This window comes from Lutra lutra, chromosome 2 (genome assembly GCF_902655055.1).
Source record: "Lutra lutra chromosome 2, mLutLut1.2, whole genome shotgun sequence".
NCBI lineage: Eukaryota > Metazoa > Chordata > Mammalia > Carnivora > Mustelidae > Lutra > Lutra lutra.
Genome location: NC_062279.1, coordinates 84,174,744 through 84,246,832, shown reverse-complemented (window position 1 = coordinate 84,246,832; position 72,089 = coordinate 84,174,744). Strand labels below are relative to the sequence as shown.

The 72,089-nt window shown below is 35.4% G+C and overlaps 1 protein-coding gene across 7 annotated transcripts; it reads left to right on the top strand.

Annotated features, from left to right (window-relative positions):
* Positions 1-11,892: 11,892 nt before the first annotated feature.
* On the top strand, positions 11,893-65,894 carry RBM46 (RNA binding motif protein 46). Of its 7 annotated transcripts, none has more exons than XM_047717841.1 (8): positions 13,280-13,371; positions 15,002-15,066; positions 25,354-25,443; positions 27,699-27,860; positions 31,368-31,835; positions 32,584-33,366; positions 56,811-56,870; positions 63,828-65,081. In XM_047717841.1, exons 3-7 carry the CDS (start codon positions 25,401-25,403, stop codon positions 56,864-56,866), a joined length of 1,512 nt encoding a protein of 503 aa, XP_047573797.1. In that variant the 5' UTR covers positions 13,280-13,371; positions 15,002-15,066; positions 25,354-25,400; the 3' UTR covers positions 56,867-56,870; positions 63,828-65,081. The 7 variants fall into 7 exon arrangements, with proteins under 7 accessions (XP_047573794.1, XP_047573795.1, XP_047573793.1 ...); XM_047717842.1 differs by having other exon boundaries at positions 64,939-65,073; XM_047717836.1 differs by lacking the exon at positions 56,811-56,870 and having other exon boundaries at positions 64,939-65,894.
* The last annotated feature ends 6,195 nt before the right edge of the window (positions 65,895-72,089 follow it).

The following is a 72,089-nucleotide window of genomic DNA, read 5'->3' as shown; positions in this document are numbered from 1 at the left end:
GGATAGAGTAATAGGACCTACCCTATAGGATTTGTAGTGAAGATTAACTTATGCAAAATGGACAGAAGAGTCTTGAGCACATAGCAAATACTACATAAATATAAATTATGATAATTATTATTAAGGGATAAGATATACAAAAAAATTTTAAGTGTAGGAGAGAAGTATATTCAATTAATAAGAATCCTTGAAGAGAAAAAAGTTAGGTGGAAAAAAGAAAATGTTTGAAGAAAAGCCTGTGAGTATTCCAGAATGAAGGAAAGATGAACTGTATCTGAATAAAGGAGTTCATAGAGAGCTAAACAAAATGGATGAGAAAAAAATATATACATAAAGGGGCATCTGGGTGGCTCACTTGGTTAAGCATTTGCCTTCAGCTCAGGGTCCTGGGATCAAGCCCCGCATCAGGCTCCTGCTCAGCGAAGAGCCTTCTTCTCCCTCTGTCTGCTGCTTCCCAGGCTTGTGCTCTCTCTCTCTCTCTTTTTGTTTTTGTTTTTTTTTTTCTTTTTAAACATATAGTTTAAAAAAAACCCTATATGTAGATGCATTATGATAAAATTTAAGGCCAAAGAAAGAAATTATAAACGCTTCCAGAAAGAATAGAACACCTTCAAAAAGAAGAAGATTAACTGACGTCAGACATCTCCACAATAACATTGGTTGCAAGAAGGAAACTAAGTACTATTTCAAGGTGTTGAAATAAGAAAGCTGAGAAAGTAAAATTTTATTTCCAGGAAAACTATTATTTAAATATGACGGAGCAAGAACAATGGTGTCAGGCATTCAAGGCTCAGAAAGATTGTATTTAAAGGCCAACTTTGAAAAGACTATTGGAGGCAATCACTCAAAGGAAAAAAAAAAAGAAATTAATCTAAACAGTCACCATAAGATATATGGGAATAATGGGTGAATAAATAACTTATTAAATAATTTATAAGAAAACAAATGTGTGTATGTGTGCATGTGTGCACACGTTTGATAATCCAAAGTGAAAACCAGGTAGCAGCCACAAAGCCTGTGTGTGTGGTTTAGCTGGGAAGCAGGTAAAGAAAAGAGGGAGCTGACAGAGTTCTAGAGTCCTTGCCTTGATCATGAGAAAAATAAAAATTTTGATGAGTATGGGTCTTAGTTAAGTTAGACATACTGATTATATAATATTCTTATCAACAGAAAAATAATCTAGAGTAGAAGTTGGGAAAGGAAAAAAATAAAAGAACCACATCCTTTTCTTCTCCATCATGCTAAATGCCTACTTCCTTTATCCTTAATTTCACCAGGCACAAGTTGCCAACCTCATTAGAAGTTAATAACTGGTCACACACTCAATTTGGTTATTCCCTTGTTGCTGCAAAAGGCAGATAAAATGAGGCTAAATTATGTACCAATAGACCTAAAACCTCATTAATTCAGAGCTACACTTTGTATTCCCTGACACTACTGACAGGATGGGTTAGGGCTTAATTCTGCATGAATTTAAGAACACTAGTAGTGTATTCAAGATTACAAGAGAGGATATTTAAATTACTTGAGACAATCATTTTAAAGATCCCAAATACTTCTAAAGCAGTCATTTACTCATACCCATTAACTTGCAAATACGCTAAGGTAAATAAGTCATTCTTATGTATTCATCAAGTCTGTTCTCAAAAGAATTCTTTTAGTAAGTATTTCATGCTCACATTTCTGTTATTAAAATAATAAATGCTTATTGTCAGTCCGGAGAAGTAAAACATTTGAATTTTTCTTAAATTAAGATAAAAGCTCTTTCTCCTCTTTTGATCTGAATTAATGAGTTAAATTTCTATTGTAAAGAGAAATCTAGCATTAAATCTTTACTAAGTGCAACGTAACACTCTAGCTGACCTTGTGTTAACCTTTTGTGACAGCATAGACTCTGTAATAAGAAACCGACTTCCGTGGTGATTCTAGTTTTCAGAGTAAGCAGTATATAGATTTTTTTTTTCGCTTTCTATTTATCAGGAGGGTGTTTTCAGACAAGTAAATGGTGCACAATCAAGTAACAGATTCTGTCTTAAAACTAAATGCAACACTTATTCCTTTGGCGGATTACTAAATTATCTCTTTTTTTTTTTTCCTGTGGCAGATAAGGCTGATTTTACTGAGTACTGATCTATGTAATTGCCGTGGTCACAGTGTGCACACAAAAGAGGGGAAGATTTATTTCTTGGTCTCTTCCTGGACAGATAGCTTTGATGAGCTCCTTCTGGCCTGAAGCGACTCTTTGGGGCACTGGGTGCTTCCTCGCCCTGGCCCTGGGGGTCCCAGCCTGGTCAACTGGGAGCTCCTGGTGGACTTCTTCAACCCTCAGCTAGTGACTTGTTGCATGAGAATCCAGCTGTTCTTGGACATGCTCCCCTTCACTGCTAAGTACAGGCTGTGATACAGGTGACTGCCAATCTTAATTTTGCAGTGCCTTCTGAGCAGCTGGTGGAGAGTTCACCTTCTCTTCATCCAGATAACTTTCTCGGACATTCAAGCACCACCAGTACCCTTTGGCTTACCTATGCCCAGACAGATGGCTGTCCTTTTCTGGCATCAAGCCCAGGAATGGGCGGTCACAGGCTTGCAGATGGTTAGCTTCCAGATCTGCCAACCGGAGTTGGTACTGACTATTTCACTGGTCTTATTGGAGTCCAATCAGAGCCTCCTCTTGCCATACAGCTGATGCTGGAGGCCAGCCTCTTCTGAACCCCAGATATATTCATAGCTGGCACCACAGTGCAGGAAGACAAGTAAGTTATCTGATTTTTTTCCCCTTAGAAATCATATTATCTTTTTTCTTTTTAAGAAAGAATTCTATTACATGTTCAAGATAGCAGAATGAAGTGAAAAAATATACATTATTTTAATCCTTCTCTTAATATTAATAAGAATATTCTACTTTTAGTAAAAATGGACTCTCCTTTTATTTATTTATTTATTTATATATTTAAAGATTTTATTTATTTATTTGACAGACAGAAATCACAAGTAGGCAGAGAGGCAGGCAGAGAGAGAGAGGGAGAAGCAGGCTTCCTGCTGAGCAGAGAGCCCGATGCGGGGCTCGATCCCAGGACCCTGGGATCATGACCTGAGCCGAAGGCAGAGGCTTTAACCCACTGAGCCACCCAGGCGCCCCTGGACTCTCCTTTTAAAATCATAAGTAGTATTTTCCCCCTCCTGAATATTCTTCCATAACAGAATTTTTAGTGACTATTAAATATTCCACCATATGGATGTTTTACAATTTATTTAATCAGTCTTTGAATTTTGGACACTTTGCTAGCTGTGCAACTTCTCTTTTCCTCATCTGTACAATGAAATCAATAATAATGCCAATTTTAAGGGTTGTCAGGAGAATTAAAGGCATTAACACATGCAAAGTGTTCAGAAGCATGCTGACTGATATTCCTCTTCTAGACCATGACCACCATCAAGGCAAAGATCTTGTCTGCTTTTTTTAGTTTTGTATCTTGAGGGTCGAATATCAATTTGGCATGTAGGAGGTGTTCAATAAATGTGAATAGTAGTGTTAGCCTTGGTAGTACTGGAAGTAGAATTAAATTCTCAATAAATAGTTGTTGAACAAAGTAATTAACATCCTTTTACTGATATACTGATAGAGAACTACTTTAAACAATTAATACATTAGGAAATCTATATTAAGTTTCTGAATAAGACATTTTGTTTTTAAATGCTAAGACCTTTTCATTGTCATCTGGAAATTTAGTGAGGTTAAATTTACAGTCATTGGAGTAGCATTTTCCAACAATCTGAACCTATTTGGTAATTAAATAAGTTTGTTGGGGCACCTGGGTGGCTCAGTGGGTTAAAGCCTCTGCCTTTGGCTCAGGTCGTGATCCCAGAGTCCTGGAATTGGCCCCCAATCGGGCTCTCTGCTTAGCGGGGATCCCGCTTCCTCTTCTCTCTCTGCCTATCTCTCTGCCTGCTTGTGATCTCTGTCTGTCGGATAAATAAATAAAAAAATCTTTAAAAAAATAAGTTTGTTAAACCTTGGGTTAAACAGAAGTAAAGATTTATCTTTACCAGAGGACATCTCTAAACTTCTAATAAGCACTTCAAATAACACAACGAGAATTTTTAAGAAGGGATGTAGTAGGTGGTGTTTATCAAATTAATTTGGTCACATAACTTTTTTCATGGAGCATTTTCTAATTCAAGCGTTGTACTGAACACAGTTTGTGAATTTAAAGACACTGTTTTTGAAATATGGGTATCTACTTAATAAACAGGAAGGCATACAGGAAGCCACCTAGAGAGAGGAAAGGGACAGATTGAAGATGGATGTTACACTAAACAGTTTACATTTACCATGTCATTGATTTTGCTGCTCAACCAAAGCAGGTAATAGTGTTCTGGGTCCCTAGAATTATACTTCTCAGGCCCCTTTGTGGGTGATTCCATGTGACCAGCTGCCGTTAATGCAATGTGATTGGGAGGATATGTGTCAGTTTGAAATCTGGCATGCGAATGCCCACGTGGGAGGGTCCTTTTCCTCTGCCATGGCGGCCTGCAGTGTAATAGCCAACCGTTCTCCAACTGTCTGGGTTCCTGAGTAAAGTAAAGGGAAAGGACCATCTCACATGGGCAATAGCATTTCTCTCAAGAGAGAAATAAGCTTCCGTTACTTTCTGCTGAGATTTGTGGGATTATTTCTTATTGCAGCATAACTCAGTTCATCCTGACTGATAGAGAATCTTATTTAATCTAGACTACAAAGGTCCAAGACAGTCAGTATTGTTGTATGTGTAATTGATATGAAAATGGAGACTTTGGGAGGCTAAATAATTTATGTCCAAACTTACACTGCCAGCATTTGAACTATCTCATTCCAAAGCCCATTGTATTTCCGCTTTATTACTGTGACTAACAAAAAAAATTTTTTTTGAAGTGGAATTCATTAGACTTCCTAAGTGCTTAGAGAGCAGTAAGTGGTAGACAAATATTTGTTGAACAGTGTTGCTCATGTCCTTGAACTACTCTTGCAGTGATGCATGCAGTTGGAGTCCTTTATTGGGCTGGCTAAGTCTACTTCTAGAGGCCAACAAGAAGGGTGATGGTAAAATTTCCTTTGGGGTTTACAGGAATTTCAGCTTTACGGTAATTTCAAATCCAGACATTTAAAAAAAAAAACAACCCAGAGCAGATTAAATTGTGCAAAATCGAATTTTGGAGTCCCATTTTTTTTTTTTTTAAGATTTTATTTATTTATTTATTTGACAGAAAGAAACAGTGAGAGAGGGAATACAAGCAAGGGGAGAGGGAGAGGGAGAAGCAGGCTTCTCGCTGAGCAGGGAGCCTGACGTGGGGCTTGATGCCAGGACGCTGACAATGAACTGAGCCCAAGGCAGTTGTTTAACCAACTGAGCCACCAAGGCACCCCTCAGAGTCCCATTTTTATTAGTCTCAAAATACTTTAGATATAACTTTTCTAAACCCTGACATTATGAAAATCATTTCACTCATATTTTGCAAGTAAGTACTTTAGTTTTTCTATCGAAGCGGGGAGATGGAGATAATGTCCATCAACATTTTAGTAATTTGGTAAATCATATAGGAATTATACTTTGCTTTCTTTTGATCACTTTAAGCATTCAAATTTGAGAAGAAATTAGCTGCCCCTAATTTTTAAACTCCTATTCATTCCTTTGTGTCACTTGAAAAATAATTGTTAAGGGCACTATGCTAAGCACTTGAGGTGGGCAAGATATAAAATAGGCAAAAATCTCTGCTTTCCTGGATCCTATATTTTAGGAGGACAGATACTGGCAAGATAAAATATGTATAGGTAGATGGTGAGAAGAACTATGGAGAAAAACTAAGCAGAGAGAGATAGATATAGCTTGTATGAGTGTTGGAGAAAAAAGATGTAATTTACATAGTATGGCCTTGGAGGGTCTTACTGAGAAGGGAATTTGAATAAAGCCTCAAAGAAGAAGAAATAGCCCATCACTTGACCATGTATAGGAAGCAATTCCAGGATTATGGAATAGCAAGGGTAATGGCCCTGAGGCAGAAGTTGGCCTCCTATAGTCAAGAACAATCAGGAAGTCAGTGTGGCTATACTAAAGTGAAGGCAAGGATTTTTGTCTGCCTTGTTCACCACGAATCCCCACCCTAGCATTAGCATTATGCCTCATACGTAGTAGGCACCCCATAAATGTATATTGAATAAATGAACCTATCAATGGGCAAAGGGAATAAATGGGAGGCCAAAGGAGATTCAATTTTTATCATATGTGTGCATGTGCATACACTTTTTTTCAAAAAAAGAATTAAAGCAAACATGACTGGTTGTTAACAGCAATCAATTCTGAGTTGTGAGAAAGTACATTGCATCTAACTTGTTAAATGTCTATTTTTAAATTTCTAAAATTACAATAACACACAACAAACAACTCAAAAAAAGACACTTAAAATCTCACATCCCACAAAAGAAATGGGCCCTACAGGGCTTGGTATTTTCATTTGCTCTCTCCTGTTAAACGACCACCTGAGATAGCTGGTGTTTTGTCCATTTGACAACTGTGAAAACTGAAGCTCAGAGACGTTAAAAGTGAGTTGACCAAGGCCATAAAAAACTGGAAAAAGAAGAGCTGAAATTGGCATATAGATTTTTTGGCTCTGATTCCAGTGCTTTTTTTCTTTTTTAAAAACCATCCTAGATATAAGATGTATATAAAAACAGGCTTTGCTACAAAGATAAACTAAGAAAGGTATTTAAGCATGCATGTAGTGAATAAGTAGTAAGATAAACCTGTGTAAAATTTTAATATGATGTAATGTTATCAATATTTGTTCTTGAAGCAGTCATTATGAATTTAGACCTTATGGTTATTCTACACCTACTTCATATTTACTTCTACACATCTAACTAATTGATGTAAATACTACTCACCCACTTCCCAGCCTTCTAAACACATACTACAGACTTCCTCTCTTAGTTATTGTAGTACTGAAGCCCTATCTCTGGGTTACACAGGGCTACTGTACGGAACCAAAGAAACAGTTCTAATCCAGTCTGGTTAGCCTACCCCATATACACAGAATTACACTTTGTAGTTGTTTATTTAAATATATTATTTCGACTTGAAAATCAGAATTACACTTTGTAGTTGTTTATTTAAATATATTATTTCGAAGATCAGAATTACACTTTGTAGTTGTTTATTTAAATATATTATTTCGACAGAACAAAATGTGGGTTGTTTTTGTTTTTTTAACTTGCAAATGCTTAGTAATTCAGTGGTGGCTAAGATGTGGGTTGAGATGAAAAGGAAAAGTATCCCATTCATTAAGAATGAGGATTGGAATGGAATAGTTAAAAATCGGCAAAACATAAAAGGTCAGTGATTTCAAGGATGCCCTAGAAATTGTATGTATAAGCAGATCAATGCAAATTAAAACAAATATAATAACTTATTAGAAAGATCTGATGCTTTAACGTAAAACATTGACTGACTGGATTGTGGATTGTAATGGTTTTCTACTTTCCCCTTTGAGTTCTATGGACTCTCTAGTCCCTGTATTTGAGAAAATGCAAAACACTCTCATAGGCAAAGAGGGGCAGTCTCCCTCTGCTTCTTTTGCTAAGACAATAACTGAGTTAGATAGACATAGCTGCAGTCACTTTGGGAGGGCACCACCCATGGATTCTGAAGAAAGAAATGTCAATCCCCAAGAAACTACTTTACTTCACACATCCTTTATGGCCAGGAGTACTAATATCCCTGAGCCAAAGCTGACCTGATTGTCCTCGGCCAAAATAATATTCTTCGTTGAATATATTTGTGATAGGGTTTTTTAAACCACTGTGTAATTTAAAGCACAATTTAAAAGTTTCTCTGAGAGCCAGGTTTTAGGATTGAAAGTCAGGAGAGAGAAGCTGGAGATCCAGTATTGCTACTAACAGGCTCTGTGATTTGGGACAAGTCATTCTGGCTCTTCCAGCTGAACAACTGCTATGGTGTCTGTCGGCTCTAGTTCCACTGTAATTTGTTACTTAAGGAAGATTCTCCAGTGAGGTAAGACAGGAAAGAGTTCATCATACTCTCTCCCCAACCAAGTATTTAAATTTTTAATCAGAAAGTTATTTTTTAGGGATGCCTGGGTAGCTCAGTCGGTTAAGCATCTGACTCTGGATCTCAGCTCAGGTCTTGATCCCAGGGTCATGAGTTCAAGCCCAGAGTCATGAGTTCAAGCCCTGGGTTGGGTTCCACACTGGACTCTGCATTGGGTGTGGAGCCTACTTAAAAAAAAAAAAAAAAAAGAGAGAGAGGAAGTTATTTTTAACATATGTTATTGGTTATTTCATATGAGGTAAGTATGTTTCTCAAAGGAAAAAGATGATTTTTATGGGATCATCAAGCACTATTTCTAATATTGTAATTGATTAAAAAAACCCAAACAACTGGATGACTGAATCCTGTTGTTAACGAACAACTAATAGCAATCAGCAAAGGTTGGTTTTAGTATTGCTTCCTTTAGTTAGCACCTATGTTAACTGAGGCCTTAGTTACAAGTTTGGTCCCTGTATAGACCATTAAATTATGTACAAAGATTCCCCATTTCTAATTTGTTGTCTTGGGAGGATAGTTTGTTAATCATGGAAAGTACACTGACTGAATGAAAAGATGGCTCGGGATAGCCTATCACCTTAACCGGTCAAAGCACTTTTCCACCTTATAATCATCTTGGTGCTGACATTTACATCCCAGAGACATCAAAAGTTCAAATTAATCTGTTAAGCAGAAAGCCTTAAATGAGGGTCAATGAGTTGAAATAAACATATTTACTCTGAGATTTTTTTTTTTAAAGCCCCCACACTTCTGAAAGCGTTTTGAGATATCATTTAGATTGGAGAGTCACCTGATTAAAGGATGGTCCTAGGCTCCCAAGCTGTGTCCTGTAGAAAGATCATTAATTCTGTAAACAAGCAAACAGTTGGCATGTTTTTGGAGGATCTGCGCTATCACTGCCTGATGTGGAGGGAGGAAGTTCTAACACTATACAGTGCTCTTTTTTTTGTATGAAAGTATTCACCCTTCATTTCTTTTATTAGGACTAAGTTGGATTTTAAACATTAATGTAGACTTCTTATTGCTTTTCTTCCTTTTTGGGGGGTTCGTATTTTACAGAAGTTATATGAAGATATTTATTCTAAAAAATTGCATTTCATATGAGAAAAACCACACCTACATGATATCTAGACTACCTGAACCAACTATATTTTTTATATCCCTTTCAATTTTTATTGATAACTTTTTCTTTCCAGGTCCCAAAGTCATGCAGAGAGCTCCCTTTCTATTTTTTCCCTTACCAACAAGTATTCAACTTTAGGCTTCTTTTCAGTCAAATATACCTCCATATCACTTATCTTCATTCTTCATTCTTCCTATTAATTTGGATCTTCTTTCCTCATAAACTTGAAAGCCCTAATTTGGAATTTATTCCTGAAAAAGAATTCTAGTTGGTAAAGGTACTTAAGATTCTCTTTTCAAAGAGACTTGAGAAATAAAGGTCATTCCTTTACTTTTATATACAGAGAAAATAGTTTTTAAAGCATTTGAAAAATACATCTATTAATAGATTTTACATAGTAAAAAATTTTAGAAGAAACCTGACCAAAAGGACACACAATGTAAGTACCACAAGCGTCTTCAAACAGCATTGTCTTCATCAAAGCAAGGTTCTAATGGCCTAATGCCTGTTGAGAAGCCTTTGTTTATTTGTTTTTCTTTATATGGGGCTGGGAGAGGGTGTCTGGCAAAGGAAAAAAGGAAGCTAGAAATGTAAAATAACCCTTGAGGCTTTTCCAGGAACTATCTTTTGCACCTCACAAGATGACGTCTCCACCTAGTGAGGCTTTAAGGATCTTACAGCAACTCCTAGAAATATTTTAGTTTGAGCTTTTCAGACTAATATGTCTTAACACAATTTCAGCTAGTTTGACCTTAAACACATGTAGTTAGAATTAATTACAGAGAATTGAGATGGCATTGACATAAAAATAAATAATGTGGGTAATCTCTGGAGATATGAAAGAGCAGTCACTAATAGTAATCAACATGATAGAGCTTGCCATATTTGCAGTTCTTGAGTTCTTGAATTGACATGTTAAGAAACAAACAAACAAACAAAAAACCCAGCCAAGTAGTTACATTCTGTGTCTGGATTTTCTGGTTGTTTTTATTATTATTATTATTATTATTATTTATATAGGCATATAGTCTATATACACGAGATTGGTGGTGTTCATGGACTGAAGGACAGACAGTTTAGGAAGGTATTTGTTAAGCTTCTACTTAACATGCTCTGGGTATTATACCACTTGTTTCTGGACACATTTTGAGACCGTATAGCATAGTGGATATGTCTGCAGGGTTTAGAGTGGAAATATACTTACTTGCTGTATGACCTTGAACAAACTAACTTAAGCTATCTGTCTGGGTGTCTCCATCTGACACATGCAGGTACATGGGGCAAGTACCTTTGTCAACGTTATTATGAGAATTAAATGAACTAATATGTGAAAATACCTTATAGTTGTTTCTGGAACATAACAAGTGCTCAATATTTGTTAACATTATTTATCATTAATGCTCCCAATCCCTGGGACACCTGGGTGGCTCCGCTGCTTTCTGCTCAGCTCACCGTCCTGGGATGGAGCCATGTATCAGGGTTCTTGCTGGACGGGGAGCATCCTTTTCTTTCTGACTGCTGCTGCTACCCCTGCTTGTGCTCTCTCTCTCTCTCTGACAAATACATAAATATAAATCTTAAAAAAAAAAAAAATCCTCCCAATCCCCATTATGTCACGACCAGAAAATGGTAACATGGATTTCAGTCCAGATCCATCAGACTCCCAAGTCCTTGCTAATTCCTACTACGAAAAGAGGGATAAAAAGTACACAAGCATGTCTTGTTAACAAAATTTAAGACATTCGTTAGTGTCTTGAACATAGGGAGACAAAAAACTAAAATCACTAATTAATGTGGAAGAAAGCACCTTGACGTTGGGTATTTGGGCACCTAGGTCTTTGTGTAACCCAGTGGATTATTCTGGGTATCAAGTCCCTCATTTGTTAAAGCAGAAGCTACGTGATGGAGGTTCTTTCCAGTCCTATTATTCTGAGTCTATTAGTCAACCGACTAAGTTCCTAAAGCCATTTTTATTTTCTTTGCTATTTAAACTCATGCAATATCTTCAAAGGAAGCAAAATTCAAGGCGTGTATGTAGAATAACGCACAACCGTACCTGTGAAAGTTGGTTTTACACAAGCATAATACCTGGTTCTTCAGCTCCGACACTGTCATTTCTCCCCCAAACTGATTAGGGGTGGAATCAGGCCTATTACTAGGTCTCCCGATTTAGCCCATTCTCCTAGGCATTTAAACCACTTAACTTTCATGTGCCTAGTCCTATTTGCAAGTCCTCCTGTTCAGCCTCATAGCTCCCCATCCTCCATCCGCCCTTATTAAAAAATGGTGCAAACTAGGAGTTTAAGACTTGAAAACTCCGTCAAATGAGAAGAATCATGACAGTGTATCTATGTTTTCCCTGAAGTAAAAGAAGTATGTTAAAATCATAGCCTTTGTTTTTAAAGGCCTTAACAAAATACACAGGATTTTCTTTTGGCATCATTACATGTACGACCACCCCCTAAAACTTGCTCTCCTAACTCCAATTGGCTAAAGTGCCTGTCGCTCCAAGCGCTTTTAGTCCCCTCAGAGAGCCTCATTCAGATGAAAACCGTGGTCCCTCCCACTCTCCACTCCCTGACTCCTCCCCGGGGCTGGTCACTGATTGGTTGAGGCTCCACTCCTCGTGGGGAGGTCTAGACCACTGCGCGCAGCGCCTGCTGGGAGACAAACCTAGGCGCGAGGACGTCGCGAGCTCCTCTGCGTGGGCTCCCATCCCCCTGCAGCGACCCCCGCTCTGACCGACTGGTCCCCGAAACGGTGGCGGCGGTTTGTGGTCGTTGGTCCCAGGGATTTAGGACCAACATTTGAAGGCCAGAAGGGGTGAGGAGGGGATGGGGACAGTGGGGTCATTGCCAAACCGCTGCTAACGGCTGGACACCCTGCCTCCCAGCTGCAGAAGGCCCTGTCCGACACACTGTCATGCCAAATGCGCAGTGGGGACCCACGCCCCGCTGGAGGCGGTGTCTGCCGGATTCGCCCTTCTCACTCCCCTGCCCCGTCGAGCCTCGGGAGAGCTAGTGTCAGAGGCTCGGCTCCCTGGCCCCAGAGGGCATCTTTGCCTGGATAACTCCTGCTGTCACCCTTTGCGCCGCGTGGTGCGAGGCGTCTGGCTTCCAGTTCCCCGTGCCGTCGGGGGCCCCTCGGCGACTCCCTCCGCCCCCCAGCGCCCTTCCCTCTTTCTGCCTTATTTCCGCTATCCCCTGCCGCCTTCCGGCTGCTTCCCACCTGCTGCCCTCCATGTTCTCCTAACCCAGAGTCCGTCGACCGCCGCACGTCAAGGGTGTCCGGCCGTTGTCGCGCTCGCGCGTTCCCCTCCAGAGGCTTTGGGACGACGTCCGGGGCGTCCCGACTGCTGGGTGAGATTTGGCCATCCGGTCGCTTTCACTGAGTTCTGGGGATGAGCCTCGAACTTTCCTCTGCCTTTGACTCTTTCTCTTTATTCCCCAAGTGCTCTCTTGTGTGTAGGGGTTTGAACAGTGAAAGGTTGCGGGTGTGCGGGAAAGATAACTGACCCCCTACCACCTCCTGCCCCCCGACTCGCGCCGCAGGCCGCCATGGACGGTAATGCTCACAATAGTATCATCTGTTTCCTAACGTCAAGTAGTTTCAATTACAAACTTTTTAGAGTGTTTTCTTTGGAGTCCTGGAAAGACCACGAAACCTGGAGTCCGGAGATCCGGGGTTTAATCGTGGCATTGATGCGAATTCTGAGATCTTTGGGAAGCCAGGACCAGTTAATTGGGGCACCAGTTTCTTCCTTTGTGAATTTTGTTAATGTTGAAGTTTTTTTCAGCTCTCCCTTTCTATTCTTGACAAGATATAATATACGATGATTGTAATACAGGCCGATATTGCCGAGGGAATATCGGGAGGAGCTTTTCAAGACTTGGCTTCTTTTTACAGATCTGTTCCACTTTGTGCTTGAGAATGTTGTTAGAATCAGGAAGCAGGATATGTTGAGTATATAAGTACATTAATATATAAATAACATACCCACTGTTGGTAGGATTTTCCTTACATGAATAATAGGAAGATATTTTCATTTCAAGAATCACTACAATGTACAGTTGCGCATTTGGACAAACTTCAATTCAGAGATTTTCAGAATTAAAGCTCCTCAGCTGTAATGATTGACTTCTTTCCAGGGTACATATCTAAAGGTTTCTTCTTAAAAATTTGGTTTTTTTTGCACCTATATGCCATAATAGACATAAAGATCTGTTAGTGCTGCAATTAGCACCTTAGTTTCTGTTTAAGGCACTGCTTATTTGCTAATTTTCACTTTAGAGGGTGGAGTATTGGACTTGAGCATTATTGCCAAAGATTATAATATATATCAACGTCTGGAATATAATGTGTAATATTGGATGTATTATGAGTTAACATTTATAAGAATATGCTGAATTATGGACTGAAATTAAGCCTCATATTTTTAATGCTGTCATTTTTGTTGTTAGGAAACAGACATGTTTTAAGGAGGGTTTGTAACTATAAATGAAATAATTGTAAAATCTGTCTGGATTTGTATATTAATGCTGGGTTGTGTCTTATTTTATTTTACTATCTTATCATTGATAAAACAAAAAAAATGAGGAAAGAAAATATCTCTATGTTCAAACTGTCACATTTTGGATGAAAGCTTTTAGAAAACCTTATGTAAGGAATAGCAGTGTATTAGGTAGTGGCATACAAGAATTTTGGTTGTATTGTGGATATCTTTATCCTAAATTCTGAGAATTTTGTGTTCAACACAGTATTTAAAAAATTTATTGTTAATTATAAATTAAAAACTGCCCTCCACAGTATTACTAAAAGTTGTGAAACACCCAGTACCAACGCTTTTTATACATTATATATTTAACTTCTAGGAATAAAAAATGTGTCCTCATATTTAAAAAAAAAATAACTTAAAATGGAATTGAATTGATCCATCTATACCTTTTTACTCTGAAATACTGTTAGACTTCTAAATCCATACACTTTTGAGTAATCCTTCTTCGTTTCCAACCATGTGGAAAATAGTGCAGTCTGTCACTAAAATGAGCTGCCAGTAAAAAACTTCGAATTGACTTGGCATCCGTGGTCTAAGCATACCATACTCAATTGAACTAACAAATCAGGAATTTAATACCACGTAATTTAAGGAATGCCATAAAGATCTAATATGCTTTCTATAAAAGCATTTTGATACCTTAAAAATTAATGTTTTCTTCACTATTGTATTCATGTTTTAAAAATTATAGGAAAATTTATAAGATGTTCATTTTCACTTGATAAATTTTTACTGTAATTCATAAAATGAAGTTTCAATTTAAGTAGTTTAAATGCGGCTGACACAGATTTCTTTAGATAAATGATTGATTTTCATGTATATTTTGCTAAAATAGTGCTAGTAATTTTTTGGTTAATATCTATTTTGAAAGGCAGTATGAATTTGAGAATTTATATTTTTGTCAACTTATTAAGGATGCTTAAAATTAATGAGGATAAAGCTAGCAGTTAAAGGTAAAGGCTTGATTTGAACCGTTAGTCGAATACCTATCCTGTGATTGGTTATGCCATTTGGCCATCTACTTTATAGCTCAGAGGATTTTTTTTCTTTAACTTTTCTTCTAATTTTACTTTTGAAACTGAGCTGGGGAGGAATCTTTGAAAGTTCAAAGTTCAGGAAAAAAAATTTATCCATGAAAACTAGAGTTTATATGTGATATAATAACTTTTATAACAACTTTTAATCTGCTGTCCCCACTTTTTTTTTTTTGCTATTTATGTCAAGAACCTCCTTCCTTTACTCAGATTCCTTGGGTCAGCAAGACTAATTGAGCCTAGAAGCTTCAGTTGGTATGTCAGTTTGGTTATGATATATAGGACTGCTATGCTTTCTTGGAATTTTGGTAATTCTCAGATTGATTCTGGAATATTTTACAATAAATATAAAGACATTGTATACCTGTTTTAGATTTGATTTTTAATTCTCTTGTTGAGGTTCTTAAATTCTGGCTTTTTTTAGAAATGTATTTTGTTAAGTATGGTATTAAAGTTAGATATTTTTAGATTTTTTCATTAGCTATGTGTATATATTACTTTTGTTGTGGAGGCTTTAAGATAAAGCATATATTTCTTTCTTTTTTAAAAAAAAAATTATTTGGGAGAGAGGGAGAGCAGAGTGAGAGAGAGAGAGAAAGAGCGCACACACACAAAAGTTGAGGGGAGGAGCAGAAGGAGAAGCAGACTCCCCACTGAGCACAGGACTCAGTCCCAGAACCCAGGGATCATGACCTGAGCCAAAGGCAGACGCTTAACAGGCGCCCCTTTCTAAAGAGAGGGTGAGACAAAAAAAAAAAAAAAAAAAAAAAAGGGTGAGATTAGTGACTCTACTGTATGTCTTATGCTTATGTAATTTTAAGTTTTTAAGATATTTTGGTTGAGATTTCTTTAAATGTATGAAGTCCAGCATAGTTTTCTGGTTATTATCTATTAAAAAGAGTAATGTGGGGGCGCCTGGGTGGCTCAGTGGGTTAAGCCGCTGCCTTCGGCTCAGGTCATGATCCCAGGTCCTGGGTTCGAGCCCCACATCGGGCTTTCTGCTCAGCAGGGAGCCTGCTTCCTCCTCTCTCTCTGCCTGCCTCTCTGCTTACTTGTGATTTCTCTCTGTCAAATAAATAAATAAAAAATCTTTAAAAAAAAAAAAAAGAGTAATGTGTAGACTGAGCAATTTCAACATGACACCCTAGATAATATCTTTAAAAATAAAACTTTAGAGACATGAATTGACCCAAAATATATGTCTGTAAGTAATTGCTGGGGTGGGTTTTATTGCACACATCAGCCATTTAGAGTAAGCTATGAGTTACAGAAAAACAAAAATTGTGTATTAATTAAATTCTACATCTTGGGTAGAATGGAAGCAGAAGGTATATTTACCAGTTGTTTTTATAGCAGTAAATAGATATGTAAGGTAGCATATTAAACTAGTGGCATGTTTAAAATATATAAATCTCGTATTTGCCTCTTTTCCACATTGTATCAACATAATGTCTTTAGTGTAATAGACCAGCGTAATGTCCCACGTGATGGGCCGTCTTAAGTTTATAAATGTCTGAAGGTTTGAGCCACAGGTCTTTTCAGTTACTAGTTTTGTGACCTTAAGCAACTCTAATATTCTCTTAGTAGAAATTCTAATATTCTAACATTCTCTTAGTAGAAAATCTTCAATGATGGTATAATGTCAAAACCTAGTAAAAACAATCTTAAATGGAGAAAGGTAGCTTTATTATTTTTAAAAAAATATTTCTTCAGAATATCACATATACTTATTCTTCAAATGTAAACACATTTTTAAAATGGATCAAGCTAAAGGCTTGATTTGAACTGTTACTTGAATAATCAGTCTCCTTACTAGGATGACAGAATGTCGACTATTTAAAAAGACAGTGTAGAGGGTGCCTGGGTGGCTCAGTGGGTTAAGCCTCTGCCTTTGGCTCAGGTCATAATCTCAGGGTCCTGGGATCGAGGCCCATATCGGCTCTCTGCTCAGCAGGGCGTCCGTTTCCCCCCCCACCCCTGCCTGCCTCTCTGCCTACTTGTGATCTCTCTCTCTCTCTGTGTCAAGTAAATAAATAACATAAAAAAAAAGTGTAGAAACATTATTCTTCACTGGTTCAACTAGGACAGTTTTTAAATACTTTCTGATTATATTTGGAAAGATTGTTCTTAATTAAGCATGAAAATAAGAAAGTTATGTCTTGGGGGTGCCTGGATGGCTCAGTCGGTTAAGTGTCCGACTCTGGATTTCAGCTCATGATTTTGGGGCCATGCTGGTTGTTGTACCTGTTTAGGATTCTCTGTCTCCTTCTCCCTCTCTTCTCTCCTGCCTCTCACTCTCTCTTCAAAAAAAAAGTTATGTCTTGGAAAAGGAGGTTAAGTTAGGCCATATCATAGATGGGACACAAGTGGGTAAAAGATCAGAAGAGAGGTTAAGAAGAAATTGTGCGTTGAATCTAATATGATGGAATTCAGTATGGCTTTAAAATCCAATTACTTTGACATAGGCTAAGAAAGATTTGGGTATTTTGTTGACAGTATGCTTGATTTGAACCATCAATGCCATGCAGCTATATAGAACACTAACACATCTTTCTCTGTAATTTTGGCCACTATGCTTTTAAAGAAAAGAGTCAGGATAGTGAGGGAACATGAAACTGTATTGTGTAAAGAGCAGTTAAGGCAGCATTTTCTAAATAATTTTATAGAAAGTTAATAGAAGTAGCAAGGTCATGTAGGGTGGAAGGAAGTAGGGTGTCGTATTGAAATGTTTGAGAAATAGGAGTTATAGCTGAAAGGTTTGTTTTAACTGAAACTTTTCATGGCCTTAAATACACTGATTTTCATTGTGATACTCTTAAAAGAGAGGTATAGTGATTCTCAGATGTATTTAGGTATGGAACACATTTTTGAGGCCTGTTAATCGCTCCTGGAATAGTATTCTAAGGGATACCATTTTAGGAAATGTTGGGTTTAAGGAACTGATAATGTTTAGCTTGAAGAAAAGGAAAATCATTTTTCAAATGCAGTTCCATGAAAGAGGCATGTTCAGTTTGGCCAGAAGGGTAATATGAAGATCTATATGTGAAAGTTACAAAGAAGAAATTATGACCTATTATAAGGTGGAACTTTTCTTCAAGAGTTAACCAACGTTAAATTGTTTTAAAGAACAGTGAGTTTCCTATAAGAATTCAAGAATAAAATAGGTGACTGCTTTGCCCTAATTTTGTAAAGAGATGCAAACATCAGGTGGGTGATAGAATGAGGTAATTTTTAGGATCTCTAAAAAAATCTGACATTATTTTATTAGAGTTTTTCCAAAAAGTTTTTTTGTTGACTTTTTCCCCCTCTAAGTTAATATGGTTTTTCAAGAGGCATGAGTAACTGAATAGTTGTTACAGTTGTATTTAAAAAAAAAAGATTGATGTGAAAAAAATTTGGATTTAGATACTGGTTTTGCAGTTTATATGATTTCAGGCAAATCACATCACTTTTTGGAGATCTCAGATTATTAAATATCTAAAATGGAGGTAGTCTAAAGTAGGGCTTTAGGAGCCCAATATTTAGGCAGACAGGTCTCTGATTTGAGTATCTATCCTACCAATTTGCCGGCACTATAACTTTATCTTAGTCTCAGTTATTTTTGAAATAAAATAGAATAATACCTCACAGGGTAATGAAATGATGTTTGTAAAGTGTCATGCAGGGTATATAAGGTGCTAAATAAATAAATGCAGAAATAAACATAAAATGCAATTTCACAGATTAGGAGTGTAAAAGTAAATGTTGTAAAGTAACTCATCAAAGATCTCCTGACTAAGCACAGAATTCAGGTCTTCTCTCACCCAAGTCTATTATTTCTAATTAAATTGCAATATCCCATCCTTTCTGTCTTATTCACTGAATGGTAATCACATACCAGGGAGTGTACCTGGTGGTAGAGATTTGGAAATGAAAGACTGGACTCTGGCTATTTGGCAGAATTTAGGGGAGAGGGAGGTAGAAGGGATTGACAGACCAGCACTCTCAGATGGGTTCTGTGATGATAGTACAAATAGAGGAATACTTATTTAGCATTGAGACGGGAGGGTCATGGGGTGGTTTTCCTGAAGGATATTAGGAATGGGAAAGGCAAAGAGAGTGAGAAAGGACTGTGGGAATAGGCTATACAAAGGCTGGTATGTGAGAACTTGGCACATTTGACAAATTGCAAAAAGGTAAGTATTGTTGTTCACATATATTAAGAAATGAAATTGGAGAAGTAGACTGGGCCAGATTATGAAAGGACTTTTAAAAGTGACCTTTTCTTTTTCTTTCTTTCATTTTTAAAGATTTATTTATTTACTGCAGTGAGGGGAAGGAGCAGAGGAAGAGGGAGAGATTCAAGCAAGACTCTTCACTGAGCACAGAGCCCCCAGATGCTGCGCTTGATCTCAGGACCCTGAGATCAGACCTGAGCTGAAACCAAAAATTGGATGTTTAATTGACTGTGACACATAGGCAACCCTATGGCTTTTTAAAGAGTTTAGATTTTATATTTAACGAAGAGTGGAAACCCTCAAAAAGGCTTCTTGCTTTTAATACAAGTAGTACATGTTTTTGGCAGTCACAGAAAAGTGAAAATTAGAGTACTCTGACTCCTCATTCCTACTTACCAATGATAATTACTGTTTAAATGTCTTGTAAATATTTCTAAAATTTTTTTATGTTTCTCAAACATGTGAATGTATATGTGAATATCTTTAAACAAAACATTTCAGTTGGTAAACCAGTAAACATCTTGTTTTCCAATGTAATTTTTCCTCATATATTTCTTAGTATTTTTCCATATCAGTACATACAAATCTGACATTCTCTAACAGTTACATAATATTCCATTATGTAGTTATACCATAATTTTTAAATATTTTATTTGTAGACAGCTAGCTATTTTTTTAGATTTTTGCTCTTTTTTTTTTTTGTTAAGATTTTATTTATTTACTTTAGAGAGAGAGATGCTTAACCAACTGAGTCACTCAGGGGTCCCTCCAGATTTTTGCTTTTACATACCTTGTTTCAGCCCACATATTTTTGCATACTTGTGAAACTATATCTGTAGGTTAATTTTTTAGTGATTACTAAGTTTATAAACACTTTAGATTTTGATAAATATTAGCAAATTTTCATCTAAAAAGATAATTCCAATTAAATACATGCCTCTTAACAGTATATGAAGTCCTATAAGGATTTTTCTGAATTTTCTGTAGATTCTTCATCCAACAAATAATTATTGAGTACCTACTATGTACCAAACACTGTAGTGGATAGCAGGCTAATTGTTCAAGGCAGATGGAGTCTCTGCTCTTAGACGCAGCCCAGAGTTAAAACCATAGAAAATCCGTAAGTGTTATTTGGTCTGTACAGTGTTTGTTACTGTTTTTATATTTGATATAATTTTCAGTTTTTTGTTTGGTTTGTTTTGGTTTTTTTGAGTATGCAATACTCTGTTTTCAAGGAACCATGTTTGAATACTTCCACTTGGCAGGAAGTTACCTTCTGTGGCAGTCCTTTCTAACTTAGCACAGTTCTGTCTGCTAAGTAGAAAGTTATATTACTCTCTGTCCCCAGGACCAGACATTCGTGATTGTAATTCTGCCCCTTAGGGTCATCATTATGACCGAAAGTCCAGTAAAGTGACTTGGACATAGAAAACATTTAATAACAGTATAGAGAATTGAACTGAATTTTGAGAATTGACTCATTAAGTTTTAAATTGGAATTTAGAACTAATATATAGCCAGGACTGTTTGAACATGATTTTCTACCAGATTACTTTTTAGTCATGCCATTTTTATGTCTGTTGAGTATCACACATGTAAATGAAATGACATTTATGTAGCTCAGCAATATTTTACTTTATTTTTTATTGAATTATAACATACAGTGTTATGTTAGTTTCAGGTGTACAGTATAGTGACTAAATAATTCTGTGCATTTTCAGTGCTTATCTTAATCTTCCTCATCTGTTTCACCTACCACCCACCCATATCCCTTCTGGCAGCCACTAGGTTTCTCTGTAAGAGTTTGTTTTGAGGATTTTTGGGGGTCTCTGTTTTGTCTCTTTTGTTGTCCGTCCATTTGGTTTTATTTCTTAAATTCCACATAGGAGTGAAATCTTACGGTTATTTGTATTTCTCTGACTTACTTGGCTTAGCATAATACCCTCTAGGTTCATCCATGTTGTCACAAATGGCACAATTTCATTCTTTTTTATGGCTGAATCTATTGCACTGTATGGAATATGCCACATCTTCTTTATCCATTCATTTATCAGTGGACACTTAGGTTGCTTCCATTTCTTGGTCTTTATAAATAATACTGCAGTGAACATAGGGGCACATACATCTTTTTAAATTAGTGTTCTCTTATTCTTTGGGTAAATACCCAGTAGTGGAATTATTGGATAATATGGTAATTCTATTTTTAATTTTTTGAGGAACCTCCTTAGTGTTTCCCATGGTGGCTGTACCAAATGGCATTCCCACCAGTTCTGCAGTTTTATTAGGTAAAAGTAGCTCTTTGGTTCTCAAATTTAAAAAATTGCGAGTTCACATAAAAATCTGCCGATTTCTGGCTCCCCTCCTGAAAAATTGGAAAATTTGGCATAACTGGGAGACTGGATTTGATCACGATAACAATTTGCTAGAATTTCGTAGTCAATGCCCTTTTCAGATGGTGCTTAGCACTTCTTAGAGTCTTATCCTTGGCCTTTCTGCTTATCTAACATTTCTTCCCAGGGACTTGTGGGCATTTGAGTTGGTAATTTAGTGGATACAAAAACTTAACATGTGCAAAACTGACCTCTGTTTCTACCCCTAAAGTCTGTTCGTCTTCCTCATCTTTCTGCTTCTCATGGCCCAGGCCAATACTTGGGTGTTCTCCTTGACTTCTCTGTTTATCTCACAACCCATATCCAGTCTGTCAGTGAATTCTGTTGGATATATTTTTAAAATATATCTCATATCAGAGACTCCTTCTTTTCTTCTTTTTCCCTTCACCAGCCTCTCTCGTCCATTCTGCCATTATCTGTCACCTGAATTTTAGTTGTAGTCTTCTCATTAGTCTCCCTGTTTCCACTTTTGCTTTCCATTTTTGTTGTTGTTGTTAAAGGTTTGATTTTTAAGTAAACTCAACACCTAGTGTGGGGCTCGAACTCAGAACCTGAGATCAAGAGTTGCATGCTCTACCAACTGAGCCAGAAAGGCATACCACCTCTTTTGACTTTCCAAAGCGATAGCTAAAAGACCCTTTTGAAAGGAAAGATCCTATTACTCCTGTGTTCAGGAACCTATGGTGGCTCCTCATTTAACTCAGAATAAAAGCTAAAGTCCTTTGTGACCTGACTTACAAGGTCTGTGTGTCACGTGGCAGCTTGTTACCTCTTTGACCTCCTCTCCTATTATTCCTATCACAACCCCCACCCCCGCCGCCTTACCATACCAGTTCCCTTGCCTGCACCTTTTGTGTGCCATGCACACTTCTACCTTGTACCTTTGTCTTCGTTTTTCTTTTTGTGTGCAGTGCTTTTCCCAAATAACTGCATGGATAGGTTTCTTAATTTTTTGCTCAAATGTTATCTTCTCATTGAGGTCGGTAATAGTTATCCTATTTAAAATTATACCCTCTCTCCTGTCAATTCCTTCCATGAGTCCCATCCCTGTCTGTCCCCTGTAACACTACTACCTTTCACATATATTCCTTCCTTATTACTTCCATTATCAGAATTTTGGTCTTTTATTTACTGATGTATCCCAGACATAAGGAATAGTATCCACAACAATTGGTGCTCAACAAACATTTGTTGGACAAGTGAATGAATCCTGAGTTTGCAATTCCTGGTCTGCAGTTTGTGCTTTTCTTATTATTTTATTAGTCAATTTATTAGACAATAATACTTTATTAGAAGTTAGTTTTATTTATTGTTGCATATTAATTAGATAGTAAATACATTTATAGTGTTTATATGAAAATAGTTTTCAGCCCTTAATACTTAATCCTGGTAAGAACGCTGTGAGGTAGAAACTATTATTATTCAATTTTTTTTTTTTTAAAGATTTTATTTATTTATTTGACAGATCACGAGTAGGCAGAGAGGCAGGCAGAGAGAAAGAGAGAGAGAGGAGGAAGCAGGCTCCTTGCTAAGCAGAGAGCCCAATGCAGGTCTTGATCCTAGGACCCTGGGATCATGACCTGAGCCGAAGGCAGAGGCTTTAAACCACTGAGCCACCCAGGCTCCCTATTATTACCATTTTAAAAGGACAAGTAAACTGAAGACCAAAGTCAGAGCTAGTAAGGGAAAAGCCAGGATTTGCATTTAAGCAATTACTTAGGTACTTGAATTTGTTCTTAATTATCACACCATTCTGCTCATCTTTATTTTAAATAAGCCTTAAATGTATGTGTTGCAGATAATTTTTCCCTGTTTAAAATTTTCTGTCTTGATTTTACTTTTTTGCCCTCCAAAATAGTTTAATATTTATGTAGTAAAACTAATAGAGTAATATTTTCCTTTGAGGCTTTTTTATTTTTTTGAAGGTCCTTCTTGTTTCTAAGAGTCCCCTTAGTTTTGATTTGTAGTCAAATCTTAAGATGATCAGATACACATTTTATATCACCTTGATGGCATTATGGAGATTTTGTTTGAAGGGCGTAAGACTAAAACCTGGAACAACAGTTAGGAACCTAGTACTAACTCCAGTAAGAAATAATTGAGAACGGACTGTGGGGATGGACAGGAAGAGATTGATTTCAAGATATATTCATAGGTAAAATATGCAGGTCGTTGTGACTGATGAGCTGTGAATCAAAGGAAGACTGCATTAGCTTACAAGTTGCTGGTTGTAAAAGTTTGGAGGAGAGGGAGTATGTTTGTTGTGATGCCGTTTATTGGTTGAATGGATGAATTGATGGGAGATATAAAACAGGAAGGAATATAAACAGGTTTGGAAGATAAAGTGATACTCACTTTTGGATATGTTGAATTCAGGATGCCTACTGAATATCTAATTTTCTTTCCCTTTTTTTAGAGAGAGAACACTAGTGGGGCTGGGGGAGGGTCAGAGGGAGAGAGAGAATCCCAAGCAGACTCCTTGCTGAGCATGGAACCTGATGAGGGGCTCTATCTTAGGACCCTGAGATCATGACCTGAGGCGAAATCAAGAGTCAGACCCTTAACCGAATATCTCATTTTCAATACGTTCATTAGGCAGTTTGGTAAATGAATCTTAGCTTCATAAAGAAAACTGGGCTACTAAGTTTAAGGAATAAGGTAGATGGCAGGTAGAAAATATATGGGTCTACGAGCGACTTCCCTGCCTTGTTTTCTTCAGAATTACTTCGTTGAATAAAATACAAAAAGAGCTTTAAAGAGCTCTTTCAAAGAGCTTTAAAGATTGTGAAAAGTTTTTATGTCTGTGATGTGTGTGATATTAATGTGTTTGTAGCTATATTCATCACTCAGAAAACTTCAGCTATTTTAAAATTAGGAGGACTCCAGAAGTCACCTGACTTAGGTATATGAATTCATAATTTCTGAATATTCCACTTGCATAAAAGTCAATTTGGATACTTTGTTTTTTGAGGGGCTTTTAAGGTAAAATTTTGGCAAAAGGGCATTTTCTTGGCAGGAGGGGATATTGAGATCAGGAAGACCTGGTATTGAATTCTTTCTGTGCCACTTTCTGGCCCCATGATCTTGGATAATTTATCTTTCTTAGCTTCAGTTTTTTCATCTGTGGAAATAATTTTCTTTTAGCAAGGTTGAGACTCCCTTTTAGTAGTTTTAGAAACTAGAGATAATGTATACATGTTTTCTGGCATTTATAATAGGCTACTAAATAAACTGAAGCTCTTCTGATTTTTATTTTCAACCTGTTTCTATCCAGTGTCATATTTTTGTTCTGAAATCAGTTACTGTAGAGATAAGTATCTGGATTCTAAGCTAGAGTTATTTGCAGATGTTTAATCGTTCTAAAGGTTCCAATATATGCATAAAAATTAGTATTCACATTTATGTCCAAAAAATGAGTCTAGAGTTTTTTTTTTTTTTTAAAGATTTTATTTATTTATTTGACAGAGAGAGATCACAAGTAGACGGAGAGGCAGGCAGAGAGAGAGAGAGGGAAGCAGGCACCCTGCTGAGCAGAGAGCCCAATGTGGGACTCGATCCCAGGACCCTGAGATCATGACCTGAGCCGAAGGCAGCGGCTTAATCCACTGAGCCACCCAGGCGCCCCAAGTCTAGAGGTTTTTAACAACAGTTAGCTAACTTAATGTCCATGAAACCTATGAGATAGGCAGTGTATTGTCTGCATTTTAAAGGTGAGGAAATTAGGTTACAGAAGGGCTAAGTAAGTTAAAATTATAGCTAGTTGAGTGCAAAAGGATTTGAATCTAGGCAGTCTGGCTTCAGAGCCACAGTCTACTAAGTACTAGCGAGTAAAGCTGCAGTGACAGTTTCACTTACTCTAGAGCAGTAATTCTTTGGTAATGTCTTCTCCATTCCCACCCTCTGTCCACTGTAGAGATGCTAATGCTCTTCCCTAGGTTTGTGTCTGCCACAGCACAACTCCTCTGCCCCAATCTTTGAGAAAATGCAAGATGTTTCTGAAAAGAGCAAAAACAAAAGCACTGTGGGTATATGAAAAATTAAGATGGGCTGCCCTCTAGTATTTATCAAAACTAACCTTTAATTAAGCCTCAGGTAATTCTAACAAGACTTTTACGTCATTGCCCCATTTAATCCTAACAGCAGCTTTGCAATAACTTGTATTGGTATTCTCATTTTATAGTGAGTAGAGAGAAAATAAGCTGACCAATTTGCTCAGCTATAAAGTCCAGAGTGAAGTCAAATTGAAGTGCTCTGGCTAAAAATTTTGTACTTTTTAAAATGCTGTGCTGTGGTTTGGTTTCCATTTATAATAAGCAAAGTTCTGTTGAAAGTCAAAAATGGCTTGCTCAGTGCAAGATTTTAATTTTTTTTTAAGAGAACCTTTTTTTTATTTTTAAGATTTTATTTGTCAGAGAGGGAAAGAGAGAGAGAGGGTACAAGCAGGGGGAGCGGCAGGCAGAAGGAGAAGCAGGCTCCCAGCTGAGCAAGGAGCCCGATACAGGACTCCCATCTCAGGACCCTGGGATCATGACCTGAGCTGAAGGCAGACGATTAACCACCTGAGTCGCCTAGGTGTTTTAATTTTGATTTTAACTTTTTAAAAATTATTTATTTGACAGAGAGAGAGCACAAGCTAAGAGAGCAGCAGGCACAGGGAGAGGGAGAACCAGACTTGCTGCTGAGCAGGGAGCCTGATGCGGGGCTTTACCCCAGGACCCTGGGATCATGACCTGAGCTGAAGGCAATACTTAATTAACTGAGCCACCCAGGCACCTCTGTGGATTTTAATTTTTGTATTTGTTAATGATAACACCAAATAAGAGAGACCTAAAAGTAAGAAATAGAGTAAATCAGAGTATTAATCTTTTGGATCAAAGTGATTTTTCTGGCAACCTAAGTATATGGTAATTAAGTTCATTTAAAAAAATTAAAAACATATCTTTATATATAGTGCTCAACATAGATCTCAGGTTCTCTCTAAGTCCTGCTTACCCGTTGATGTAATTTTCTTTCTTTTTCTTTTTTTTAAAGTTTTATTTATTTGAGAGAGAGAGAGCATGAGCAGGAGGGGCAAAGGGAGAGGGAGAGAGAACCTCAAGCAGACTTTGCACTGAGCAGGAGCTGGACGTGGGGCTCAGTCTCAGAACCCTGAGATCATGACTGGAGCCAAAACTAAGTTGGATGCTTAACCGACTGTGCCACCGATGAGCCCCAATGTAATTTTCTTAATCTGCTGTTAGTTGAAAATCATAGTAGTTCCTGTTTCTGCTCAGAGGAAGTGGTTTTGATCCCTACTTTATCTAGTAGCTTCTTGGAACGGGGTGGTTTGAAGTTCTGTTTACTCACTCCAAGGATCTGTTCAATTTCTGATAACTGGTGGGGTCCTTAAAGACTGCTGACAACATGAACCATATTGGCATTAGGCTACATTTATCTGAAAAGTATAAGGCATAATAAAATCCAGGGGCACCTGGGTGGCTCAGTGTAACCCACTGCCTTTGGCTCAGGTCATGATCTTGGGGTCCTGGGATTGAGCCTTTCTTCGGGCTCTCTGCTCGGCGGGGAGCCTGCTTCTCCCTCTCTCTCTCTGCCTGCCTCTCTGTCTACTTGTGATCTCTCTCTCTGTCAGATAAATAAAATCTTTAAAAAAAAATCATAAAATCCAGTTGTCCTATATGATAAAATTATTTATTTATTTATTTTTAAGATTTTATTTATTTATTTGACAGAGATCACAAGTAGGCAGAGAGGAAGGTAGAGAGAGAGAGAGGAGGAAGCAGGCTCCCCGCCTAGCAGAGAGCCCCATGTGGGGCTTGATCCCAGGACCCCGGGATCACGACCCGAGCCGAAGGCAGAGGCTTTAACCCACTGAGCCACCCAGGCGCCCCATGATAAAATAATTTAAACTTTGGGCTCCGTGGATCAGCAGTGATCATATATTCATTGATGGTAGTATATTTATTTTGTTATTTCTGCTTTTTTCTTCTCTAACTCCTTTTCATGTATTTGTGTTTTCTATTTTTGTTGTTGTTCTTTTCTCTTTTTTACTTTTGCCTTCTTTTTTTGTAGCTTAACGCTTTCTAAAGGTACTGGTTAATGGATCAGTCACACTAAATGAAATTTCCAGCTTCCATTATGTAGCATAACTTTGTGGGCAGGACCACAATGGTCACCAGTTGTAGCAGCCACAACTGTTTTTGGTTTCTTGGACCCAAAAGAAATCCTTCATAGGTCGCTGGTGCTTCATGTCATAAACACTGTTTTTCAAATTTTGTTTTAGGAACTGCAACCATGAATGAAGAAAACATAGATGGAACAAATGGATGCAGTAAAGTCAGAACTGGTACTCAGAATGAAGCGGCATTACTTGCTTTGATGGAAAAGACTGGTTACAACATGGTACAAGAAAATGGGCAAAGGAAATTTGGTGGTCCTCCTCCAGGTGTGGATTTATTTATGTTCAAAAATATTGAGTCTTTAATATACATTAGGCATATATATCCACAAATATCCAAAATAATAGTTCTTTCCTTATAACTGCTGAAATACCTTAGCAGTTATTTTTACTATTTGTGAGGGAAAATTGGTAGATTATGTATGTTATGCATGTTTTACTCTTACATTTTTTTTCAACTCTTCTCTTGGTTTAGGAAATAGTTGAGAAGAAAGTTGGGTTGGTTGGGTTTTCTTTTCTCCAGTTTTTTATTAAATTCTAGTTAGTTAACATATAGTTAATATTGGTTTCAGGAGTAGAATTTAGTAATTCATCACTTACGTATAATACCCAGTCCTCAATGCAGCAAGTGCTCTCCTTAATACCTATCCCTTCTTCAGCTCTTCCCAGCCTACCTCCCCTCCAGGAGCCTCCTATTTATTCTCTATAGTTAATAGTCTCTTATGGTTGGCTTCCCTCTCTTTTTTTTCCCCTTCCTTATGTTCATCTGTTTTGTTCCTTAAATTCCACATATGAGTGAAATTATATGGTATTTGTCTTTTTCTGACTGACTTATTTTGCTTAACATAGTACATTCTAACTTTATCCATGTTGTTGCAAATGGCAGGATTTCATTCTTTTTGATAGCTGAGTAATATTCCACAGTATACCTCTTTATCCATTCATCCGTTGATGGGCATTTGGGCTCTTTCCATAATTTGGCTATTGTTGATAATGCTTCTATAAACATTGGGGTGTATGTGCCCCTTCAAATCCGTATTTTTGTATCCTTTAGGTAAATACCTAGTAGTGCAATTGCTCAGTCATATGGTAGCCCTGTTTTTAACTTTTTGAGAAGCCTCCTAATTGTTTTCCAGAGTGGCTGCACCAGTTTGCATTCCCACCAATGGTATAGAGGAAATTTATTTCCTTTCTTGGAATCCTCACCAACATTTGTTGTTGCTTGTTTTATTAATTTCAGCCCTTACAGGTGTGAGGTGGTATCTCATAGTTTTGATTTGTATTTTCCTGATGATTAGCAATGTTGAGCATCTTTTCATGTCTATTGGCCATCTGGATGTCTTCTTTGGAAAAAGGTCTATTCATGTCTTCTGCCTATTTCTTAACTGGATTATTTGTTTTTTTTTTTTTTGTGGGGGGTATTGAGTTTAATAAGTTCTTTATAGATTTTGGATACTAACCCTTTATTAGATAAGTCATTTAAATATCTTCTCCCATTCTGTAGGCTGACTTAGTTTTGTTGATTGTTTCCTTTGCTGTGCAGAAGCTTTTTATCTTGGTGAAGTCCTAATAGTTCATTTTTGCTCTTGTTTTCTTTGCCTCTGGAGATGTATCTAGTAAGAAGTTGCTATGGCTGGGGTTCTTGGGTAGCTCAGTTGGTCAGGCATCTGACTCTTGATTTCAGCTCAGGTCATGATCTCAGGGTCATGAGATTGAGACCCACATTGGACTCTGTGCTCAGTGTGGAGTCTGCTTGAGATTCTCCCTCTCCCTTTAAATAAATAAATAAAATCTTAAAAAAAAAATTGCTATGGTTGGGGTCAAAGAGGTTGCTGCCCTTGTTCACTTCTAGGATTTTGATGTTTTCCTATCTCACAGTTAGGTCTATCATACATTCTGAATTTATTTTTGCGTGTGGTATAAGAAAGTGGTCCAGTCATTCTTCTGAATGTTGTTGTCCAGTTTTCCCAGCACCATTTGTTGAAGAAACTTATCTTTTTTTCCACTGGATATGCTTTCCTGCTTTGTCAAAGGTTGATTGACCATATAGTTGTGGGTCCATTGCTGGGTTTTCTGTTCTGTTCCATTGATCTATGTGTCTATTTTTGTGCCCGTACCATACTGTCTTGATGATTACAGCTTTGTAATATAGTTTAAAGTCCAGAATTATGATGCCTCCAACTTTATTTTTCTTTTTCAAGATTGCTTTAGCTATTTGGGGTCTTGTGTGGCTCCATAAAAATTTGAGGCTTATTTGTTCATTGAAAAATGCTGGTGGATTGGGTGCCTTAGTGACTCAGTCAGTTAAATATCTTCCTTTAGCTCAGGTTGTGATCCTAGAGTACCAGGATTGAGCCCCACATCAGGCTTCCTGCTCAATGGGGAGTCTGCTTCTCTCTCTGACCCTTCTCCATCTCATGCTTGCTTGCTCTCTCAAATAAATAAATAAAATCTTAAAAAAAAAAGAAGAAAAATGTTGGTGGTATTTTGATATGGGTTGCATTAAAGGAGTAGACTGCTTCAGGTAGTATAGACATTTTAACATTATCTGTTCTTCCAGTCCATGAGCATGGGATTTTTTTCCATTTCTTTGTATCTTCTTCATTTTCTTTCATGAACATTCTGTAGTTTTCATTGTATAGATCTTTTATCTCTTTGATTAGGTTTAGTCCTAGTTATCTTACGGTTTTTGGTGCAGTTGTAAATGGGGTCAATTCCTTGATTTTTTTTTCTTTTTCAGTATTGGTTTATAGAAATGCAACAGATTTCTGTACATTATTTTATATCTTGCACCTTTGCAATTTGTGTATTCTAACAATTTTTGGTGAAGTCTATTGGGCTTACTACTTGGGTTTATAAAGAGTCAGGATTGGGTCACAGGGAAAAGGGTACTGTTTTTTTAAAATTTTTTTAATTTTTAATTTTTAATTTTTTATTTTATTTTTTTAAAAGATTTTATTTATTTATTTGACAGAGAGAGAGAGATCACAAGTAGGCAGAGAGGCAGGCAGAGAGAGAGAGGGGGAAGCAGGCTCCCCGCCGAGTAGAGAGCCTGATCCAGGGCTCCATCTCAGGACCTTGAGATCATGACCTGAGCCTAAGGCAGAGGGTTAACCCACTGAACCACCCAGGAGCCCCGGAAAAGGGTACTGTTAAAGAGAGGTTATTTTGGGGAGGATTTTGAAAGAGCAGTGAGTAGAGGAGTGGTGTTTATACTAAAGGCAAACCAGATGGAAACAGCTACATAAATATGATATTTTGCCTTTCTACTAGTAGCCAGTGTACTTTATTTGCTCAGAAACCTCCAGTTAGCTTTCTATCAGACTTAAGATAAAATCTGGGCCTCTAGCCACCTGGATGGCGGAACTACAACTTTAGTACTACCTCAAGTATGTGTTAGCTGTACAGGCCTGTGTGCTGTATGGTGTTCTGAGTACAAAACACTTGCTCTTTCTTAATATATCTGGAAGGTTTGTTCCCTCATTTTTTTCTCATCTCCTCTTAAACCTCATATGCTCAGAGAAGGTTTACCTGACTACAGAGAATATCAATTCTTCTGTGGCTTTATTTTTCTTCATAGCACTTGTCATTATCTCTTTTCTCTGTTGAATATAAGCCTTATGAGGAAGGGTCTTCTATTTTGTTCACTGTTGTACCATTAATATCTAGAATAGTGCACAGCACATAGCAGGCACAGTAAATTTGTGGAATGAGTGAATCATTGAATAGTGCATATAAATATCTTATTAGAATTTGTTTATTTTTGTCTTTCAGGTTGGGAAGGTCCCCCTCCACCTAGAGGCTGTGAAGTTTTTGTAGGAAAAATACCTCGTGATATGTATGAAGATGAGTTAGTTCCTGTATTTGAAAGAGCTGGGAAGATATATGAATTTCGACTTATGATGGAATTTAGTGGTGAAAATCGAGGGTATGCTTTTGTGATGTACACTACAAAAGAAGAGGCCCAATTAGCCATCAGAATTCTTAATAATTATGAAATTCGACCAGGGAAGTTTATTGGTGTGTGTGTAAGCTTGGATAATTGCAGATTATTTATTGGAGCTATTCCTAAGGAAAAGAAGAAAGAAGAAATTTTGGATGAAATGAAGAAAGTTACAGAAGGAGTTGTAGATGTCATTGTTTATCCAAGTGCAACAGATAAGACCAAAAATCGTGGTTTTGCATTTGTTGAATATGAATCTCACAGAGCTGCTGCCATGGCTAGGAGAAAACTAATCCCAGGTAAACTTACCTTTTAAAGTTGATTTTGTCATATTAACCTAATTGTAAATATAGAAAAATGACAGCACCTTATGGATTGATATTTTGATAATATGTAATGCCCTTAAAGAGATATAGAGATTTTTTGAGTAAGGAAGTAAAATAAATGGTTCTAAAAAGACAAGAAGAAATTGTCCCTATAAAATGAGTCATTATCTGTAATACTATATGAATTTACTGAATATATACACATAGACACTTTTATTGTGGTGTTAATTGTTGTTTGGTAAAAATCCAAAGAACGGTACCTAATTCTTTTGTTAAAGGTCTTTTTTTAAATATTTTAAGATCTAACCCATTTCAGAGAGAAAGACAGCATGTGCAGGGGGAGAGGGATTGGGAAGGGCAGAGGGAGAAAGAGAAGCAGGCTTCCCACCAATATAGGGCTCCATCCCAGAACCCTGAAATCATGACCTGAGCCAAAGGCAGATGCTTAACTGACTGAGCCACCCAGGTGCCCCAATAAAGGTCTATTTTTGAAATGTATTCTATTTTTGAAATGTATTCGTACTGTTGACTCTTGAATTCCACTGTAAGTTCTGGCTGGGTTTGCCTTAGTAAAAACTTTCTTGGAAGTTTTCATGTGAGAAACTGTGTTTAACCAAATATACTGATATTGGAGTTCCTGCTTCTTTTGAGAAAGTTTTATTTAATAGTTTTTGACTTTTAGTTGTTTTAATTGTCTTCAGGTTAATTTATTTTTTTACAGGTACATTCCAACTATGGGGCCATACCATTCAGGTAGATTGGGCTGACCCAGAGAAGGAGGTTGATGAGGAAACCATGCAGAGAGTTAAAGTTCTCTATGTAAGAAATTTAATGATCTCAACTACAGAGGAAACTATTAAAGCAGAATTCAACAAATTCAAACCTGGTGCAGTTGAACGAGTAAAGAAACTTAGAGATTATGCTTTTGTTCACTTTTTCAACCGAGAAGATGCAGTGGCTGCTATGTCAGTTATGAATGGAAAATGCATTGATGGAGCAAGTATTGAGGTAACACTGGCAAAACCAGTAAATAAAGAAAACACTTGGAGACAGCATCTTAATGGTCAGGTTAGCCCTAATTCTGAAAATCTGATTGTGTTTGCTAACAAGGAAGAGGGCCACCCAAAAACTCTAGGCAAACCACCAACTCTTCCAGCTCGTCTCAATGGTCAACATAGCCCAAGCCCCCCTGAAATTGAAAGATGCACTTATCCATTTTTTCCTGGAACCAAGCTTACTCCAATTAGTATGTATTCTTTAAAATCCAATCATTTCAATTCTGCAGTAATGCATTTGGATTATTACTGCAACAAAAATAATTGGGCACCACCAGAATATTATTTATATTCAACAACAAGTCAAGATGGGAAGGTACTCTTGGTATATAAAATTATTATTCCTGCTATTGCAAATGGATCCCAGAGTTACTTTATGCCAGACAAACTCTGTACTACGTTAGAAGATGCAAAGGAACTGGCAGCCCAGTTTACATTACTTCATTTGGGTAAGTTTAAAAATACTTTAAATAATTATTGTAGAATATGAAACTAGGAAATACTGTTATTAAAAATTATTTTGAATTGGTGGTATTTAACATAAATTTTACCTCAGTTTTGTGAATTCATGATAAATTTTGTTGAGACTTTTCTCTTGTATAATCTTCCTATATTTAACTTTTAGCTTTTTAAACATTACTTAGGGGAAAATTTGGTTTTGATTTACAGAGATCATGATCTTATTTCATTAATTTATTGTTTTTGTAATGACTAATCTTCATTTGATAATTTCTATATAACTTACAGGATGTTACTTAAACCAACTTGTTAGAGTGTCCCTGCATCTTTGGTGAAGTCTGCATAGTAATCGTTTCGGGGGGCAGTGGCAGAGAGTTGGTAAAATCAGACGTATTTCAGATGGGTTATGTGTAGACACAGCCTTATGCTCACCAATCTGGAAATTTGTCATTATCACTCATGAAAGACGAAAAGCATCACCAAGTGGTGTTTATGACCATTCTTTTCTTAATTTCATGCTTTTAAAAGATTAAGTTTACTTAATACCTTTGAGGGATAGTTAAAAAGGCTTTGGTAACAAAACATTTTGCATTGTGAAGGAAGAGATGCAATATCACTCTGGTATTTTCTTCTGTTTTTTATTCTTGCCCCCCCCACCACTTTTTCTCAGTTTTTTGACAGAGTTATAGATTGTGTTTGGTGATTATTTTGTGCCTCAAATAATATTTATTAGAAGAATAGTGGTTTCTTGAAGATAACAGTAATGAGTCCCCAAGAGGGATTATAATTGTTACTTGATTATAATTGTCAAACTCTTAGCTTAAAATTGATTTGTTATATGGTTGCAGAACCATACTACTGAAGCTTATGTCTGTTTAAAATTGATACTCTCAAGTTTGTTAAAGAGAAGGCAGTCTAAAAGGAAAACCATTGCGAAGGGGGGAGGGAATTTTATACATTGTATAGATGTATTTTATACAGTGCTTATCCATGCATAACCACCATAGTATGCATGGTTTTAGGAGATTCTGATCATCAGAATTTCAGGGCTGAAGGTAGGGTTTCTTTCAAAAGAAACTTTTGGTCATGTCCTCAATTATTGGAAACATTAGGGAATTTTACAGTCATTGAAATTAATAAATTCTTAAGTATGATTTTCATTAATGCACAAAATAGAAGCCTTCCATTTTTTCTTTTAATAAAGACAATTTAAGTTAAAGATTAAAATTACAGGGACAGCAAATAATTCAAATTAGGGTTCTTAGAAAAAAATGGATCAAATTATTTTTTTGGAGTGGAATATAGGTAATTAGTTGCTGAGCAAGATTTTCTCAGGATACTTATATCTGATTTAACATGGTAATGCTAAAACATACTTCTATCCCTACTTATTCCCTTACAAATTTAACTTAGCTTAAATTTCCAAGATTCTTAAAATAGTCTTAGTTCATAGCAGATTTTCCAGTTCGACATGATTTGCCCATCTGCTTATTCCATAAAGATCAGATGCTAATTGAACCAGAGGTTTTTCATCAGCTTTTAACTCCATTATTGAGATGGTTTTGACTTGAGTTTTAGGACCATAGTTAGTTTTATTGACCTTACAGTTCCTAAAGAGAATCCATGTTCAGGTATAGTTTTCCCAACTTGATTTTGTTTTTTATGGATGAAGTTAGCTTCAATAAATGAAATACTTAGAGGACACAGTTTGCTTTAGTCCTCTATTTTAGATTTTATCAGCCTTATATAAAAGCTACTTATAATTAAAAAAATCAACAATTTCTGTTTTATATATTTTCTCTGTTTCTAATTACCATCAGAGAGAAGACCCAAGATCTAAATATAAGCCAAAAATTTTAATTAAACACTAGGACTTGTTTGGATGCGCTACACAAGGCTTTTGAGGCCTTATCTACAAAGTGACATAAAAATCCTTATTGCAGTTGACAAGATACGTGAGTGAAGGTTGAGGCAGCTGAGGAGAAGAAGGGATAGAATTTAGGGAAGTGTAAGAAACCGAAATCAGGGGTCTAGAAATCTTTGATCAGAAAACAAGTGCCTGACCTTTGGAGGTTATTAAAGTAGGGCAGGAATTATAGACAGCCAGGAGGTTACATGTTGCTAAATGGGAGATTAAGGTATATATAGACTGAATATTGTTGTGGCAGTATTCTGGTTTGCTTTTTACTTCTGTTAATATTGGACTCTCGAGCTTTAAAGAATTGATGCCTTTTTAGGTACAGTTGGTAGAGATCAGTTGGTAGTAGTGTGTTCTTAGAGGGTAAAGGGTGGTATGTTCTTTCTATCCTGCTAAATATTTACATGTTTCAAGCATTGGATTTTTCTGAGATCTTGAGAGGTTGTTATTGGTTCCTAGAGTTTCCCAAATAGAGTTCATTAAATATTAAATCATCTTTTGGCTCTGTTTTCTTAAAGAATTTGAATGTACCTCTCCAGATAGTGAATTTGACTTCTATTTTAAAATGTTTTCTTTGGGTGTGGTAATTTTTTTTCTTTTTTAAGTTTGTTTTCATACCCTTCTGTTAACCCTTTCAGTTTGATGTTATTCTGAGCATTATTACCCAGTCTTACTTTGATGGTCTTTGATTATTATATGTGATATAGTCATTTACCTTTTTATTTCAGAGTCCTTTAAGAATGTACTTTTATTTATTTATTTATTTATTTATTTATTTATTTATTTATTTATTTATTTAAGATTTTATTTATTTGACAGAGATCACAAGTAGACAGAGAGGCAGGCAGAGAGAGAGAGAGAGAGGAAACAGGCTCCCCGCTGAGCAGAGAGCCCGATGTGGGGCTCGATCCCAGGACCCTGAGATCATGACCTGAGCCGAAGGCAGCGGCGTAACCCACTGAGCCACCCAGGCGCCCCAAGAATGTACTTTTAATACCCACATTGTTTTGGTGTTATCATGCCCATTTTTCAGGTTTGAAAAATAAAACAGAAAAAATCAGACTTTAGTTAAATGATTATCATTGGTGTTATGAGGAAAATAGTTTTCTTAAAGGGATAATAGGTACCTAAATGAGTAGTACTAGAGGTCTGAGAGTTTACTGTAGTGACCATTTAATGCTTTTAGTGGAACCCCAGAAGTTCTTGGTGGGTAGTTCTTTAAAGTCAATTTTTTAAAAAAATTTGGGTAATTTGGTCCCATTTAAAGTGAATTCTATTTTAAGCAAAATACCCCTAATAGAAGAAGCTAAAAGCTGGGATTTAATGCCAAAATTGAACCCTCTTTTTTTTTTTTTTTTTTTTTTTTAAACTTTGAAGTTGGAGACTATCTTCCTCTTCATAATGTCAGAGAATGATCTCCCTAACCTCACTGGAAACTGATTACTCAACCAATGGGATGAGAAATTGTCACCTGTTTATATTTAGGAACCTGTAATATGTGAGATACTCAGTGGGTTTAATACATAGACTACATACCTGTGGGCTCAGAAATAGTTTCTATGCTAAGTATTTGACGTATGGAGATGTCATGGGTCATTGAGTATCATATCTCTTTTTTTAAGATTTTATTTATTTATTTGACAGGTAGAGATCACAAATAGGCAGAGAGGCAGGCAGAGAGAGAGAGGAGGAGGCAGGCACCCTGCTGAGCAGAGAACCGGATGCGGGGCTCTGGTCCCAGGACCCTGGGATCATGACCTGAGCAGAAGGAAGAGGCTTTAACCCACTGAGCCACCCAGGCATCCTAAGTATCATATCTTTTTAAATAAGCATTTTCTAGTTAATAATTTTGTATCTGTTTAATAATGGATCCAGACTATGAGTGTGATAGTCTTTGCCTCTGTTTTGAATATGGGCCTTCCATATTTGCCACTGCTTTCCCCTGGAGGATTCTTAACCATGTTAGGAGTGGGATAAGCAAAATCAAGGAAATAAAGGGAGGTCCTGGAGAGTTACAGTTTTTTTTTTTTTTTTTAAGATTTTATTTATTTATTTGTCAGAGAGAGAGAGGGAGAGAGAGTGAGCACAGGCAGACAGAATGGCAGGCAGAGGCAGAGGGAGAAGCAGGTTCCCTGCTGAGCAGAGAGCCCGATGCGGGACTCGATCCCAGGACCCTGAGATCATGACCTGAGCCGAAGGCAGCCGCTTAACCAACTGAGCCACCCAGGTGTCCCGAGGGTTACAGTTTTGAAGAAAGTCCTGGAGAATACTTACTGGAAGGAGGGAGGTAGCCTCAGTGTGTCATGGCAGTTCACCTTGTTATATAATTTATTAGTAACTAATTGAAGGCAAGGCATTTCTTATTTCTATGTTTGTATAATACTGACACAAGTGGCAATTTTTTACTCTCAAACTGCAGTAAAGAACCTCTGTCACAAATCAGCTGTGCCCTTGATGTAATTTCAGTCATCTTTTGGCTGTGACTAATGAAGTTTATTAAAGAACAACTTTTCTTGAATGCTGCTCATGTACTAAGTGTACTTTTGTAGCAGTTAGGAGTTAAATATAAATAAAATTTTGTTTTTGGTCTTAGGTCTACTGAAGAAGGCAGAGACAAACTGCAGAAGTTTTGAGAGTACAAAGGAAGGGTGTGCCCACCTGATTTGAGTTGTAAATCTTGAGAGAGTTTATGGGCAGAGGGGCACAACATGAGCAAATACCTGCTAGAAAAACAGCATGGTTGGGGGTGGCTAATGGCAAACAGTTGTGTCTGGTATTTGCTTTGGTGATTTCAGTCAGATTTTAAGGATTAGAAATTGAAAAGATGTGGACGTTAGTTAATTGAAATTTTATCAGTCTTGCTTTTTATAAAACTTTGCAAGTTTTTTTTTTAATTTTTTTATTAATATGACTATGTTGTCTTTAGTTGCTTTTCTTTTGAGCAAGTAATTTTTTTCTGGATGAATCCATCCTAAGTTGTGTGGACTATTTTATGTGTCATCTTATGGTCATCTTTTTAATATCTCCTATATTTTCTATTTTCAGTATTCATTTTGTGGCTGACTTGCATATTGTTTCTTGTATTTGACTTTGTAATGACATACTCTTTTTTTTTTTTTAAAGATTTTATTTATTTATTTGACAGAGATCACAAGTAGGCAGAGAGGCAGGCAGAGAGAGAGAGAGAGAGGAGGAAGCAGGCTCCCTGTAGAGCAGAGAGCCCGATGTGGGGCTCGATCCCAAGACCCTGAGATTATGACCTGAGCTGAAAGCAGAGGCTTTAACCCACTGAGCCACCCAGGTGCCCTGTAATGACATACTCTTTAGAATTTTTAATATTTTATGGTCATAGAGTGGTAAAATATTTAGATATATATTCCAAGCATGATAGCTGTTATCTTTGCTAAACCTTTAATGTCATTAAAATTAGGTTTTGATTTTGCTACCACTTGTAATTTGGTTGAAAGTTATAAAATAGAAGACACAGTACAATGAAAGTAAAAGTTTCTGAGAAGTTTTAATCTGAAAAATAATTGGTGCTTTTTTTTTATGAGCTATCATTATTTCCAGATTGATGGGCAGAAATGCAAAAATAAAATTTTAATTTAAAAAATTTGCTAACAAATTGCTTTGAAACAGAGAAACTTTTTTTTTTAAATTTAGGGAATAATTTTGGGAGACAAGCTCAATATATGTAATATTTGTATCATATTTAAATGAAATTTATTATAAATAAAAGAAAAATAATGCCTTTAGAAAGTTATTTTTTCCAGTTTTAATTACAGACCTAACTTCGATGATACTATTTCAAATTGATAATCTTAAAAATAATCTGCTAAATTTGCTTTAAAATTCATCTGGTTAAAAAGAAGGAGGGATAACATCAACATTTGTACATTAATTTGTTTTCGTATGACCAAATGGTGAGATGAAAATTCCATTAACTCAACTATGTGTCTTTGACCCTCTAGAGGGCCCAGTGCTCATGAAAATGTATTTTTGTTCCTCTCAAAACATACTATTTTCTCCTGCGATATCATCATCTGGTATCACTCATAATTCTTATCTTATTAACACTTATATTAATGAACCATAATTATCATGGAGTTAGTAATGTAAGAGAAGCAGCTTATTTAACACAAAGTATTGAGTAAAAATTTAAGAACCTATAGCCTCAATCACCAACAAACCGAGACCTTTCATGGCAAATGAATCATTCACTCTTTGTGTACCTCAGTGCCTTCACCTCTAAAATGTCATGGTTTTTACTTGATGAGCTTTAAAGATTCCTTTATTCCCCCCAATTTATGGTCTTGTTTAAAATATAGTCAAAAATCCTATGAAGGACCAGAAATAATACTTGAATTTACACACACACACACACACACACACACACACACACACACACACACATATATATTTGAATTTAAATAGTTTAAAACCAAGGGCTGCTTTTCTAGGAATTAACTATCAGTTTAATATCCCTTCATTTATATAATTGAAAGCTTTCATCTCTCTCCTTCACAGCAGAAAAATGGGTTAAAAAAAAAAAAAGCAACAAGTCACCTATCTTACTTGCATTATGACAAGTAATTTCTTTTTGGTTATTTCCGTCCCTGGATTTTTTCAGTTAAATATAATCAAAACTGAGATTTTATAAAACAACCTAATTACTTAAAAGTTTGGAAATTTGCCTTCTTTTGTAATGGAGAATCTAGGAAAATAATGATGTGTATTAAAACATATCATGTGACCAGCATTTCCATAGTTATGTTATTAACTGACTAATGTGATCTGTGGTTTCATTTGTTTTATATATTTAATCATGTTTGATCACTTTTTCTTTTGTATCTTTGGTAATACCTTCCTGAAATACTTGTTCTAATACACATTTAACAGTAGCTACTGCTTTATTTTTAAATTTAATATCTGATTTTGTCATTTAATATTTAAAAAATAATGGTTTGTAAATTTTCCTCTATTGTATCAAATGCCACAATAAATTTTGCATGTATATTCCATTCTTAGATGTCAGCAGCAGTTTATAATTTTGCCACATGATGTCCCCTAAATACATTTTTTGGCATGGCTTTGAAAGGAATTTCAGTATTATTGATATTTCTCTTCTTTCTGGCTTATTTTTTGGGGGAGGTAGACTCAGCAAAATCAGTGTGAAAAGCTGCATTAGTCTTCTGCCTGCTATGCCCTTATTTCTGTTTCCTATTGACAGTTTGGTAGACAATAGTTACTTATGCTTTAGCAATATAATCTAGTGATAGGACTAGTGAATGGAGACAGAATGTTTTTGAAAAATGGTTTTACTATGATGATTTTATTCAAGTAATCATCTGTGCTTTTAACTACTTTAAAATTATTCAGTGCCAGTTGCCTCCAGGTCTTTTGGTTAGATTAAATAAAGTATCTACTTTTATTAGTTAATTTCAGATATATCATACTCTAGAGCAATTGATTCTCTGTTCTAGAGTAATACATACTCTATGTAAGACATGGTAGGCACTACCTCCAAAAATGATGCTATTACTTCTGGGGATTCTAACTAGAAGTTTTAAATCATGAGAATATTTTTTTTTTTAAAGATTTATTTATTTATTTATTTGACAGAGAGAGATCACAAGTAGACAGAGAGAGAGAGAGAGAGAGAGAGAGAGGGAAGCAGGCTCCCTGCTGAGCAGAGAGCCCGATGCGGGACTCGATCCCAGGACCCTGAGATCATGACCTGAGCCGAAGGCAGCAGCTTAACCCACTGAGCCACCCAGGCGCCCAAATCATGAGAATATTAATAAGTGCTCAGAGTTCTTTGTTCCTTAAATTTGTAGTATTTGCCTAAAGATACGCTAGTTATGTGTGAGCCATTATTTATCTCATAGTAAATGACATTTGGACTACAAAAATGACCTGTTTGTAGGTTTTTATATACATAATGTAGTTCAAATTTTAAGAAAGTGATTTGTTTATATACCTTCGTGCATTGTTTTGATTCAGTAAATATCATCTGTATACCACACTGATAATTCTGCTATAATTGTATCTGTAACTTTAGGTTAAAAGGTATATAGAAATGCAGTCATTAGAAAACAATCTGTTGTAATTGTATTGCCTGATAATTTGGTGAGTGTACTCAGAAATGTCTCTTTATTTTGTGTTTAAACAACATAGCTTGTTTTTTATAAGCAGATTAACTCAAGGGATTTACATTTGAGTAAACTTAAATAGATAAAAAAATGTAAACTAGGATATACAATTCCAGCTTCCTTATACACTATGTTGACCTTCACTTTTTCTCTTGTACCTTTTAATTTTCTTTCATTATGTTTTCTAAAAAGGATATTATTACTAGAAATACTTTATTTTTTCAACTTTTTTTTTTATAATTCTGTTTTGTATGTGGATTTTTGTAAGACTGCAGGGCAAGCCCATTAATATTTTTTCTTGTTGGCTTTGTTTCAGCAATACACGTTCCAGTCTGCTTGTTTACTGGCCAGGTTATGGGGTAAACAAATCAGTTTGCAGCTTATGTGCCATATAGGTGTATGGCTTTTTTTTCCCCTACCACTGCTATGTTAATTTTTGGTTCAAGAATGACCAAATCAGTATTTATGAATCTATGAAGATTAAAGATTATTTTGGGCACAGAATGTATAAAATTCCAAATGAGCCATTATGAATCTTTGGAAAAAATGTTTAAAGTTATATTCTGCACTATAAATTTAATAATTTTTACCAAAAGTAAAAAAATCCAAGCAAGGACATGTTTATTAATTTAAATAATTCTTACCTGTGTGTATTATGTCTCCATGTTTCCTTGAGATCTCACAAATTAAGTTTCCTTAAGTGATCAAGAATCCCTTAGGGATTCCTCAGTATGAAATTTAGTTTTATCAAGTATGGAAATAGTGATGATACTAGAGCATTGGAAAGCTATTCCTTTTCTCTTAAGAACTAGAGGGGAAAAGAGTTACTTAGCAGTAGACTTAAGATTTTTTAACTTCTTGTATTACTGTGCATCTAGGATATGTGTGATTTTTCTGTTCTTTTTGCAGTCATCTACTATTTTTTTTAAAATATTATTTATTTATTTATTTGACAGACAGAGATCACAAGTAGGCAGAGAGGCAGTCAGAGAGAGAGGGAAGCAGGCTCTCCGCTGAGCAGAGAGCCCGATGTGGGGCTCGATCCCAGGACCCTGGGATCATGACCTGAGCCGAAGGGAGAGGCTTTAACCCACTGAGCCACCCAGGCGCCCCTGCAGTCATCTACTTTGATTTAGGTACCAGTGTTTATTAAAAACTTCACTTCTCTTTTTAAAAACTTTTGTACTTTATTTTTACTTATTTATTCTTATTTATTGTAGTTCATATGCAAACAAGGAGTTGCTACATTAGTGAACATAACTTGGGGAGGGAGATAGACAAACTTTTTCATCAGTCCTCTAAGGCTTCAGAAAGTAGATTGGTGATGTCAGGCACTCTTTCATTTGAATTGGTAACTAAGGGAATGATTCCATTGCCTTACTAAATGAATTTTCAGGTAATTTCTATGTTCATTTCCTTCAACCTGATGTGCTGTATTGAGAATTTTTCTATAACAAGAAAAATTCTGTAGTCAACTCCCAAATATTTATACTTAGATATGAGATATGAATAAACCAAACTAAATAATCCATGTATAATTGGCTTATTTATTTAATTATATTTGTTTATCCCAGGATTTGTTTACTTGTATGGTTCATCAATTCAGGAAATTTACACACATTCTAAAGCCCTGTTATAAAACCCAACTTAGGAAAATTTGGAAACTTCTCCTCTGCTCAGTTTTCTAGTGGAGAGGATGGCATTATCTCATATTGGTGGAGTGCATGGACTTAAGTAGAATATTCATCTTCCCTCTATTTTTTTATCTTTTTTTTTCTGGTAATGGATGGGGTTGTTCACTTTAATCCTTAATTAATTATCTATGAAAGCTGTGAAGTGGATTAAAGACTTTCTTGTTAAAGAGAGACCACACATGAGCTGGGGGGAGGGCAGATGGAGAGGAGAGCATCTCAAGTGGACTCTCTGCTGAGCTGGGGTTTGATTCCATGACCCTGAGATCCTGAGATCCTGAGAATCTGAGAATCTGAGATCTTGACCTGAGGCAAAATCAAGAGTCAGGCACTAAACTGACTGAACCACCCAGGCACCCCAGGATTCAAATTTTAAATTGAAAGAATTGAAGCAATGGGAAATTATGAGTAGGAAAATAAAGCCAAGCAAAACTAAACAATTTATTGTTTAGGGTTATATGAATATGTGGCAAAATTGTTGAGAAATGCAAAGGAATGAATAAAACTTAAAAATTAGGATCATGATTACTTTAAGGGTCAGAAGGAGGAACTGGAAATGATGCGAGAGAGACTTCTAAGTTATTGATAATTTTCTGTTTCTAAGCCTGGGGGGGTGAGTACATGTTTTTATTCTGTAAATAATGTAACTGTACATTTATATTTTATATATTTGTTTTATATAACATACTTTTACAGTTAAGTAAACAAGCTGACAAAGAATGAAAGTTTCCCAACCAGCCAAGAGTTAAGAGCTTGAATTATTTTATCAAAATTAGAATGAGTCATTGTATTCTAGAGATTCTCAAATTCATGTAATTCAGGGATATAGGAAAGTTGTGTTGTTTCCAGACCAAATATTTTTATTATTCTCAGACTGTATGTGAAATGTTTTGTTTTCTTTTGGGCCCTATGGTTTAATTAATCCTTGACAACCAGGGAGGACTTGGAAAATCTAATGCAAAGTAGGACAGTGAACAATTGAAGAATTGGGGCTTTTTAGTTTATATATTCTGTATTTACAGGGGAAATATGATTGCTGTCTTCAAGTGTTGGAAGAGCTGGCACATGGTAAAAAGACTGTAATATGAAGTTCAGGGGTTAGAATTAAGTCTAATAAAGGAAAGTTTCAGGGGGGCAGGTTATGATTTAATATAACCTAGAACCATGTAAGTGTTTAAAGTACTAAAAGCTCTGTTTCACCCAGTTAAAAAAGAAAAAAAAAATCTTTGTTTTAAACCTGTTTATTAAACAAATGTATGGGGAAAGGAAAGATTCTTTACTAGACTATTAGAACTCTGAATTATTTTCCTTAACATCACTTAGAGCCTTGCTGTTTTGAAGCCCTCTGAAAAATGTGCTTTTCAAAACTTCAATGTAAGCAGGTTTGGCTTTGGCATTCTTATTCTCATATGAACAACCTTTTTGTTTATTATTATTCAGTCTTTTAGGCTTTCTGTTCTCCTTTTTGGTTTATTAATGGACAGCTGGCTGACTGTTAATCCTTGTTAATACGTGCATGGATTCAATAAATACTTACTGAACACTGTACTTTGTCTATAAAGTTCTGAGAATCTGTAGTGAATCAAACCCAGTTGTTGCCTTCGTAGGGTTTACCTTTTATGAAGAAGGTGCTCAGTTATAGTTCTGATAAATACTGAAGAGGTGCAGCGTATATGAGGATACATAACTCGATGACCTGACCTAACCTGAGGTGAGAGGGTTAGGGTAGTACATTGCACTTGGAAAGAATTTCAGCAAAATGAAATTCAGTACTTAATATTTAGTATAACATTTAGGCTTCATAGACTAAAAGAACATGGTATTTGGAGCCAGATTTCCTGAATTCAAATCCCAGCTTCATCACTTATTTGGAAAAGTTATTTTTACCTCTTTGTTCTTTAGGTTCCTCATCTATAAAAATGGGAATATTAACAGTATTTATCCCGTAGGGTAATTGTTTGTAATAAATGAGTTAAAATGTTAAGCACACAAGAATGCCATTTGTGTATTTAAGTGCGTCATACAAATATTGAAAAATAACATTCAGAAAACAAATCTAAGACAACAGTTTCCAATCATTTATAATTATAACTATTAGTAATAGTTAAGATACTTTCGACATTTATGTAGGTACTATGCTAAATGTCTTTATATATAATACATTATTCTGAAACTTCCTTGAGGTAAATATTACTTTAATGCCTATACGGGCTTTTTTGGTAACAAATGAAGAAACTGAGGCTCTAGGAAATTAAATAGTTTGCCCAGGATCCCCTAGTTAGCTAAGAGGCTGTATGCTCTTAGCTGCTGTTCTTTGTAACGTCACGTGATTGAAATGATAACTGACCTGAGTCTACTGTTAAACATTTGATAACAGACTGTGAACTTGTGGGATATTATTGGCCAGTTATTCTTCTAAAAATTAAAATGGAAGGAGATGGGTCTTTGTTCCATGCTTTTACATCCTTTTCAGAGATAGTTTTATCTTTACCAGTCCTACAAGCCCATGTATCAGACCACTTCAGTGTAGTGTGGACTTAGGACATCTATCTCAGACCTAAATGAATCATTTGATTCTAAATTACAGAGATCTTGTGAACATATTTTGTTTACAAGGTGAATCGCTTCTCGGCCTTTTGGCTAAGATCAAGTGTTGTTTACAAGGTGAATTTGGGATTTTAAAATTTAAGATGGACACTGGCAACCAGTACTGTATGTGTCAAGGTGGCAGATGATGTTTTCTTTTCCTCTATCAGATGTGCTAGACAGAATCTCAAACAGGCAGAGTTTGTTTATTTCATGGTCCCTTGTTTGGTACTTTCATTTTGCTCTCTGATTATACTCAAAACATCTCAAACACATAATTCCGCCATATGATTTTCCACTCTGATTATATCTGTTTTTTCATTGTTGTTTTCTTGTTCAGGAACCAACAGTGGCTTGCTATTGTGGTATGATAAGGTCGTCTGAACTCCACATTCTCTGTTCAGAATGCTCTCCTGGTTTTCCCTATCTTACCTAACCATAGACAAAAACCTCTTAGTTTTGATCATCTAAATTCATCATGCTCATGGGCACTTCCAGGCTTTTCCAAGTGGTGTTCCCTCTGCTTGGATTATTCTTCTACTTGCTGTCATTTACTTAACCTCTTATATCAAGCTTTTCTTAGACATAATAACTGCCGAGGATGACTTGTTCTTTATATTACTCAACAGTTTAGTAATTTTTATATTACTCTTTATTTATTATTGTAAAATTTTTGACTCCTCAGGATTGTAAAGCCTAGGGACTTCATACTTGTTAAAAAAATTGTTATTATTTACTGCATTTGTATAATCTAGTACTGTCTCCTCCTTAATACTTAGCACGTAGTGCTTTTCAAATAATTGAAAATTATCTTCATGCTCTAAGATTAAAGATAAAGATTCTTATGAAAGATAAAGACTGTACTTTGAGCAGGAACTGGAAAAGGATTGGAAAAGAAATATCTGAGATATGGAGTTGGCACAGATACAGAACAATTACATTATGAATAGTGGTTAACAGGATGTTATATAATTTTATTCAATTAAGTAGAAATGATTAGTGTATAGTTTTTAAAATGCTGATGAAATGAGTATTTAAAAATAGTGAAATCCTTAAAATATAGACTTGGGTCATGGATTATTTTATATTAAACATTATATGTTATATATGTGTGTATATATATAAATGAAATTTGGTTAGTGGAAGAATAGGAGATTTTGGTTGTAGTAGTATAGAATATATTGGATCATATGTACAATTTTATAATTTTGTTGACCATTTATTGACCAAATATTTTGTAATTTTATTTAAAAATAATTTAATATTATTTAATTTTTTAATATTTATTGACCATTATAGCTTCTTAAGTTCATAACATAAGCCATAGTTACATATAGTGCCATCTATAACATTTGTTAAGACATCACAAATGGAAAATAATTGGCAATAGCTTATTTGTTGTATGTTCTTTTTAAACTTATTACAATGGCTTGTATTTCTTCATTCTTCTAAACAGGTGTAGAATAAGAAGATGGAGTTCTTTCAGTTTAGTTTCTAAAGGCAGGAAAAACCCTGAAAATTCAGGTTGCTAATACAGAAGTTTCATTTGGAATATACTGGAATCCTGTGCATTCAGTTATTTTCTGTTTTGAAAAGAAAGAGCAGTATGCCATACCTGAAAGTCTGAAACACAGTTCTTCATTTTTTATATTAATTATTTAAAAATTTGTATGGAATTCTTCTTCAAACTGAAAACCAGTGAAATCTTCAAAAATACACAGTATGCTTGTATAATTAGTTTTAAGTGATTTTTAAAATATTTCATCACATGTTTATAGAACAGTTCATATCTACAATGATAGGTCTTAGTGGATATAATGAAAATAAATACCTTAATTAGTAGTAATTTTACCTAGTTTATATTTTTTTGGCTTTTACTTCTACATAACAGAAGACTAAAAATAACGAATCTAATGATTTCAGTTTTATAGAAAATGAGATCCTGTTTCTGATCTTTGAAATTTGATGTATCTTATTCTTGACTTTTTGACATGCCTTTTCTTTCCCCTAGCTTTTCCCTTGTGTCTGGATTATTGAATAATCCCCTACTGAATAATCGTTATGTTGTATACCTGAAACTAAAAAAAAAATTCTTTTGAAATAGTTTCATTGAATAAATTTATTAACAGTCAATACTTTTTAAAAGGAATAACAAATGACAAAACTAACAAATGACAAAGCACCAGTAGTAACCTTGTGTTTGACATTTACTTGAGATTCTGCTGATGGTTTTTACTTTTCCTTTGAGGATTATCATCATCTCTTCTGTACATTAACAGAAATGTAATTGTTTTAGACTGATAATTTAAATCCCAGCATTTTCCCTCTTAAACTTTACTGAAGATTAACAAATAATTAATTGTAAAACTCCAGACGGTATGTGAAGGCCTTATGGAGGGACAACTGGTTCCGTATTTAATAGTAATTTCAATTAGATTCTTTACTGAAAATCACCATTATAGTTTCTAAATTGCTCTGAATCATTTTTACTTTATTTTGTTAACTGTATTATGAGTAGTTTTATTTTTTAATCATAATGATGAGTTTCTCATTTATGGATATCACTATGGTAGCTGTTGTAATTCCCTTTTTTTTTTAACTTAGTAAGTTATTACATTATATACAGACAGAAAAGTCCACAAATCGTAACTATAAGCTTTGTGAATTACTACAGAGGACCATATCTGTTTAACTACCAGTGAAAACATAAAATATCAACACCTCAGAAAGTTCCTTTGTTTGTTTGTACCCCGATGCACATATTATCTTCTCTCTTCCCAAACCATCCTTCTGACTTCTATGTTTTTGGTTTTTATACAGCATTTTATATATTCTTGTCTGGCTTCTTTTAACATTATGTTTATGAATAAAGATTGGTCCATGTTGTTGCATGTGGCAGTACGGTTCATTCACTCTCATTGATAGTAATATTCCATCAGAATGTTAGAATTTATTTGCTGTTTCTATTGTTGATAGAAATTTGAGGTGCTTTCAGTTTGTGCTGTTCGAATAATGATGCTGCGAAGATTCTTGCATGCGTTCCCGTTGAATACATGGGAGTAATAGTGGGTCATATTTTTAAAACTTGAGTAAATAATGCCAGTTTTTCAAAATGATTATATAAATTTACACTTCATAAGCAGCATGTGGGTTTTGGTTATTCCAAATTCCTGCCAACACTTGGGTATTATTAATCTTTGAAAATTTGGAACATTCTGCTTAGTATATATAGCTGTCTCCTTGAGATTTTAACTTTTATATCACTGTTTACTAATGATATCAAACATCTTTTAAGAGGATTATGGGGCATTAAGATATCCTCTTGATGAAATGTCTTGTTCTAAGTTTCTTGTCTCTTTATTGTAGTGGGTTGCTTGTTTTTTTTTTTTTTTTTTTTTTTTTTAAATAAGATACAAGCCCCTTGTTGGATATATTTTCTACAAATACCTTTTTCTGTGTGGCTTACCTTTCTACTCTTATTCAAGGTACACTTTGAAAAACAGAGAAGTTCTTAATTTTGGTATGGTTTAATTTATCAGTTTTTTAAAGTTAGTCCCGGTTGTGTCGTGCTTAAGAAATCTTTGCTTACCTCAAAGTCATGAAATAATTCTCCTAGAAATTGAGAATTTTTTTTTCTTTTAAATTTAGTGAGGGTTTGAAGTACATGTTCATTTTATTTTACCCTCAGTATGTATAATCATTTACATAGCACTATTTATTGAAAAAACTACCCTTTTCTCATGACTCTGAAGTGCCACCTTCAGCATAGATCAAGTATGTATGTGTATGTACACACATGCACACCTATGTGCACATACCTGCCTTATTCTGGGTTCATTATTCCATTGATCTAATTTAATTTACCACATTGTCTTAATTACATAACTTTGAAAAGTCTTAATTTGATAGAGAACATCTTTACATATTTTTTTCTTGATTATCTTGGCTCTTCTCAGCCCTTATGTTTCCATATGAATTTTACAATTAGATTGTTAATTTATACCAAAAAGAAGTCCTACTGGGACTTTGATTAAAATTGAATTATATATGCAGATCAATTTGCAAAGGAATGACATTTTATACTATTGGAACTTCTGATCCATGAATATTACAGATCTCTCCATTTATTTAGGCTTTCTTTAATTTTTCCAAACATTCAGTAGTCTGCTATATAAATTTCTCCTACATCTTTTATTAGATTTATTTGTAGGTATTTAATGTTGCTCAGTACTAATGTAAAAGGTGCCTTTTAATTTTGATTTCTGATTGCTTATATAATTACAATTTATTTTTTATGTTTTGAATAAAATGATCTACCTAATTCTAATGGTTTGATCCTCCATTATTTTAAATTTTCTACCTACAAAGTCATGTCAACTGCAAATAATGAGCTTTTTCCTTCTTTTCTATCCTTATACTTTTCTTTTTTCTCTTGCCTTGTTTCACTGGCTAGAACCGCTTGTCCGGCATTGAATACAAATAATGATAGAAGGCATCCTTTTAAACTTTCACTGTTTCTCCATTAAGGTATGATGTTTGTCATAGCTTTTATTATAGAAACACTTTGTCACATTAAGGGCATTTTCTTCTATTCCTAGTTTGCTAAGAGTTTTTATCAAGAATGACTTGGGTGATGAATTTTATCAAATGCTTTTTTGTATATAGTTAGATAATTATATCATTTTTGTTTTTTATTCTTTTAATGTGGTGATTTGCATTGGTGTTTCAGTGTGACATCAGTCCTGTATTTCTGTAATAGATACAATTTGGTCATCATGCATTATCCTTTTTGTGTATTGCTAAATTTGGTTTTCGCTATTTTTTTTAATTTAATTTAATTTTTCCAGTGTTCCAAGATTCATTGTTTATGGACCACACCCATTGCTCCTTGCAATATGTACCCTCCTTAATACCTACCATCAGGCTCACCTATCCTCCCACCTCCTTCACCTCCAAAACCCTCAGTTTGTTTCTCAGAGTCCACAGAATCTCATGGTTCATCTCCCCCTCCCGATTTTCCCCAACTTACTTCTCCTCTCCATCTTCTAGTGCCCTTTGTGTTACTCCTTATGCTCCACAAGTAAGTGAAACCATATGATAATTGACTCTGCTTGACTTATTTCGTTCAGCATAATCTCTTCCAGACCCATCCATGTTGATACAAAAGTTGGGTATTCTCCTTTCTGATGAAGGTGTAATATTTCATTGTATATATGAAACATATCTTCTTTATCCATTCATCTGTTGAAGGGCATCTTGGCTTTTTCCACAGTTCGGCAATTGTAGCCATTGCTGCTATGAACATTGGGGTACATATAGCCCATCTTTTCACTACATTTATATCTTTGGGGCAAATACCCAGTAGTGCAATTGCAGGATCATAGGGTAGCTCTATTTTTTTTTTTTTTTTTTTAGATTTTATTTATTTATTTGACAGACAGAGATCACAAGTAGGCAGAGAGGCAGGCAGAGAGAGAGAAAGGAGGAAGCAGGCTCCCCGCTGAGCAGAGAGCCCGATATGGGGCTCGATCCCAGGACCCTGGGATCATGACCTGAGCCGAAGGCAGAGGCTTTAACCCACTGAGCCACCCAGGCGCCCCAGGGTAGCTCTATTTTTAATTTCTTAAGGAATCTCCACACTATTTTCCAAAGTGGCTGCATCAACCTGCATTCCCACCAACAGTGTAAGAGGGTTCCCCTTTCTCCACATCCTCTCCAACACGTGTTGTTTACTGTCTTGTTAATTTTGGCCATTCTTACTGGTGTTAGGTTGGTATCTCAATGTGGGTTTGATTATAATTTCCCTGATGGCTAATGATGATGGACACTTGTTCTTGTGTCTGTTAGCCATTTGTATGTCTTCTTTGGAGAAGTGTCTGTTCATGTCTTCTGCCCATTTTTGGATATGATTATCTGTTTTTTGGATGTTGAGTTTGAGGAGTTCTTTATAGGTCTTGGATGTCAGCCCTTTATCTGTAGTATCATTTGTGAATATCTTCTCCCATTCTGTGGGTTGCCTCTTTGTTTTGTTGACTGTTTCCTTTGCTGTGCAGAAGTTTTTTATCTTGACTAAGGCCCAAAAGTTCATTTTCGCTTTTGTTTTCTTTGCCTTTGGATACATGTCTTGAAGTTGCTTTCTAGTTGCTGCCTATGTTCTCCATTCTGATGGATTCCTGCCTCACATTGATGTCTTTTATCCATTTTGAGTTTATCTTTGTGTATGATGTAAGAGAATGATTGAGTTTCATTTTTCTATACATAGCTGTCCAATTTTCCCAGCACTGTTTATTGAAGAGACTTTTGATATTTTTATACCTGTGTTCATTAGTGAGATTGGCCCATGCCTTTCTTCCTAAAAGCAGGAAGTTTTTTCTCTTTGTTCTGTGGAAGAGTTTGTATTTTATAATTGGTATGATATATTTTTTGAATATGTGAAATATCATCTAGGAAGCCATCCTAGTTTAGAGTTTTCAGCCTTTTCTTTTTTACTGTAATATATACATATTCAGGCTACAAATTTCCCCTCCTAAGGTATGGTGATAGCTGTGACACGTTTTGCTGTATTGTGTTTTTATTTTTATTATGTATTTATTTATTTTTATTGTGTTACGTTAGTCACCATACAGTACCTCATTAGTTTTTGATGCAGTGTTCCATGATTCATTGTTCACGTATAACACCCAGCGCTCAATGCAATCTGTGCCCTCCTTAATGCCCACCAGCAGGCTCATCCATCCCCCACCGGCCTCCCTTCTAAAACTTTCTATTTGTTTCCTGGAGTCCATAGTCTCTTATGGTTCATCTCCCACTCTGATTTCTCCCCTTTCACTTTTCCCTTCTCCTAATGTTCTCCATATTATTCCGTATGTTCCACAAGTAAGTGAAACCATATGGTAATTGACTTTCTCTGTTTGACTTATTTCACTTAGCATTATCTCCTCCAGTCCCATCCAAGTTGATGCAAAAGTTGGGTATTCATCCTTTCTGATGGCTGAGTAACATTCCATTTTGTATATGGGCCACATCTTTATCCATTTATCTGTTCATTTCAAAATGTTTTGATTTCTTGAGCAAACACACAAATTTTTATAGTTACCTATATATATTTTTTGCTATGATCAGAAAGTATGATTTTAGTCCTTTTGTTTTTTTTTTTAACAACCAATTAATGTAAATATTCCATGCCTGCTTAAAAAGAATGTGTTTGCAGTTGTTAATTGCCTTGTATTTACGAGGGCCACTGTGGCAAAGTACCACAGTCTGGGTGACTTAAGCAATAGAAATTTATTCGCCCACGTTCTGAAGGCTACAAGCCAGAAATCGAGGTGTTGGCAGGACCATGTTCCTGTTCAGGCCAACAGAAGAGAATTACCTTGCCAATTTTAACTTCTGTTGTCGGCAGTCCTCGAGTTGTTGGGTTATAGATGGATAATGCTAGTCACTGCCTCTATTGTAATATTGTCTTCTCCCTGTGTGTCTGTGTCTTCACAAGGCAATCTTCTGTTTTCTCTACTCCTGGAAGGATACCAGTCATATTAGATTAAGGCTCTATCATACTCTGCTGTGACCTCAGTTTAACTAATTACATTTGCAATGGCTCTATTTCTGAATAAGGTCACATTCAGAGGTGTGAGTAGTTGGACTTCAGCATGTCTTTTTGAGGCATACAATTCAGTTAGGGCAAGTTTGTTAATCATATTTAAATTTATGTTTCATGATTTTTTTTTGTCTGCTCATTCTTTTATTGAGAGAGGGTTATAAAAACCACCCACTGTGATTATAGGTCTATTTTTATTCCTCCTTTGGTTCTTTCAGTTTTTGCATTTTATATTTTGAGGTTCTATATTAGATGTATAGAAATCCAGAATTTGTTATATTTCTCTGGTAAGTGTACCTTTTATCATTATACTGTCGTTCTAGCTCTAGCATGCTTTCCTGCCTTAAGCTGTACTGTACTTTTCAGATGTTAACTTAAATTTACTTATAAGCTGTCTTTTGGTTAGTTTGCATATTACATATTTTTCCATTGTGTAACTTCTACTTTTCCTGTATCTTAGCCATAAGATGAGAGCAGTATATAATTAGGTTCTGTTATTTTTGTTGATGTTTTTGTTGAAAGTCTGTTCTTTGAGTGTTGGGTTAACTGCATTTAATGTTCTTATTGATTTGCTTAGAATCTTTCATCTTGCCATTTGCTTTCTATTCTTTGTTCTATTGCCCTATTCTCTTTTTCTTACCTTCTTTAGATAGATGATTACTTTGCCCTTTTCTCTTCTTTCAGCTGTATTAGCTGTAGAGTCTTTACTGTTCTTGTAGTGATTACCCTGTTGATTCCAACTTGGATTCCTAACCTATTAAAGTCTAATATTAATGCTTTTATCACATTTCCAGACAGTGCAAGAACCTTTATACACCTCACCTTATTTCTTCTTCCAATTTCTACAGTATCATGGTATTACCATATGTTTTATCTTTTTTTTTTTTTTAATAAGTAGTCTCCACACCCAGCATAGAGCCCAATGCAAGGCTTGAACTCATGACCCTGAGATTGAGACCTGAGCAGAGATCAAGAGTCAGAGGCACCCTGGTATTTCCAAATGTTGTAAACTTGTATATTTTATCCCCCACATACCTAATTATAATAGTTCTTTCGAAATATACATTTATATTCATTTACATTTACATTTTTAGCATTTTCTTTATTCTTCATTTCCTATTTTATATCTCCAAGTTTCCTCTATAGTTGTTCCTTTATATTCTGCCCAAAGAACATTCATTTGTATTTCCATTATTTCAGTTTTGTTTACCTGAATATGTTTTTGATTCACCCACCTTTTGAAAGGATATATATATATATATATACACATATGTATATACATATGTATACATGTATATATATATATGTATGTATGTATGTATACATATGTATGTATACATATGTATATACATATATACATATGTATACATATGTATATACATATGTATACATATACATATGTATATGTATATACATATGTGTATAGATATATATATATATATATATATAAATAAAATAACTGCTGATTCTTATATATAAGATCAGCAGTTATTTTCCTCTAGCCCTTTGAAGTTATAATTCCACTCACTGTTTTCTGGTTTCCATTGTTTCTGTTGAGAAGTCAGCTGTAATTTACTTATTGTTCCTTTGAACATAAACTCTACTCACCCCTGCGGGGAGTTTTAATATTTTCTCAATATCTGTGATTTCTGAAAGTGTCACTGTGATGTGCTTACATACTGTTTTCTTGGCTTTTATCTTAATTGAGACTTTTCACAATGTCTAAAATCTGTGGATCAATGTTATTCACTTGTTGCAGAAAGTTCTAAGTTACTTCGTTTTCAAATACTGGTTTGGTTTCATTTTTTTCCCTCTTTTTTAAATGGTATTCCAGTTACACCTATGTTAGACCTCTTTATTGTATCCCATTTATCTATTATGTTCTTTCTGTGTTTTGCACTTTTTTGTATGTTTTGTCTGTGTATTTGCCTCGGACCTTTTGTTTGCTTCATTAATTTTTTTTTAAATATGTGTCTAACATGCTGATAAAACCATTTATTTGGATTTATTTCTCAGTTCTAGGATTTCATTTGACTTATGATTTACATTTTTCCTTCAAAATTTTTAGTCTTTTATTTCCTTAAGTATATTAGGCATAGTTATTTTAATATCCAGCTCTGAAAACTTTTTATCTAAATTCCCTGTAGATCAGTTACTGTTGAATGTTTTTTCTGTTGGTTTTAGGTCACATTGTTTTATCTTTCTATGACTGACTATTTTTGATTGAATGTCACATATTGTCTATGAAAAATACAGGGATAGTTTGAAAGCTAGCATGCTCTTATGTTTATTTAGGGAAGATTTATATTGCTTCAGAAAGATGACCAAGGGACTGGCAATCCCAGATTGCTTTATTAATCCAGGCAGGGACCAGGAAAAGTTGAAGTTGAGTTTACTCTCTCTTGAAGTTGGTCTTCTCTTAAAAAGTTCAGTTTTATTCAGGTTCCCAGCTATCAACTAGCTCCACAGCTCTAATTTTGTCCTTTTATCCTCAGAAATTTGTTTGTCTCTTGTTATCTTCCATTGGCTATCAGATCCTTCTTCAGAATTGACCAGTCCTTCTAGGGGAAAACACATCTCCAAAAGGTGTGCAAACTATGTTGGGTTTCCTTCTTATCCAAGATCACGGTCCCGTAATTCTTCAGTGTCTTCTTTGGTCCTTCTCAGTGCTTTTTGATAAATCCTTTTGCTTTTTAATAATTACCTGCATTTTTTAAACTCTTACCAGGAGGGTTGATGGAAGTTACCTAATTTCATCATGTAAATAATAAAATATTTGACTTTTTTTCTACTGAGTTATAATCTTTAAGATGGCTATTTAAAAATCTGTAGTTATATGTGGATCATCAAACATTTTCATTTGTTCATATATATATATATTTTTTTGGCACAATATCTTAGCATACGGTTGGATGTACATCCTAACCAGAACACTTTAAGGGATATAAAGAGATAACCACTAAAATATGGATATCCAAAGTTGTACTATATATGGTTATATTAGGTTTCAAATATATAAAGTTTAGCTGTTAATAAGAAAAACTTTTTTTAAGCTTAGTATTATTTTGGCCATCTATCTCTTTTTATGACAGAAAGAAAAGATACTGATATTTTTCAAATTCCTTTAGATTCTTTGGGCTATCTTCTTACCAGAAATTGGGCAATCTTATTTGTTTTTAAAGTCCTTTATTTTATTTGTACTTCTTGGGAAAACCAACTAATAAGGACTTAATTTGTATAGAGAGACTTTTTTTGATTATGTATTAACTCATACTTTTAATTTATATATCCGAATACTGTTTTCTTTTTTCATCTTTGCAGAGATTCAGAAATGATAATTATTTGTCACTTGTTTGTTTGTTCTTTAAGTTTATTTTCCTATTTACTGATTGAGTTTTTAACTAAAGTTATCAAGGATTCCATGCACTTCCAAGATTAGGGATAACATCAATCTAAAGACTCAATTCTTTTCTGTCTTCACTGCTTACAGACAGGGAACACAATCTCTTCAGCCTGGACCTATGTAGAAGAATTTGGAGAAAATAAACAGGTAAGAAAAAGTCTTTTAGGAACATTAAGTGATATATTTAGTTTTCAGAAAGCCAGTTATAAATTATTCTTATGGTTATAAGAAGAAAATTTAAAATTGTCTAAAGAAGCTTGTGAAATATTTGGTTATAATAGCTTTATTAATTATAGATTTGTTAAGAAAAGTTTTAAAAAGTTACCTGGTTTCCGTATTTCAGGTTCTTCTCAAAGCTTATAACATACTAGTGTATGTTTTGAACCACTACATATGGTAAACAGTATTTTAATGTAGATGTTGTTGGAGTGAGTGTATTATATGTAGATTTTCAGCATTTCTCAATTTTATCTGAAAATTGCTGAAAGGATAGGTTTTAGTAGGATGTTAAATGTAGTTTATAGTTTAAATAAAGATTACTTTCATTCAGCTTCCTTTTCACATGTTGAGGCAAAAAGAATGTTGTGGTTCCTTGGGTAAAATCCATGTACTCGTTCTGTGTTCTTAAGTAAGTTAACTTTCATCTTTCTGTGCCTCAATTTCCTTGTTGAAGAGGAAAATAATAGTATTTGTTTTGTGAGGCTTTTATAAGGTTTAAGTAGTGCTGATGTTGTATAGGTAGCTTTGGCACTTAGTAAGTACTCAATAATTATTAACTCATTAATAGAACTCATACATTAGATACAAGGAAATGTATTTATTATGCTTGAGGCATATGACTTTATTTTTGTATATCTTAATCTTTTTTTTTTTTTAAGATTTTTAAAATTTATTTGACAGATCACAAGTAGGCAGAGAGGCAGGCAGAGAGAAAGAGGAGGAGGCAGGCTCCCTGCTGAGCAGAGAGCCGGAGGCGGGACTTGATCCCAGGACCCTGAGATCATGACCTGAGCCGAAGGCAGAGGCTGAGCCACCCAGGCACCCCTGTATATCTTAATCTTAACATAAAAATTCAAATATGGATGCTATTCTCAGAAATACCTTTTACAAAATTCTGTAGTTAAAATTTTGAATTATGAGAACTAATTTTACTCATAGAAATGAGACTTGAAAAGAGTTGCCATCTTTCCTAAGGCTTTTATTCTCTCTTCACTTTTGCCCAGATAGTTTTTCTAGTGCGCTATAATTTTTAAGCCATACTGAAACCTAGATAAACTGTAGCGCTCAGATAATAATTTTCTCTTATAGGTTGCTTTTCTATTAATCTCTTCCAAATGGTTTAGAAACTATCTTGAAAAGGAATTTGACATAATCTATTAAACAAAGGTAGCAGACTGGAAACTCTAGGTGTGGTTTGTTTGGTCTCTTTGGTTTTTTGAAAGGAAAGCAATTTGATTTAATTTCAGTACAAATAGCTAGACACCTGTTTTACATTTGGTCCTCTTTGAGTTCTTTTTCATTTGTTTGAGCCTCTGAGGGCATTTGAATTTGTAATCACTGTGTTTAACATAGTTCAAGAATATTTCTGTTTTGTTTTTAATGTTTGCCATTATATACTAGCCCTGTTAAAATTTCTTCCCAAAGTGATTTGCAATGTTTGTTCAGTTAAATAACTATTTCTAAGGTCAAACAAGTTTGGGGAAAGCTGTGTACTACATACTGCCTTAGGAAAAATCATAATGCTTATTAGTGTATTAAAAATCACTGCAGTAGCAACCTGTGTAAGTGTTAAATCCAGTTTTACTAAAATTTTTTCAGTATTTTATTTGGCTTAGGGATTCTTGTTTTGAGTACTTCAAATGTACAAGGATATATGTTGGGAAACACTGAAACTAACTCAAAGAAACACTTGGGTTTTGTTTATAACCTTATCAAAGTATAATTGAAATACAATAAAGTACACATTTAAAGGGTACACTTTGGTCAGTTTTGATTTATGTATACATCTGTGAAACGATATCACAGTCAGGAAAACATTTTTGCCACTCCTACAGTAATCTGTTTCTTTGTCGTCTTTTCCAGGCAACCACTGATCTGATTGCTGTTACTATAGATTAGTTTGCTTTTTCTAGGATTTCAAACCCTTGTTTTTTGAAAGCTTAAATAACAATCTTTAGGTAATTTAGGTAATCTTTAGGTAATGAAATAGTAGTAATTTCTTAAAAATAAGAGTACAGGTATTTGACAATTATGTTTATAAAAATTGATATATACTGTCAAAGTTTCACAGCAAGAATTTGAAACAAATCACTCAAAATTATATAAGAAATGTAAATTTAAAAAACAATTAAAAACAAAAGCAGATGATTTTTTTCCCCAAAACTGAATCTGAAAAACAGAGAACTAACCAACTAGAACTTTATAAGGAGTTAGAGATAATAACTTTCATTCTTATGCAGCCACCATTACTAGGATTATCATACTGAAAGCCTCCTAAAAATCATCTTAAAATAGAAAAACTTACCTAAGCTATTATATGAGCCTAGTCTTAGAAAAAAACATTGGTCATTTCATGTCTACTTCTTGCTCTTTTCTGTCAGTTGCCTATAGCAAAAATTAAGTAAAGGGTAAAAATACCTTGTTTTGGTCAACATTTAATTGTAATAGGGAAAGTAAACTAGATAAAAATGCCAGTAAATTTGATAATAACTAAAGTGTTCTAGCCAAAAATATTACTTAAAAATTCTAGTTAATAATTTTTAAATATGTCGTAAGTTATAAGTTATTTAATAAGTAGTAATTTTGAAAATTTCCTCTTCTGTTTTATAGTTAGTTCTTGATAATTCTTTCCTAGGATGGAAAGGACAAAATAAATGATAAATGTCATTTACACTGTAATAGAGATTTCTTAAATCTCTCTTTGAATCCAGCCATGTTTTGTGTTCTGCATATATACAGTGCTGTGTTAACATGTTAACTTGTTAACAGGCAGGTGAAGTTTAGTGAAAGAAAGTTACTGAGTTGTTTCAGTTATGGCCTCTTTGAATTTTAGAAATTGAAATAATAAAATGGTGAAATAAAAATTTTTTCAAAAATTTTAGTAAATATCCTATAGAAATCGAAAGAAGTACTTAAAGTATGTATTAAAGTTATGGGATATATATTAAGGGTATGGGAAATGTGTTTCATAGATCAAAATATCAGGTGCTTCATTCTCATACACTGCTTTTAGGAGGGTAAAACAGTATAGCTGTTTTAGAAAACAGTATAGTTGCCTCTAAAGTTAAACATAAAACTACCTTATGATCCAGCATGTTGATTTCTAGTTATTTACTCCAGAGAATCGAAAGCATATGTCCACATGAAATTTTGTACACATTATTCCTTAGCAGCATTATTCATAATAGCCAACAGAGAGAAACAACCTAAATATCCATTGACTGATGAGTAGATAAACAAAATGTGGTGTATTCATGCAAGGGATCCAAAGAGGAATGAAGTTCTGATATATACTACAACATGGGTGAACCTTGGAAACAAATGCTAAGGAGCTAATTTAAAAAGACAACATAAATTGTATGATTCCATTTTTATTAAAAATCTAGAACAGGCAAATCAATAGAAACAGAAAAATTTGTGGTTGCTGGAGCTGGGGGAGAGAAAAGGAAGGAGTGACTGCTAAAAGGTTCAGTGTTTCTGTTTAGGGTGATGAAAATATTCTGGGTAGTGTTTCTGGTTACACCACTTTGTGAATCTGTTAAAAACCACTGAATTGTACACTTAAAAAAGGTACATCAAAATGGGAGTGGATTTGAAGGTAGAACTTAAATAGTTAAGGAGAAGAAGAAAAATAGTTAACAACAAGAAGAATTATGAGGAATGTACTTACTAATGGAAAGTTAAAAGAGTATGGTCCGAAACAAACCAGAAGAAACGGATAGCTAAAATAAGTGTAGGAAGACACTTCGACCAAACTCAGTGTAAGGTCTCCATTAAGGGTTTCTTTCCTCCCTCTTTTATATGAAGCAGAGAAGCAGTTTGAGAATCCATGGTGTTTGGTCAAGATGTGTAAGAGAATTAGAAACAAACAAATGAGACAAATGGAGTAAAGCAGCAGTGTACATCCATTGCTTAAATTTTCACTGAGAAGCATCTTGGTGGTGGTTTATCTCTTGTGTTGGTCAGAGAAAGGTAGTAGACTGAATTAACACAGAAGTGGGACTGACAAAAAGGTGGTGAAAGTGCTGCCAGTCTCTGCACTTGCTCCCAGGTCAGTGGCATAGCAGTTACTGCCTGTTCACTTTCCTGCTCAGTCTAGCCACAGCTTCCAAATGGTTGGGAATTGGGGGTCCTTTTAGTCATTACTGCTTGCTTAGAATAGGCACTTAAGGTTAAGCCTGTTTGCAGTATAGATCAAAGCTACTCTATGGAAGTGTATTCTTTCCAGATATAAATGTGAAATTGTAGGCAATTTGCTCAAAATGCTATCTCTAATCATTACATTAGAGCAAAGTCTATTTATTTATTTATTTTTGCAAAGGGCCTTTTCTTCAAATGAGATTCTTAGATAACATTTAGCATATAAAACGGGAATGCAGAGCTGCGTGGTTTGAATGGGAAATGTGGGGGTGGGTGGGTGCAAGCAACAGCCAGATAGCTGAGAGCACTATCCACTGTATTTCTACCCTCTAACTAGACAACCTCTAACAACCACTTTCCCCAGCCCAGTTCTGAGAAGATACACAGAGTGAAAAAGCTGGTCAAGTAGAAATAATACTTTCCTAGGAATTAGGAGACCTAATTTTTAACTTGTTTTTCTTCATTTAACTGTGGGAGTAGCCAACAGTCACTTAATCAACCATCTTTGGTCTGTGTCACTCTTCAGTGAAAGTTGGTTGGAATTTTAGCGACTTCTGAGGACCAACCTATTCCTGGTTTATGATTTTGAATTAGAGAATTTGATTAGTTAAAAATTTTTATTATAAACAATAAAAAGTCAAACCAATAACTAGATCAAAAGGCTTGAATACATACTTTACTAAAGAACATGTTCAGATGGGCAACTAAACACATAATTAGTTATGAGGGATTAGTCATGAGGGAAATCCAAATTAAAACCAAAATGAGATTCCATTTCACATACTGGGATAGTTATGATTCAAAACACTGGCAATACTAAATGTTGGTGAGGATATAGAACAGAGCTCTTGTATTTTACTGGTATGAATGTTAAATGGTCACATTGGAGAACTGCTGGGCAGTATCTGTCTGCCCAGTGACCCAGCAGTTCCACTCCTAGTTATTTACCCAAAAGAAATGAAAACATATATCCACAAAAAGACTCATATGAGAATATTCATGACAGCTTTATTCATAATAGTTGAAATTTAGAAATAAATATTTATCTGTCAGCAGGTAAATGGATAAAAAATGTTGTAGTGTATACATACAATAGAATACTGCTGAACAATAAAAAGGAGTAAAGTGACATACACAGCATAGTGAATCTTAGAAATTATATTGAGAGAAAGAAGCTAGGCTTAAGATTTCTTAAGAAATACATTTTGTATGATGTCTAAGAACAGACAAATCTAAGCTATAGTGAGAAATCAGAAAGTGGTTGCCTCCCGCAGAAGGGCTATTAACTGGAAAGGAACACAAGGAACTTCTGGATTGATGGATATGTTTTGTATCTTGTTTTAGGTGTTGGTGGCATAGGTTTATAGAGTTATCAGAACTCACTAAAATGGGCACATAGGATATATGCATTTCACTGTATATAAATTGTACCTAAATTTAGAAAGTCTTAAGACAGTTGAATAATTCTTAGTGTAAAACTTAAATTCTGAAATTGGCTCTATCATTCCCTTAAGAAGGGAAAAGGGGAGGACAGATCCAAGTCTGAGACAGAAACAGTGGGATTGAAGAGCTAAGAATATTCATTGGGAAGAAAAACCAGGGGTGGGCAAGTAAGTATATGCTAGGAATTCTGACTGACCTAATTTATTTCATAAAAATCAGTGATGCTTCCTGATTTTTATTTTCTGTGATATATATTGTATGTTAGAGCTAAGGGAAAACATGATTCATCTAGGTTTATGTCAGTAGTTACTATCTTAAATTTGATATGTATTTTCTGATTACCCAGATTTTTTCTGAATATATTTAGATTCTTGTAATAAAATTTGCTTTTGAAATGCTTGTAAAATCTTATGAACATTGAAGCTTTTAATTTCCTAATTTTCGTAGTATTCAGGGGAAATTTTTTTGTCTTGATTTATCCTGTATGAATGAGGTCAAATTTTGTATTTCCCAATTTAGTTTCCTTAGAAATGTGAGAAGACAACAGTTGATTAGTGTATTTTTAAATTAAAGGTTCACAGTAGGAGACTATATAAAATGCCCATTTTCAGACCTAAGTACTAAGCCAGTAGCCAGTTGTCTGGCTATTTTCTTTGTGAAATCATTCTCTGAAGATGTCTCTTTTATCTACATTTCAATGAACAGCCTGCATTAACTGTTGCATGGGTGTAATCCTAAAGTGAAAGTGATTTCTCTGAAAACTACATTTTCCCCACCTGCAGAAGTATAACTAGTTAAAGATCTGCTCTTCTAAATGGAATTGTCTATGGCCACATTGTTAAAAATTAAAAGAGCTAGTTGTATCATAGATGCCTGTCTAATAAGTAATTGTCTATATTTGTGTAATATTCCTTAGGGGGAGAGAATCAGAAATTCTTTTAAACAATTAATTTGAATTATGGAAGCACTAAGATTTTTGTTAATACTAAATACCATACCATTTAGGCACAGTGCCTCCTTTAAGAAAAACAATTCTGTGATACCTACTTACCCTACTTTGGATATTAGAAAAGCAAATGGTATCAAAGTAATTCCTTATCCAACTTCAAAATACTGAAAATATTTTGAACTGGATATTTTAAATGTATTTGTCTTCTTGGAACAGACTGCTTTTATTGCTTTTATGGTACCACTAATAAAAATAAAAAGATTATAAAATTAATCAAGTTAGAGTTTTATAGTGTTAGAAATTAAACATATTTAACTGATTTTTATTTTTTCCATTTTTTTTTTCTTAACTAGGTCCTTACTGATGTTGGTTGAGCTTATTCTCCTGCAGTTGATCACATTCCTGTTGGCTAAATATTAAGTCCCATGACAACATTAAGTTAATGCTTATATGTTTTAGGCCTCATCTATAAGACCAGGAAAATATAGAAAAAACTTGACTTGTGCATTAGATTACCTAATTCCTTTTTTTCATTCCTAGAAACACCATAACTTTTATAAATAATCATTTTATAGTCATTGTTAGGCCGTTGGCTTATTCTACCCTAAAGAACATAGTTGAGTTTTTGGAAAGTACAGGATTTACAAATTTGGTCTTTAATATTCATACACACATATAAACATAACAATGAAGCAGGAAATTATTGGCACATAAGATGAACATTTATTGTGGAATAGTAATACTTCAAATATAACTGGTTTTTAAAAAATAATTTGGTTTTAATTTTTGGATTTTTCTATGCTATAAGTTGATAATGGTTTCTTGAAGTTTATTTTATAAACATGATTCATTTTACTGTTTTATGGTATAAGTAGGAATGCTAATGTTAAATTGGTATACTGAGTTATACAGAAGTTTATATTAGTATTTAAATAATGAAATATTGGACAGTTAGTTTACACCAAATGTTTTTGCAGCCCAGGGGAGAATGTTTCTGCTGGCTTGATGCCAAATACAGTTTCAAAAAAAATAAGCAAATATGAATTCGCTGGTTTTTAATCTTTTCTTCATGGACTACCCTTTAGCATCAGAACCAAATTTAAAAGGAGCTGCATTGTAGAACAAGGGAAATCAGAGGTTCTCTTTTTTCTGTGATCAAACCCACAAAACAATGAATAGATATGCAAGTAAAAGATATCTAAGAATGCATTCTAGTAAGATCTCTGAAGTTTTGTGTCAGTGAAAGAAACTTGTGTCAGTGAAAGAAACTTCTAGTAAAAAACCATTAGAATTTGCAATGTTCTGAATGTTGAAACAGTCTTTACCAGCAAAATAGTATTAGCAGGATTTTGAATGTTAGAACATTATGTCAAACTGTGATTATAGTTTTAATGCTTTGTCTCTTTGAATTAAATTTGTATCCATAAAGATGTGCAGCATAATTGTTCATGTATTTATTTACAGACTACAATTTTCGTCGCAGCTCAATAAATAGTCTTTCCCCTGTTAGTGCTACTTTCTCTTCTGGGACTCCCAGCGTGCTTCCTTATACTTCAAGGCCTTATTCTTATCCAAGCTATCCCTTGTCACCAACAATATCACTTGCTAATGGCAGCCATGTTGGACAGCGACTGTATATCTCCAATCAGGCCTCATTCTTCTGAAGAAGATACTGTAAACATGAGTATAAAAGTTTCTTTGTAAAGCATGCAAATTAAAATACTGTTTTATTTTAGAATCGGGTTTGCACATTTGGTTTTAAAATGATAAATATATATTTATTTCAACATAGTAAACATCAACCATAATTTGGAATAACCTACAATTGCAGAACTTGTAAAAATGCTGAGTTTAAAAAATTATTCAGTGGTTTCTCTTGATAAAGGTATAGCAAACTACTCTTCTTTTTAAACTTTTGGGATTTTAAATACTTCTAATTCCTGAGTGGGCAGTAGAACCCAATAGTTTATGTTAAATTTTTGCATAATAACTTTGCCAAATAGCATTTCACAAATATTTAAGCACTTGCAGACAATGGTTACACTACATTTGATTACCAAGGATCACTATCTGTATTAGAGATTGTAACAGTTATATAACCAGAAGCAGCTAACTATTATGTAGAAAGAAATGAAGGGCAAAAATTAAGATACAAATTTTATGCAGTACTAAAGGAAAAGCAGTCTACCATTGTGGTCCTTGAAAATAACTATAAATATTTTAGTTAATTACCTGTTATAGAAATAAATTTTAATTTTGCTGTTAATGTATTTCAGGTTTTTATAGTTATACTTCTTTTGTGTTTTTGATATTCACTGTATAGTTGTTTGACTAATAAGTGTTATGGTTTTTTAAAGTTGAAATCATGTGTTGTTTAATTTTTGTACGTGAATTCAAATTCTTTGACATTAAATATGTGATGCTTCTAATATGTATGCGTTTTATTTTTGTTTATTAGTATACACAAAAAAGTTAGCTCTCATAATCATCTTGACCTTTTCATGGGCTAAGTGACTTCATGGGACCAAAGCAAAGGATATTGCAGACCAAAAAAAGCGTTTGTTTTGTGAAACACAGTAACCAAAATCCTTTTCAGGAGCCAACAGAAATATTTTATTGGTGAAGCCAGTGAAGTTTTCTTCTTTTACTTATGAATACTTAGTGAATCCTGTCATTTTGGCTGTTTAATGGTTTGGTAATGTGCATTTATAATGAATTTTCTAATGATGGTTTACATAATCAGGGACAAAAATTTTTCCAGCCTTAGATACCAGACATTAACTTTGTTGATTAACTTATTATGTAGGAGCATAGAACATGGGATTTGCATACAAAGAATATGAAATGGTTGCAAATAATTCTTCTAGCTTAACTTTCTAGCAGAAGTTAAATGGAGAGTAAATTACAGTTGACCCTTGAACAATTGGGTGGATTCACTTATACAAAGATTTTTTTTTATACCGTACAGTACTGTAATCTATTTCCTTATGATTTTCTTAATAATGTATTATTTTCCCTAGCTTTAGTGTAAGAATACAGTATATAATACATATACAATATATGTGTTAATAGAATGTTTATGTCACTGGTAAGGTTTCAGATCAACAGACTCTGAGTAGTTAAGTTTTGGGGGGAGTCTAAGGTTAAATGTGGGTTTTTGCCTACGTGGGGATTGAGATGGGGCAGTTGGTGACCCTAAGCCCCATGTTTGTTGTTCAAGGGTCAACTGTAGTCTCATTTTTTTTCACCCTCTGTGGAATGCTCATTCCATATTACCATATGCAGTATTTAACTTTCCAGGTTACCGCCTTAGATTTTCTAATTTAAATGAGCATAGATATTATACTAAACCAAAATTAATTTTTTTTCCTGACATAGATTGTATAGCTTTTGCAGTTTAAATACCATGACTTAAAACAGGTTCATATTGCTCTTTTGGCAAACACATAGTGTGTTTATTTAGTCAGCTACTGTGCTAATAACCTGGGGATATGGAGATGACTCTGTTTCCAAACCAAAAGAAAACATATTAATATAGTTTTTCATAGGAGTGTTTATAATGGCCCAAATAATCACAGTTACAAGTTCCCAAGCATTTTCATTAAACAAACAAGCAAACCCACATTGAGGGAGCTTACCAGCCACACAGTGTATTTGGAGATCCACACTAATATGATGGAAAATATGTAAGCATTGGTTATCGTATCATAATATCACAGATTACCACTTCTGCCAGGTAACAGTTCTTTGAACTTGGAGACAGTTTTTTTGATCTGTCTGGGCCATACTTTAAACATTTGTAAAATGGTGATACACACCTTCTAATGTTAAAAACACCTGTCAAGTAGAAGGCACTCAAATGGTAGCTGATATTATTTGGATATAATTATATAAATCATATACTATTTGTACAAGTCTTTCATCTCCTCTCCCTTCAGGCAGAAATCTAGACATCAGTACATTCATGTCAAACACTGTCCATTTATATATTATAGATGAGCAATTAATTTTGTTCATGCTGCACATGAAATTTCATTTGGTTTGTGAACATAGATGCTAATTACTTATTGCTTTAATTCTTATAGGCTGTATAAAGCCTTTGATGCAAATAAGGGCTACCCTAGTTAGTTCATCACAAACTATTATGGATAAAAGCCTCTTAGCTATTTGATACAGCTCATGGGTCAGGGGAACAATTCTTAAGACAGCCCTTTATCAGATTCTCTGTGCAACTTTGTGCAAGGGACCATGGCTGAGATGTGGAGTAGTCCTATTATGTTGCGATGATCTATTTTGCATAAAATCCCTTCTAAACAGATCAGAAGACTATGCAGAAAGCTTAACCTTATTTCTCTAGTTTAAATCTTTTACAGTGTTACAGTGGGAAAGAGTTCTCTAACTATGACTTAACATCTTGTAGCCACTATAGAAAAGGTTGTTAAGCAATTTAAGAAGAACGTGCACGGCAAGAAAGTACATATGTCAAAGGACAAAGATGAACAAGAATCGCAAGTTATTTTTACAAAAGGCTAAATTCTAAAATTTTAAAATATCAATAAAAGACCATCCACTCAAGGGGCGCCTAAGTGGCTCAGTTGGTTAAGCATCTGACTTGATTTCTGCTCAGGTCATGAGCTCAAGGTTGTGGGGTCTAGCCCCCAATGTTGGGCTGCGCGCTCAGAGTCTGCTTGTCCCTCTCTCTTCACTTGCGCTCTCTCCCCCTCAAAACTCTTTAAAAGAAATACCATCCACTCAAGAGAAAAATGGATAAAATAGGCAGATAACAGATGGCCCTTAAATGTGTAAAAAGATGCTTTATCTCAGAAGTGCAAACAAAGTTCAGATTTGAAGAAATTCAAAGGTTTGAAAAAGTTTTGGTAAGATTTTAAAGAAGCATTCTCATTTTACAGCTGAGATTGATTATAAGTTGGTATAATTCATATAAAGAACAATTTGGCAGCAGTTGTCAAAAATTACAAATACTTCAATCTTTTGACCTGCAATCCTAATATTTTGGTGATTCATTGAAACATTTTTTATAGCCCAATCAATACCTATCATCACAGGACCGATTAAAATGATACATTTATTGGTGCATATTAAGAAGTAAAAAAGACACTCTTTATTCCTAATATAGAAAGAGATAATGTTAAAAATGTGAAAAAGAGCAAGGTTCAGAAGTATGTGTGCAATATGCTGTATGCTGTATTTTGGAATAAGGAAGAAGACATTTGTGCTTATATTTGCATACCAGCCAATGGAAGAAGACTATTCAAAAAATTAAGTATGAGAAAGCAGGTAAGATTACACTTTAAAAGTTCCCTTTACTACAGACACAGTGTGATTATCTTACCTATCTATGTCTCTGTCTAATCTATCAACTATCTTTTTTTTAAGTAAAAATACATATGTTTTCAGAAACAAAAGATCTCTAAGGAACCACGGTCTGAACACAAGGACAGTAGGAAAAACTACACTGATCATTGATGACTGATTGACCAGAAGTTGGGTTTTGAGTAGGGATCCAGGGTAAAATACACCCAGATGGTAAATGCAATTCGATGCAACAATGCAAGCAGCTGTGCACTTCACTACTTTTGACTCAATGGGTCCAGCGTACTTCAAATATGTCACTGAAATATATCGCATTTATAATCTCTGGTAGGAAGAATATACTGAAGAAGACCCCTCAGGGAACAAAGCTGGGTCCTCTGAAACAATCTGCCTTTCTGAGAAACTGCTGTTACAGACTATTATGAACTGGGTTGTTACTTGATCACCAAGTTCATAAAGCTGAACATATTCAGTAGCACTACTGTCTAGCAGAAATGGTGTATGACAGTCCGAAGTATTCTTGCTATGCTGCTGATCCTTACTCTCTGTTTCTAAAATCGGTTGGCCAAGGGGTAAAAAATGGGAACCTAGTATTCTTTTTTTTTTTTTTAAAGATTTTATTTATTTATTTGACAGAGATCACAGTAGGCGGAGAGGCAGGCAGAGAGAGAGAGAGGAGGAAGCAGGCTCCCCGCTGAGCAGAGAGCCCGATGCGGGGCTCGATCCCAGGACCCTGGGATCATGACCTGAGCCGAAGGCAGAGGCTTTAACCCACTGAGCCGCCCAGGCGCCCCGGAACCTAGTATTCTAAGGATAATGGAAGTCACCAAAATACAAATCTCTTTACACATTTTCTAGAAACTATCCAGAAAAATAACGAAAGCAAATAGGACCACATATGATCTAAATCTTCAGCATTACGAGAGAACACTACACAATTTGCAAAATAGTTGTAAGTAAAAATAAATATGGGCAATGAATTTCAGGACAGTTCTTTTTTGAGCTCTTGATGCAACACTTTGTGGAGAGCAGAGGTGTGTTGAGGGGGTCTGGAAAACTACATAGGAAAAAAAGAGTAGAGGGTCAAAGGGTGAGCCAATAAGGAAGCCCATCCCAACTGAAAATACTAAAAAAACAAACAAACAAACAAAAAAAACCAATAAGGGGCACCTGGGTGGCTCAGTTGGTTAAGCCTCTGCCTTCAGCTCAGGTCATGATCTCAGGGTCCTGGGATCGAGTCCTGCATCGGGCTCTCTACTCCGCAGGGAGCCTGCTTCCTTCTCTCTCTCTCTCTGCCTTTCTGCCCACTTGTGATCTCTCTCTGTCAAATAAATAAAATCTTAAAAAAAATAATAAAATTCTGGTATGTACAAGCAGCCTTGGAAAAGCAAAGTTTCTGGGGACAGGAGGATTCTTTTGTTTAATATGTCATAAGTTAATTCAGGCCAACATAAAGTTTAAAAAGGTGTTTATATAACCTAAGTGTCTCTCCACATTTAAACACAGTGACCTTTAATACCATGATACAGACATTCCAAAATCAGCAACAGAAGCTACTCTGAGAAAGACAGGAACAGTAGCACTGCTGTTTCTATCAAGTAGAAATGGTATCCTCTCTCACCCCTACTTTAAAAGAGTTCATTGTTGATCTCGTGTATTCAACATGTAGACTCCTTATATTCACTCATTCAGCAGATACATATTTTATGCCTACTTATTCCTGTTGTAATTAGTGTTGGATGAGCATACTTTGTCTTCTTTTGGAGCTGATATGTAAAACTCTCTCTAGGTGGAAGCTTCTAGATTGTTTGATAACAGAGATATGACTGAGAACCATTAGTCTCCACACCAATATCCAGTCCTCAATAATTAAGGTGATCATCAGGATTGCACAAAATTCTATATAGCACAAATGTTAAGGTGAAATACCTCAGTTATGATTCGGCAATTAGGTACTCATTACAAAAGGGCTCTGTAGAATGTTCTTCAACAATAGGTAATTCTTAAAAGGCAACCTTCAGAGAACACTGGAGAGAGAAAAGCAAACCAAATTGTCATCCACCGAAGGATCTTTGACCCTTGAATTGGCTACCTAGGGTCTCTTAAGCCAATCCCACTTGAATATCTACTCCTGGGCCTTTTAAATACCCCGGTAGAACCACCACATCAGGAAAATACGGTGTGTGAATTAGGAAAAATCATTCTCTAAGCAGAGAAGGGGAGTTTCCAGTTAGAAAAATGATACATGATGGGGCGCCTGGGTGGCTCAGTGGGTTAAGCTGCTGCCTTCGGCTCAGGTCATGATCTCAGGGTCCTGGGATCGAGCCCCACGTTGGGCTCTCTGCTCAGCAGGGAGCCTGCTTCCTCCTCTCTCTCTGCCTGCCTCTCTGCCTACTTGTGATTTCTCTCTGTCAGATAAATAAATAAAATCTTTAAAAAAAAAAAAAGAAAAATGATACATGAAAGATGGCATTGCGAGGCACCATAGCATGCTGAGGGAGTAAGTCTGGAGTCATTGGGAGCACACATCGCAGGGTGGGCAGAGGGATGAGAAGGAGGAGGGAGCCCAGCTGTAAGCCTGGAGAGGAAGGTGGGTGTCAGGGCACGAAGAGCCCCAGCCATGTTGAGGTGCTCCTGCTTTATCCTGTGGCTCCTGAGAAACCAGGTACCAAAGGGTCTGAAACGGAGAAAAGAATGATCATTTGCATTCCAGAAAGGGAGACTGGCGATGGTTAAGGCCTTGAGGAGGACAGCTGGATTAGGAAGCCATTTCAGGAACCCAAGCGATAGACGACAACAGCAGGGCTATCTATATGTGACAGGGTTGGGGGTGGGGGGTTGCGGAAGGTGTACCCAGAAGATACCTGGAAATGACTGGAGGTACCAGTTGGGGAAGAGGGAAGAACCCAGAGGAAGCTTTTCTCCCTGGTGAGATGAGGTGGCCTGCTGGGTATGGTAGCCTGGCAATTAGCTTCTTTTGGGTGCTGCTGTATTCTCTCCGGTGTCCTAAGGGGTGGAAGCTCGAAACTGCATTTTCCAGGCTCTCCTGCAGCTGAAGTTCCAGACTTGATTCTGCTACGGAGCTGTACCCACAGGAGCTTTGGGGTGTGGGAGTGACATAGAGGCTGTCCTCCTACCGTTCAGCGTGCTGGGGAGAAACACTGGGGGGGAGATGTGGGTGTTTCTAGTAGCAGAGGCCGCTGTCGCAATCTGCTTTGCAGGGGTGAGGCGGTGGCTGTGCTCAGAGCAGCACCCGCACCAGGCCCGTGGCTGAGGGTGGC

Excerpts from the sequence above, each read along its gene's own strand:
- RBM46 (XM_047717836.1), top strand. The coding sequence starts at position 25,401 with ATGCAAGATGTTTCTGAAAAGAGCAAAAACAAAAGCACTGTGG. Across the intron at positions 31,836-32,583 it reads TAGGAGAAAACTAATCCCAG|GTACATTCCAACTATGGGGC; the intron begins GTAAACTTACCT and ends ATTTTTTTACAG. Across the intron at positions 33,367-64,938 it reads GTTTACATTACTTCATTTGG|ACTACAATTTTCGTCGCAGC; the intron begins GTAAGTTTAAAA and ends ATTTATTTACAG.